General features: G+C 45.5%; 1 protein-coding gene across 2 annotated transcripts; it reads left to right on the top strand.

The window, feature by feature from the left end:
- The first annotated feature begins 2,169 nt into the window (after positions 1-2,169).
- LOC138638605 (ribonuclease H1-like) lies at positions 2,170-51,693 on the top strand. Of its 2 annotated transcripts, none has more exons than XM_069728046.1 (9): positions 2,170-2,241; positions 22,188-22,382; positions 23,456-23,577; positions 33,996-34,157; positions 46,933-47,032; positions 50,020-50,074; positions 51,001-51,085; positions 51,180-51,304; positions 51,414-51,693. In XM_069728046.1, exons 2-9 carry the CDS (start codon positions 22,249-22,251, stop codon positions 51,513-51,515), a joined length of 885 nt encoding a protein of 294 aa, XP_069584147.1. In that variant the 5' UTR covers positions 2,170-2,241; positions 22,188-22,248; the 3' UTR covers positions 51,516-51,693. The 2 variants fall into 2 exon arrangements, with proteins under 2 accessions (XP_069584147.1, XP_069584148.1); XM_069728047.1 differs by having other exon boundaries at positions 2,230-2,438.
- The last annotated feature ends 10,290 nt before the right edge of the window (positions 51,694-61,983 follow it).

The raw sequence follows: 61,983 nt of genomic DNA, 5'->3' as shown, positions 1-61,983 counted from the left end.
AGAGGTTACGCGTATGTGTATTACCTATTAGCGGCTTGCATCTGGTGAGTTTAGTTCTCTCTCTTTTTTTTCCCTTAGCGGCTCTGCTTACCATTGCGCATGCGCCCTCTTTCGTTTTCCCTGTCGGGTTTTTCCGGACTACATACTGTTCGTAGACCGGAAGTTGCGTCACACTTTTTGCAGCATTTATACCTGCTTTTTGGCTATAGTGCGCACACCGCCTCCTGACACCGCCGGACACGTATCGATTATTCATGGCAGGTAAACTACGCTTTAGTATTATGGTTGTGCATAGCGGTTCTTGTTTTGTTTAGTTAGAGTATTTTTTTCTATTTGGTGACACATGGATGCCGTTCTTCTGTTTACCCCCTATAGCTTGGCTACGGATGCTAGCCTGATGATTAGGGATATACTATAGGAGTGGCAATTGCTCTTTGCAGGTAGATATTGTATCTCTGCTCCTTTTTTTCACTTGGTACACATATTTTCTTGTTGGTTGGTCTCTCCACTTACTATTGGCATATGAGGCTGTCTTTTTTACCCGAGTTTGATATGGATATAGCTTTCTTTTGGACGATAGGTCCACTATTCTATGCACTTTCTGTCCTACGCACATGTTAATTTATTATAGGAGATTTGTTCTCATCATTATTTTAGTCTCACGTCCTGGGTGGACTGTTTCTCTTTTTTTTCTTTTTTCTTCAGCCTCTGATGTTGAATATAAAATTTTTTATGTATTATATTATTGTTTATTGTATTTTTTTTCTAATATTGTAGACTTCCTTGAGAAAGGCTTAATTACGCCGAAACGTTGGATTGAATTACTTTGATGTCTGCTGTTCTTACCGGCTTGGTGTTGAATAAATACTTCAGAGAATGAATAAATATTTCGTATAAGTCATTGTTTGAGTGCCAAAGGTTCTTTTTTCTACATATCATATTTTTTCCTTTTGGCACCTACTTCCGTTGAGTGCACCACTCCTGACATTTTGAACTGGCAGATGTTTTTAGCCAGGGGGGGCCAATAACCATGGACCCTCTCCAGGCTATTAATATCTGTCCTCAGTCACTGGCTTTACCATTCTGGCGGAGAAAATTGCGCGGGAGCCCACGCCAATTTTTTCCGCGATTTAACCCTTAAATATAATAGCTAGAACGCCCAAATTTTGCATATACACACTACTAACAGTAGTGAGGAATATGCAAGAAAAAAGGGATATGAGATGGTTTACTGTATGTAAACCATGTCTCATATCATGTCGGGTTTGTGAAGGAGAAATGAAAAGCCGGCAATTGAATTACCGGCTTTTCTGCTATCTAGCGCTGCATTAAATATAAATATATATATATAGGTGTCTCCCTGACATATATATATATATATATATATATATATATATATATATGTATATATACCTATTTTATGTGTATATATCTACTCTAATATAAACTGTCAGTGTGATTTTACTGTACACCGCGCTGAATTGCCGGCTTTTCAAAGGAAACTGGTGCGTAAAAATCGGACATTACCCGCATGGTCCGAGTGCTGTGCGATTTTTTTCTCGCACCCATTGACTTGCATTGGCGAGTCTCATCTGAGAATCGCAGCATGCTGCGATTTTTTTCTCAGTCCGATTTCAGCTGAGAAAAAAATCGCAAATGGAATGTCACCTATTGAATAACATTGGTCCGAGTGCAATCCGATTTTTTATCAGATTGCACTCGTCCGTTTTCCTCGCAAGTGGAAAAGAGGCCTACGGCTCTGGGAAGGAGGGGAGCGAAAAACGAAAATAACAGAAAATCCCAAGGGGTTAATGAGACGTCACCCAATGATCCAATCTGCGCTGTGTAACATTTCCTTGTAGTTTGGGGGTTTAGTAAGATCTCTGCTGTTAGTGAATCGCGAGATTTATAGTGGAAGTTTTCTTTTCAATAACAGCAAAGAAAAGTAACTGTTGATGCTCAGGTGAATCTGCCTGATTGTAGGATCCAGCAGATCGCTCCTCTCCCCGGACTGTGCTCTGGATCTCATACACCGATCGCTTCCAGACCGACTATGATACATACAGGTCTATATGAGTGTGTACAGGAGCCATGTACATGTACAATCCCACTACACGCGCTCTGGCACTGATTTGACTCTCTTCTCTTTCCGTAGTCCGCGTGCTCGCACTGGTTGTTATTAAGGGTCAGCTGACCTCCGCTACTGGCGGCCAATCAGGAAGCTGCCGAGGAGCACGGGAGGTTAGTGCGGGAGAGCGGCGGCGGCTCACACCGGGACGGGTCTCTGCACTGTCTGCAGACACCGCTAATGATGGCGGCTCAGCCCTAGAGCGTGCCGTGCCGTGCCGTCTGCCCCCTGAGGGCTTGTGAAACTACAACTCCCAGCATGCGCCTGTTAGTGTATGATGGGGCTTGTAGTTCCCAGCTATACCCGGCAGGTCAGTGCACATAAGGCCGCGCTATGGCGGAGGGATCTGCTCCTCATTGTATCAGCTCGGTAGTGCTGGCTCCGGGGGTCACACACGGTGGTGGTCGCTCTGTATTACAGATGGACGGAGTCACATGGGACTGAATTATTAATGGGTTACACACGGCCACAGGCGCCAAAGTGCGGATTTAGTTGTAATTTGCTTCTTCACGTATTCAGCAAGATAGGGGCCGTGAGCTGCCATGTTTATCTATAAAAGGCCATCAACAGGTTAAGAAAATAATCCATTCTCCTGGCTACTGGCTGCCCCCTCCTGGCTACTGGCTGCCCCCTCCTGGCTACTGGCTGCCCCCTCGAAGCCGCTACTGGCTGCCCCCTCCTGGCTACTAGCTGTCCCCTCCAAGCCCCTCCTGGCTACTGGCTGCTCCCTCCTGGCTACTGGCTGTCCCCTCCAAGCCCCTCCTGGCTGCCCCCTCCTGGCTACTAGCTGTCCCCTCCAAGCCCCTCCTGGCTACTGGCTGCTCCCTCCTGGCTACTGGCTGTCCCCTCCAAGCCCCTCCTGGCTGCCCCCTCCTGGCTACTAGCTGTCCCCTCCAAGCCCCTCCTGGCTACTGGCTGCCCCCTCCTGGCTACTGGCTGCTCCCTCCTGGCTACTAGCTGTCCCCTCCAAGCCCCTCCTGGCTACTAGCTGTCCCCTCCTGGCTACTGGCTGTCCCCTCCAAGCCCCTCCTGGCTCCTGGCTGCCCCCTCCTGGCTACTAGCTGTCCCCTCCAAGCCCCTCCTGGCTGCCCCCTCCTGGCTACTAGCTGGCCCCTCCAAGCCCCTCCTGGCTACTGGCTGCCCCCTCCTGGCTGCTGGCTGTCCCCTCCAAGCCCCTCCTGGCTGTCCCCCCCTGGCTCCTGGCTGCCCCCTCCTGGCTACTGGCTGTCCCCTCCAAGCCCCTCCTGGCTACTGGCTGTCCCCTCCAAGCCCCTCTTGGCTACTGGCTGTCCCCTCCAAGCCCATCCTGGCTACTGGCTGTCCCCTCCAAGCCCATCCTGGCTACTGGCTGCCCCCTCCTGGCTACTGGCTGCCCCCTCCTGGCTACTGGCTGCCCCCTCCTGGCTACTGGCTGCCCCCTCCAAGCCCCACCTGGCTACTGGCTGTCCCCTCCAAGCCCCTCCTGGCTACTGGCTGTCCCCTCCAAGCCCCTCCTGGCTACTGGCTGCCCCCTCCTGGCTACTGGCTGCCCCCTCCTGGCTACTGGCTGCCCCCTCCTGGCTACTGGCTGCCCCCTCCTGGCTACTGGCTGCCCCCTCCAAGCCCCTCCTGGCTTCTGGCTGCCCCCTCCAAGCCCCTCCTGGCTACTGGCTGCCCCCTCCAAGCCCCTCCTGGCTGCCCCCTCTTTTGGCTCCTAGCAACCGATGTTAAAGACGAAGATTTTTTTTTTAATCCAAATTTATTCCAAATTCGTGAACCGTTTCCATCATTTTGAAGAATTTGGCACAAAAAGTCAGCAAATAACACAAAGCAACAAAAAAAAGTGGGTTCAATAAATTGCACATAATCGGGGGTCCCTAAGTGCCTACAGAATGGTGACCGTGCACACAATCGTCTGTGAGTGGGCGATCACGTGGCCGCTACGGATGCAATTGTCATAGTTGCGGTTGCATCTGTGGTCACATGACCGCCCACACGCACGGGAGTTGTGCCAGTGTGCACATCGCACACAGTGACTGCTGACCTTTCTTATAGGACCCAATAACCCTTTAATGCTGGGGCTACACATCAACTTTTTTTTTTTTTCTTTTGTCTTGTATTCGTTGCTGGCTTTTGTGCCAAATTTTTCAAAAAAGGTGCACGTTTTATGTAACCAAAAAAATCATCTTTCTTTTTTGTTTATAATTGCAGATTTTTAGTGCAAAAAGGCACAATTTTCTGCAAATTTACTGTTGTAAATATAATAATTTTTATTTGTATAGAGCAAACCTATTCTGCAGCGCTTTACAATTAAGCTGTGACATGTACAGATAGTAAATTCAGTACAAGATAGGACAGTTCATTAGGAGTGAGGGTATGTGCATACGTTCAGGATTTCTTGCAGAAATTTCCTGAGCCAAACCGGACATTTCCTGCAAGAAATCCGCATGCGTTTTTTGTGCGTTTTTTTTCCCCGGAGATTTAAATTAATGAACATGCTGCGTTTTTTACCGCAATGCGTTTTGTTCGTGGAAAAAAACGTATCATGTGCACAAAAATTGCAGAATGCATTCTAAATGATGGGATGCATAATGTTTGCGTTTTTTATGCGTTTTTATAGCGAAAAAAACGCAACGTGTGCACACAGCCTAAGGGTCCTGCTCGCAAGGTTACAATCTGCAAGGAAATAGGGGGACACAATAGGTGAAGAGTGCTTGGTATTTCAGGTCCAGTGATTATAATACATAGGGATTTTTGTATAAAGCTGCATGATCCAGTACAGTTATCATGTGCATGGAGGGCGTGGAAATGGATGAATGGGAGGAAGCAGATTCTGAATAATATTTAGGAGGAGGGAACGGGAGAGTTAGGTCAGCGAGTTGAGGTGGTGGGCTTGTTTAAAGAGACATTAAAGCACACTTAAAATTGTGGGCGTTGGGTATTAGGTTGGAGTCACACACAATGTAGAAAAAGTTGGTCCGTTTTAGACGGACGAGAATCGCACAAATGTTTCCTGAACATTGATCTGTCTGTCATCCAATTGGAAAGCGAGATGCACCCATAGACTTGCATTGGCGAGTCCGATCTGATAATCGGTGACAGTCACAGCATGCTGCGATTTTTCTCGGCCCGAGGAAAACGGCCGACAAAAAATCGGCTGCTGGGAGCTAGGCCATAGATTAACATTGGTCCAAGTGCAATGCGATATTTTTTTTGTTTGTTTTTTTTTTATCGCATTCCACCCGTCTGTTTAAAGGGAACCTGTCACCCCCAAAATGGAAGTTCAGCTAAGCCCACCGGCATCAGGGGCTTATCCACAGCATTATGTAATGATGTAGATAAGCCTCCGATTGTATCCTGAAAGATGAGAAAAAGAGGTTAGATTATACTCACCCAGGGGCGGTCTGGTCCGGGGCCTCCCATCTTCTTACGATGAAGTCCTCTTCTTTTTTTAACGCTCCGGCGCAGGCGTACTTTGCCCTGTTGAGGGCAGAGCAAAGTACTGCAGTGCGTAGGCGCCGGGAAAGGTCAGAGAGGCCCGGCGCCTGTGCACTGCAGTACTTTGCTCTGCCCTCAACAGGGCAGACAAAGTACGCTGGAGCCGCAGCGTGTATACAAGAAGAGGACGTCATCATAAGAAGATGGGAGGCCCCGGACAACGACGCCCATCGGATGGCCCGCCCAGGTGAGTATAATCTAACCTCTTTTTCCAGGACGTCCCTCCTGACAGCACCCCGGAGGACGTCCTCCTCCTCCTCGCAGGGACAGGAAACACACGAGAGTTCAAATATCCGGTTCCACCCACCGATCCTCAGTGTTTTTCCTGTCCCTGCAAGGAGGGACACACGCAGAGAAGCAGCAGGCTTACCGGGCTCAGGAGGATCGGGCGGGTCCTCCAAACCTTCCTCCTGTCAAGCGGCCCAGGGTCGAAACTCCCCGGTGGGGAGTCCCTCTACCCCAAAGGCCCGGAGCGGACGAGGCTCCGGGATCGAACCGCTCCTCCCGGGGGGAGGCTCTCGGTTCAGGACGCGGCGACGATCCATCAGCGTCTCCCTTCGGCAGTAGGCGCTGGTTTGGAGACGCTTCAGCGTCGGCACTTCCGCGTATGGGGAGTCGCGTCACTTCCGGTCTCATCGGAGCCGGCAGAACGTCATTTCCGGTGGCGTTCCACGAGCAGTAAAGCAGAACGCTCCAGCGGAGAAAGCCGACAGAGCGGTCGCTACTGCGCTAGCGTCTAGCACCTGTGGAGGAGGATTCAACTACTCTGCTACAGGCGATGGAAGAAAGAAACGCCGAGGAGGGGGTAAGTCTGCCCTGGGCAGTACACCCCTTGTATACAGAAAATCCCTCGCTCCATCTAGCCTATTCTCCCTATCTTATGTTGTCTAGGATAAGGGAAACCCCACTGCTCCCCCGGTCACGACTAAAAAAACCTGGGAAGGTCACAGCGAAGAGCTACAGATGCCCCGTATGCCATATCAAACTTCCGGATTCCCATGGCAAGACCCTCTGTGACTCCTGCACGTCTAAAATCATGAAGGATGAGCAGTCATCACTATTTACTGAGATGAGATCCCTTATCCGGGAGGAAGTACAGGCTTCTATAGCCAGCCTATCACATTCTCGGCCTTCCAGTCCCATAGCTGGTCGCAAGCGGGCCAGGAAAGAGGAGGCTCAGGAGGAGCCAGAGTATTCTTCGGACGAAGGTTCTGAGCTCAGGGACTCTATCAGAGGAGGAGGGAGAGATTCCCGTAGAAAACCAGGACCGGGGCAGAAAGTACCTCTTCCGTTCCGAAGAGACAAATGAACTGGTCCAGGCGGTCAGGAGTACGATGCAGGTCGAAGACACGGCTAAGCCCCAGTCCAGACAGGACTTAATGTTCGGGGGTCTTGTGGCTCGAAACCAGACTGTGTTTCCCATTAGTGACCATATTAAGGCTATGATATTGGAGGAATGGAAGGATGCCGAACGCAGACTTGTGTTATCGCGTGACTTTAAAAGTCGCCTGCCTTTCGATCCTGAGGATGTCAAGTTGTGGGAGGAGATCCCTAAAATTGACGTTCCGGTTGCGAAAGTAACAAAAAAGACTGCTATACCTTTCGAAGACTCCTCTAGTCTTCGTGATCCTATGGACAGGAAGGCTGACATACTCCTTAAAAGGGCTTGGGAGGCTTCTACAGCCCTGATTGAAACTAATATTGCAACCACTTCGGTGGCCAGATCTATGTATCTATGGATGGGGCAGCTAGAGGAGCAGCTGTCCAATAAGACCCCCAGATCTGATATCCTGCATTCCCTTCCCATAATGAAATCAGCTATGGCCTTTTTATCTGATATGACAGCTGAATCAGTTAGATTCTCAGCTCGTAATAGTTCTCTTTCTAATGCGGCTAGGAGGGCGGTGTGGCTAAGGTCATGGTCTGGGGACAATGCCTCCAAATCCAAACTCTGTTCTATCCCGTTTTCGGGACAGAGGGTGTTTGGTCCAGCATTAGACTCCATTCTCGAGTCAGCCTCAGATAAAAAGAAAGGATTTCCGGAGGATAAACCCAAACGTTCTCAGTCCTTTCGGAGAGGCTTCTTCTCCAGAAAGCAGTTCGATCAGAGGGGTCAGGGTCGGTCCAGCAGAGGATCCTACAGAGGTTCCCGGGGACAGAGTAGCAGGAACAGAGGTTCTTTCTTTAACCCTGCCTATAAAAACAAATCTTTATGACGCCACTTGTATCGGAGGGAGGCTTCGGAAGTTTGCAGGAAACTGGGCGCAAATTACACAGAATCAGTGGATTCTCAGTACTGTATCCGAGGGTTACAGTGTAGAACTTTATTCTCCTCCCCCAGAAAGGTACATTACTCCTACACTAGTCGGGGCAGATTCGGCCATATTAAAAGACTTACAAGAAATGGTCAGGACAGAGGTAATAATTCCTGTTCCTCAGTCAGAGTTGGGGAAAGGTCACTACTCTTCCCTTTTCTCTATATCTCGGGCTTCAGGAGACTCCCGTACCATAATAAATTTAAAACCTTTGAACCATTGGGTGAGATACAAAAGGTTTCGCATGGAATCCATTCGCTCTGCAATCCCTCTTATAAATCAAAACGCGGTCATGTGCACCATCGACCTAAAGAGGGCCTACTACCAGGTCCCAGTACATCCTTTATCTCAGAACCTACTAAGATTTGCAGTAGCTCTGCCATCTCGAATATGCCATTATCAATTTCAGGGCCTTCCCTTCGGTCTGGCTTCTGCTCCTCGTATTTTTACCAAGCTTGTATCAGAGATGGTGGCCTTTCTAAGGAATCAAGGCATCATAATAATTCCGTATTTAGACGATTTCCTTCTCGTGGCAGATTCCGTAAAGTTGCTAGAAGATCACTCAGAGCGGACCATTGCTCTAATGAGACATCTCGGATGGGTAATAAACTGGCAGAAATCCGACCTCGTACCAGAACAGAGGAAAACCTTCCTGGGGGTGCTTTTGGACTCCAGACGCAGAATATCTTTATTACCCGACATCAAGCGAGTGATAGTCCAGACTCGAGTCCGATACCTGTTGGAACATCGAGTCACCATAAGGACGGCTATGAAGGTTCTAGGACTAATGACAGCCTGTATACCTTGCGTCAGATGGGCACAGACACATTCAAGGCAGCTACAAAAGCAGATCTTGGTCACCTGGGATCGACGTCAGTCATCACTGGAGGCTCCACTAAGGCTATCTGGTCTAACACGAAGATCCCTCATCTGGTGGACGCGATCAGAAAATCTAAAGGTGGGAGTTCTGTGGATCACTTCTCCTTACGTAATTATTACTACGGACGCCAGCGCATGGGGCTGGGGAGCTCATCTTCAAGGAAAAATTTTGCAAGGCAGGTGGCCAGAAAATATAAAAAACAGATCGTCCAATTTCAGAGAACTCTACGCGGTATGGCAAGCTCTAAGACACAATCAGCGCAGTCTCTCGGATTGTCATGTAAGAATATTCTCAGACAATGTAACAACAGTCTCATTCCTGAATCATCAAGGAGGTCCAAGATTTCAACCACTGCAGGACCTAGCAGAGACAATCTTCAGCTGGGCAGAAGGCACGGTGTTATCCATAACAGCGATTCATTTAGAAGGATCTCAGAATGTGGTAGCGGATTATCTAAGCAGGCGGAACCTGTGCCCAACAGAGTGGGAATTGGAGCAGAGCATATTTCGGAAATTATGTCTCAGATGGGGAACTCCCAACATCGACTTATTCGCAAGCAGGAGGAATGCGAAGACCCCAAGATTCTTCTCTCTGAACCCCTCGGACTTACCAGAAGGAGTGGATGCTCTGAGCCAGCGGTGGGATCAACCTCTGTCATACGCATTTCCACCACTGGCGTTAATTCCCGCTGTGCTACGAAAGATCAAAGAAGATCAGGCGGTAGTCATACTGATCGTACCGTATTGGCCAAGAAGGAGCTGGTTTCCAGTGCTGGGGACTCTAGCAATCGACAATCCTGTCGAATTGCCTATCAGAGGGAAGGTCATTCACCAGGGTCCAGTGTATCACCCAGACCCAAGCAAACTCCGTCTTTCAGCCTGGATCCTGAAAGGGACATCCTGAAGTCAAAAGGATTGTCAGACCAGGTCATATCCACTATCCAGGGTAGTAGAAAACCAGTTACCTCAGCCATCTACTGTAAGATCTGGAAACGCTTTTGCCTAGAAGGAGGCAGGTCTGAAGTGGTATCTGACTCTCCGGACATCCCGGGTATCTTAGACTTTCTACAGAAAGGATTTAATCTGGGTCTTCGTCCCAGCACATTGAAGGTCCAGGTGTCAGCGCTAAGTGCATTCCTGGATTACCCTTTGGCATCTCACCCATGGATTATGAGGTTCATTAGAGCCACTCAGAGAATGCGTCCCTCCATTAGACTTCTGTCTCCATCTTGGGACCTTAACTTGGTTCTTAGGGCCTTATGCAAGGGCGTCTATGCTTCAGGGGAGAATATGCCTATTCCTATCCTCTCTCGTAAAATAGCTTTTTTAGTGGCGATCACTACGGCTAAGAGGGTGGGAGAGATTCAGGCTCTTTGTATCAGGGATCCTTACCTACAGATCAGGGAAGACTGCCTAATCCTGAAACTAGATCCAGCTTTTATCCCGAAGGTAGCTTCTACTAAAAATAGAAACCAGGAAATTATTCTCCCTTCATTTTGTAATAATCCAGCTAATGACAAAGAAAGGGCCCTCCATTCTCTGGATGTTAGGCAAGGGGTACTGGACTACTTAAAAGCCACAGAATCTTGGCGTTTAGATTCCAATCTTTTTATTCTGTTCGGTGGAAAGAATAAGGGTAAGAAGGCCTCTAAGGCCTCCATCGCTCGTTGGATCACTAATGTGATCTCAGACGCTTATAGGTCAGAAGGTATCTCTCCCCCTTCAGGTTTAAAAGCTCATTCTACCCGGGGTGTTTCTACCTCCTGGGCGGAGCGTGCGGGAGCCTCGGTAGATCAGATCTGTAAGGCCGCAACATGGGCTAGGGCTGACACTTTCTGTAGACATTATAAGCTTGATGTAACTTCCGGTCAGCACACGGCTTTTGGGAGAAAGGTCCTCCAAGCGGTAATCCCACCCTGAGGAGGTCCTTTGGTACTCTCCGGGGTGCTGTCAGGAGGGACGTCCTGGAAAATAGGTATTAGTCATACCGGTAATTATGTTTCCAGGAGTCCATACTGACAGCACCGGTAGTTCCCCCCCATGTATGTAATAAACTCAGGTATATTCAGACTTGTGCCTATATATATTATTTGTAATGTAATTAAGTCATTAAAATTTTATTTGCATTATTCCATGTTTGGTTCTTGTTACAACACTGAGGATCGGTGGGTGGAACCGGATATTTGAACTCTCGTGTGTTTCCTGTCCCTGCGAGGAGGAGGACGTCCTCCAGGGTGCTGTCAGTATGGACTCCTGGAAACATAATTACCGGTATGACTAATACCTATTTTTCCCTTCACCATGACAGCACCGCACGTGAGAGATGGCATCCGCCCGCAGGAACAGGAAACCTGTAGCAGAGATATAAGAATGGGGCGGCCCCTCTCTCCTCAGTTTTGGTTTCCTGTTCCTGCAGGTGGACGCCTGTCGCAGAGCTCCTACCTCCGGAGGGATCTCCCTCTGATGATTCCGGTCCGGAGGCCGAGGTCCGCGGGGGGGCCAGCCGTACTCGGCAGCATCGCGTGCGGTGCTGTCCGGTGTCAGGCTGCTGGGTCCGCGCCTTCCCCTTCCCTCGCTGGACTCCCCGGCGACCGCTCTGTGCAGGAGGCCGGTCCGGGGATAAGGGGGCGTGTCCTTCACTGACGCTGGCGCCGAAGTGAAGGGGGACGACTTCCGGTCGCACAGGAAGTGACGTCACACGCCGAAGGAGCCGGTGTGCTGGACACTTCCGGACGGAAGCTGATCCAGTGGCGCGCACACCGCTCCTCTATATAATACAGCTGCAAAGAGGAGTCGCTGGTCCTACTCTTCAAGCGATTGCGGGAGATGACCGAACCAGCGGTAGATCCGGAGCTGCTGGTGCCTGCACCCAGAATGTTGGAAGACACTCAAGCTGCAGCGGTACCCAGGGTCCTGGAGGGGTGAGTGCCTTTGTAAGGCAAACCACACACACACTGATACCCTGTACACTGTGTCTTATAGGAAGGGAAAGCCACCTCCAAGCAAAAAAAATAGGGCCTGCCCACTATGTAAAGAAAAGCTCCCTAGGCTATACAGCAAAAAAATCTGCCAGCCCTGTATCGAAAAAACAGTTGCGGAGGAATCTTCTTCCTTATTACAAAACATTAAAACAATTATACGGGAGGAAGTTAAATCTACAGTTAAAGAACAGTTGAAACATCATACAAAGGAGACCCTCCCCCTCCCCCAACAAGTGAACAAGGGTCGGATATACAGTTAGGGCCAGAAATATTTGGACAGTGACACAATTTTCGCGAGTTGGGCTCTGCATGCCACCACATTGGATTTGAAATGAAACCTCTACAACAGAATTCAAGTGCAGATTGTAACGTTTAATTTGAAGGGTTGAACAAAAATATCTGATAGAAAATGTAGGAATTGTACACATTTCTTTACAAACACTCCACATTTTAGGAGGTCAAAAGTAATTGGACAAATAAACATAACCCAAACAAAATATTTTTATTTTCAATATTTTGTTGCAAATCCTTTGGAGGCAATCACTGCCTTAAGTCTGGAACGCATGGACATCACCAAACGCTGGGTTTCCTCCTTCTTAATGCTTTGCCAGGCCTTTACAGCCGCAGCCTTCAGGTCTTGCTTGTTTGTGGGTCTTTCCGTCTTAAGTCTGGATTTGAGCAAGTGAAATGCATGCTCAATTGGGTTTAGATCTGGAGATTGACTTGGCCATTGCAGAATGTTCCACTTTTTGGCACTCATGAACTCCTGGGTAGCTTTGGCTGTATGCTTGGGGTCATTGTCCATCTGTACTATGAAGCGCCGTCCAATCAACTTTGCAGCATTTGGCTGAATCTGGGCTGAAAGTATATCCCGGTACACTTCAGAATTCATCCGGCTACTCTTGTCTGCTCTTATGTCATCAATAAACACAAGTGACCCAGTGCCATTGAAAGCCATGCATGCCCATGCCATCACGTTGCCTCCACCATGTTTTACAGAGGATGTGGTGTGCCTTGGATCATGTGCCGTTCCCTTTCTTCTCCAAACTTTTTTCTTCCCATCATTCTGGTACAGGTTGATCTTTGTCTCATCTGTCCATAGAATACTTTTCCAGAACTGAGCTGGCTTCTTGAGGTGTTTTTCTGCAAATTTAACTCTGGCCTGTCTATTTTTGGTATTGATGAATGGTTTGCATCTAGATGTGAACCCTTTGTATTTACTGTCATGGAGTCTTCTCTTTACTGTTGACTTAGAGACAGATACACCTACTTCACTGAGAGTGTTCTGGACTTCAGTTGATGTTGTGAACGGGTTCTTCTTCACCAAATTAAGTATGCGGCGATCATCCACCACTGTTGTCATCCGTGGACACCCAGGCCTTTTTGAGTTCCCAAGCTCACCAGTCAATTCCTTTTTTCTCAGAATGTACCCAACTGTTGATTTTGCTACTCCAAGCATGTCTGCTATCTCTCTGATGGATTTTTTCTTTTTTTTCAGCCTCAGGATCTTCTGCTTCACCTCAATTGAGAGTTCCTTTGACCGCATGTTGTCTGCTCACAGCAACAGCTTCCAAATGCAAAACCACACATCTGGAATCCACCCCTGACCTTTTAACTACTTCATTGATTACAGGTTAACGAGGGAGACGCCTTCAGAGTTAATTGCAGCCCTTAGAGTCCATTGTCCAATTACATTTGGTCCCTTGAAAAAGAGGACGCTATGCATTACAGAGCTATGATTCCTAAACCCTTTCTCCGATTTGGATATGGAAACTATCATATTGCAGCTGGGAGTGTGCACTTTCAGCCCATATTATATAATATATATATATATATATATATCTATATATATATATATATCTCTATATATATATATATATCTGAACATGTTTTTGTAAACAGCTAAAATAACAAAACTTGTGTCACTGTCCAAATATTTCTGGCCCTAACTGTAGATTCAGGGGATGAGCCGGGAGCATTAACCCCCTCTGAGGCCTCAGATTTAGACTCTTCAGATGAGGAGTATGGCCACCCATATTTTCAGTCGGAGGACATTGGAAAGCTGCTCAAACTTGTCAGAACGACTTTGGGGGTAGAAACCCCTAAAGAACCACGGACAATCCAAGACACCATGTTTAGTAATTTGGAGGAAAAAAAAGCGGAAGTTTTTACCCTTCCATGATAATATCAAATTAATAAAACGTGAGTGGAAAAAGCCTAATAAAAAGATGTCCATCCCTCAGGCTTTAAAGCGCAAATACCCCTTTGATGAGGAAGTCTGTGAAAAGTGGGATAAGGCTCCTAAGCTAGATGCAGCCATCGCTAGCACCTCTAAAGGGGTTGCGTTACCATTTGAAGACATGGGAGCCCTGAGGGACCCCCTCGACAAGAAAGCAGATGCTTTTCTAAAGTCGGCTTGGGAGGCAGCGACATGGTCTTTTAAACCCGGGGTTGCGGCCACTTGCACGGCACGTGCTATGATCAAGTGGTTAGAGGAGTTAAGTGACCAAATCAAAAACAAATGCCCGAGAGAGAGACTTCTGGAAGCATTGCCCTCTCTACAAGGCGCCGCGAGATTCCTAGCAGACGCCTCTATAGATTCTGTTAGAAGTGCCGCACGTGCATGTGCGTTGTCCAATTCAGGAAGGAGAACATTATGGCTGAAAAATTGGACGGCTGACTTCCAATCAAAGGTCAAACTCTGTGGAGTACCCTGTGAAGGGCAATACCTTTTTGGCAAAGCTGTAGACGAAATCCTTGAAAAAGCGTCGGATAAAAAGAAGCGGTTTCCACCTCCTTTCTTTCCCAGGCGCCGATGGGATGCCACTCGTTCGTCCTTTCGTGGGTCTGGATATAGAGGGACCCGCGGTCGATCAGATGACAGGTCTAGTCGAGGCAGACCCTGGAGGGAGCGGAAAGAAAGGGGATTCCTTTTCAACAAACCTCCCCCCAAGCCTGATCTCAAAAGTCAGTGACGCCAGCATTCCGGTGGGGGCAAGACTCCGGCGGTTTGTCCATCACTGGGCAGCACTGCCGGCTTCTCAATGGATAACAAATTTGTTGTCAGAGGGTCTAAGGTTCAAGTTCTCCAACCTCCCACCAAATCGTGTAAAAATGACCCAGGTGGCGGGAAAAAATCAGGCCATATTAGAAAGAGAAATTCATCTCCTCATGCAAAAAGAGGTGTTAGTAAAAGTACCCCATCAAGAGATAGGGAAAGGGTTCTACAGCACTTTATTTCTAACGCCAAAACCAGACGGCTCGCTGAGAGTAATATTCAACCTAAAGGCCCTAAACCATTACATTCAAATAGACAAATTCAAGATGGAAACTTTGAAGACTGCAGTGAAAGTACTCGACCCAAACTGTTACATGGTAGTGATCGATCTTACAGATGCTTACAACCATGTGCCAATCGCTGTCCAACACCAACAATATCTAAGATTAGTGGTAAATCTGGCAAAAACCCCTGTCCATCTACAATATCAATGTCTTCCTTTTGGGGTAGCCATAGCGCCCTGTATCTTTACAAAAATTATTTCCGAAGTAGCATCTTTTGTCAGAAAAGAAGACATAATGTTGGTACCCTATTTGGACGATTTCTTGATAATAGCAAAAAACAAAGAAAGTTGCGAAAAAGCGGCCGCAAGAGTACTAGAGGTGCTGACCAGTTTAGGATGGATGATAAACCGGAAAAAATCAAGACTTGTCCCAACACAAACTCAAGAATTCCTCGGAATCGTGTTAGATTCAGTCAAGCAGGAGTGTGTCCTCCCACAGAGGAAAGTTCAATCTATTCAACAGAGAGTACAGTCATTCCAACTACAACAGACTATCTCTCTGAGGAATGCAATGTCGCTCTTAGGAGTCCTAACGGCAACAATTCCAGCAACGCGATGGGCACAAAGCCACACACGAGAGTTACAATGGCAGATACTAGCCGAACAAGAAAGAAATCCATACAATCTGAATCGGAAAATTCTTCTATCACCAAAGGTTCAAAACTCACTAGAGTGGTGGCTGAAAACAGAAAATCTAACCAACGCAGTGCCATGGTCAGTACGGGATCCAGTAGTCATTACTACCGATGCGAGTCCGTGGGGTTGGGGGGCACACTTAGAAGATCAGGTCCTACAGAGTCAATGGGAGAGCCCAATGACAACAGCGTCCTCCAATCTGAAGGAATTATCTGCGGTAAGGCTAGCGCTTCTTCATATAGGAGAAAGGATTCTAGGAAGACATGTGGTGGTGTTGTCCGACAACAACACAACGATAGCTTATATAAACCGCCAAGGGTGCACAAGATCAACATCCCTTATGGCAGAGGCCAAAGAACTTTTTATATGGGCCGAAAACAACCTTCTTTCACTAACCGGAACATACTTAAAAGGGTCAGAAAATCAAGTAGCCGACTACTTGAGCCGTCACACGTTACATCAGGGGGAGTGGTCCCTAAACCAGCGAGTATTTGGGAAAATATGTGCCAGCTGGGGCGTTCCAGACATAGACTTGTTCGCCACAAAAGAAAATCGGAAGGTGAAGAGGTTCTATTCTCTGAACTCGAGAGAACACCCGGAGGGGGTAGACGCGTTCCTTTATCGGTGGAACTTCCATCTAGCATACGCATTCCCCCCAATACCATTAATCCCGACAGTCCTCAGAAAAATTCGGGAAGACAAAGCACGAGTGATCCTCATAGCTCCTTTTTGGCCGAAAAGAGCATGGTTCACGTGGCTCAGGCGCATGTCTATCTCGGACCCGTGGATCTTTCCGGATGCCCCGGATCTCCTACACCAGGGGCCAGTTCAACATCCCCAAGTTCACAGGTTGCATCTCACCGCCTGGAACTTGAAAGGGGACTTCTGTTAGCAAAAGGATTCTCAAACCCTTTGGTGACCACATTGCTCGCTAGCAGGAAAAAGGTCACCTCAGACAAATACCAAAAAATCTGGCAAAAATTCCTAGATTTCTCGGGGCGACAATTGTCTAACTCGAGTCAACAAGTCCCGGTAAAAGAAATTCTTGAATTTCTCCAAAAAGGGTTGGAAAAAGGTCTGTCTACTAGCACCTTAAAGGTGCAAGTCTCTGCCCTGGGTGCACTGTTTGATCATAAACTTGCTGACCACCCTTGGGTCTATAAGTTCATTCGAGCCTCCGTTACTTCCAGACCCTCAAAATTATTACCTAAGGTAGCTCCCTGGGATTTGAATTTAGTTTTGAAGGCTCTAACCGTTTCCCCCTTTGAACCTCTTGATTCTATATCAATAAAATCCTTGACTCTAAAAACGGTTCTCCTAGTTGCCTTAACGTCAGCCCGCCGTACTTGTGAGTTGCAAGCTATGTCGGTGAACCCTCCTTACACTACTTTCCATGATGACAAAGTGGTTATTAAACCCGACCCTGCCTTTCTTCCGAAGGTTAACTCAAAATTTCATAGAGACCAGGAAATTATTCTGCCCTCTTTCTGTTCCCAACCAAAATCCCAGGGGGAGCAAACCTTCCATTGTCTCGATGTCAGACGCTGCCTCCTTCAATACTTAGAGGCCACAAAATCTTGGCGTCAGTCATCGGCCCTTTTTGTCTCCTTTCAGGGGACAAACAGGGGAAAAAAGGCCTCAAAGTCAACTATTGCACGGTGGTTGCGTACGGCTATTTCACTTTCATATTCTTTTTCTGGTCAAGTTCCCCCACAGGGTGTTACAGCTCACTCCACGCGTGCTATTGCCACTTCCTGGGCGGAAAGGGCAAACGCCTCGGTAGAACAGATTTGTAGAGCGGCAGTATGGTCCTCACCCTCTACCTTCTTCCGATATTATAGGTTAGACTTAGGTCTATCAGACTTGTCTTTTGGGAGAAAGGTGTTGTCTGCTGTCGTCCCACCCTAGGAATCTTCTATTTCTTCCTCTCACGTGCGGTGCTGTCATGGTGAAGGGAAAAATGATAATTACTTACGGGTAATTTGATTTTCCAGAACCATGACAGCGCCGCATTAATTCCCGCCCTATCTTGGTGATGGTTGTGTGATTCACAAAAAAAAAAAAACTTATTGTATATAAGTAAATGTATATATGCAAAACATGTGTGTAGACAGAAACTAACGAAAGATTATACAGGTGTAAATATGATACATAACTGTGTACTAACAAAGCGGTCATCTTCCATACTCTGGAAACAAACTGAGGAGAGAGGGGCCGCCCCATTCTTATATCTCTGCTACAGGTTTCCTGTTCCTGGGGGCGGATGCCATCTCTCACGTGCGGCGCTGTCATGGTTCTGGAAAATCAAATTACCCGTAAGTAATTATCACTTTCTCACCTTTCAGGTTACATTGGGGGCTTATCTACAGCATACCAGAATGCTGTAGATAAGCCCCTGATGCCGATGGGCTTAGCTCACCTTCAATTTTGGGGGTGACAGGTTCTCTTTAAGTCGCCAGTGTGACCCCGGCCTTAGTCGGATCATCTGGGGTAGTGCATTCCAGAAAACTGGCACAACACGAGAGAAGTCTTGGAGACGGAGGTGAGAGGTTCGGATTATGGAGGATGTTAGTGTTGGGTCAGTTGCGGAACAGAGGCACGAGTGGGGCGATGGACAGATGAGGGAGGAGATATAGGGTGGTGCAAAATTGTGGAGGGCTTTGTGGGTGACATATGAGTTTATATTCTGCAGTGAATGGGCAAACAATGTAATGACTGGCGGAAGGTGGAGGCATCGGGGAAGCGGTTGAACAAGCCTACGACCCTGAATTCCACATTCAGGATAGATTGGAGAGGAGAGAGTTTGGTTAGAGGGAGACCGATTAGTAAAGAGTTGCAGTAGTCCAGATGAGAATGAATAAGCGACGGTGAGAGTTTTAGCAGTTTAAAAGGTGAGAAAAGGTCGGATTCTGGAGATGTGCTTAAAATGCAGGCAACATCTGTGAGTGAGTGATCAGATGTAGGGAATGAAGGAAAGTTCTGCATTAAATATGACCCCAAGACAGCGGACATGCTGCTTGGGAGTTATAGTTGAACCCTCATTGGTAATTTCAGTGTCCGGTAGAGTTGGCTTAGTAGAGGGAGGAAACACAAGAAGTTCAGTTTTTGAGAGATTCTGCTTCAGATGAAGGACATGATGTTAGAGACAGATGATAAAATACCAATGATTACACTGGGGAACAATTTGATTAAAAAAATTTCTGTTGAGTTAGGTTTTTGAGCTGATTTATACTAAAATTGGCATGCTGATTCCAAAAATGTAGTCAGTTTTTTTTTCTAGCACGTCAAGTTTCTCCTCCACAACTTACCTGCCAGAGAAGCACAATTGCACTGACATCTGTAGTAAGACTTGTTATCTGATTACAATTCGACTCATATAGAGCTACGTGGCAACTTGTAAGGGTAGTCACAACTGAGACAGTGTGGTGAGAGGTGTGTGCAGCTCCCAATACGTCATAATTATCAATATCTTTACACAAAATTTATCATAGTAGGAATAAATAGGATTTGTGATAGCTTTACATTGGGCGCTTAGTTGTAATTTGTATATCTTTTATGATTTTTTTCTTTGTTAGTTTTCAAAGCTTGTAACTTTCCATCTCAGTGTTTTATTTACATATGTACATATTTCCTTTGTTTCAGATCATGTCTGCTCCTTCCTCTCGTCATAAATGCCTATTTGTACTATTTGAAAAAAAAAAAAAAAACACTTTTTAGGTACAGTAGTTTACATGTTTTTAAGAAGACAAAAATCCTATAGTTCAAAAACTTGATGTGATAGAGAAAAACTGAGATCATTTCTGGATTCAGCATCCAAAAATTACCGTAGTTAAGAACAGTTGTCTGACCTAACTCCTAAAAAATTGTGTTCCCCAGTGTTATTTGTCATTATGGTGGGGGTGATGTCAGGGGAAGAAGTGTATAATTAGGTGTTGTCAGTATAGAGCAGGGTGGATTTGATTTAAATCTAACTGATTTAAATCACGATTTAAATCACTAGTCAGTAAGGCTTGATTTAAATCAAAGTTTCTACCTAACTGAATTTGACTCTGCAGAGGTCCCAGCCTCTTCTTCACGGCAAAAATGTTACAACATGAACAGAGTTGAGAAAAAGACCTTAATCCTATTGTTCTACAAACCTATGAATACAGAATCAACCCCTTCAGTGCCAAGTCCAAGAAGTTAGACAATATGTTTCTGATTGTTTGGAGTGGAATAGATCTGCACAACACAAGAAGAATGTGAATCTAAGTGTGAGGAGGAGGAAGGGCAAGCAGACAAGAAAATGAAAGTGAAACTTTGAGCACAATACTGCAGCATAGCCACAGACAGACAAGTCTGGATCTGTTTGTGTGTACGATCTGAGGTTTATTACATTCTTTCCTTATAATGGCAGCAGGCCGTAAAAGAGACCCAGTTTGGGAATATTTTAATGAAGCTCATCTTCATCAACGCACTTCTCATGATGTTGCCTCATTCGCGCCACCAGGCCTTGCATCTTTGTTGCATCGTTTGCATTTTGCACGCATGCCTGCCTTACCGATAGGCGAAGGAGCTTCATTAAAATATTCCCAAATTGGCAATTGAATCAGAGGAAAGGATCTGGAGACTCCCCAAACTCTGCCTATAATGGCGATCAGAAAAAGGTGAAAACACATAAAATAGATTTGCAAAAGAAGGAATTGCATGCAAATAAACACCAAAAACTAAAAAAAAAAACAGGCTAATATTCAATAATGAATTGACCTTTTGTTTTTCTTTTGTCTGAGCTCAGCGGGAAGGGAACAGGGATGACAAATTATAATTTACATTTCAAGAGTGGTGCAAATTACTGCCGAAATGCTCTTGTATGACTTGAGTATATTTCGTGTACTGGCGTAGAAGTGAGAGATGACTCTCTAGATATTTTACTGCCGTGGAATTATCCCCTGGCATACAGAACGCCTGTCTTAATGAATCAGCGGGAAGGGAACAGGGATGACAAATTATAATTTACATTTCAAGAGTGGTGCAAATTACTGCCGAAATGCTCTTGTATGACTTGAGTATATTTCGTGTACTGGCGTAGAAGTGAGAGATGACTCTCTAGATATTTTACTGCCGTGGAATTATCCCCTGGCATACAGAACGCCTGTCTTAATGAATCAGCGGGAAGGGAACAGGGATGACAAATTATAATTTACATTTCAAGAGTGGTGCAAATTACTGCTGAAATGCTCTTGTATGACTTGAGTATATTTCGTGTACTGGCGTAGAAGTGAGAGATGACTCTCTAGATATTTTACTGCCGTGGAATTATCCCCTGGCATACAGAACGCCTGTCTTAATGAATCAGCGGGAAGGGAACAGGGATGACAAATTATAATTTACATTTCAAGAGTGGTGCAAATTACTGCCGAAATGCTCTTGTATGACTTGAGTATATTTCGTGTACTGGCGTAGAAGTGAGAGATGACTCTCTAGATATTTTACTGCCGTGGAATTATCCCCTGGCATACAGAACGCCTGTCTTAATGAATCGCCCCAGAGTCCGTGTGACGTCGCTTCTGCCATGGCTGACATCTTGCGCATGTGCTGCTCTCTTTTTTTTTGGGGGGGAGGGGGGGCATTAGCTAGGAGGGGCTTGCCCAACTTGCGCAAAATTTAGCCAGAGGTAACGATGACATCTCACAGCAGAGACTCAGTATCCAATGTCAGTCAAGTGCAGGAAGGTGGCGCCACCTACGGAGAAGTGAAGGACGATGAAGCGGTCAGTGACTTGGAGAATAGCAGTAGATGGTCGGCCATGACATCCTATCTTCTGTAGGATCGAACAGCCCACATGGTGCTGGGGTTATCATGTTTAATATGTCGCTATATGGAGAAGCTGAGCTTTCCTTTTGTATTGAGAGGCAGCTGTCGACCAGTCGAGTATTCAGCCGGCAGCTGTGTCCTTTATGCTACCCCAATACATGTTACATTTTTGGCCAATGGCCAGGGTTTGGCCTCCCTGAATGTATACGGCCACTTTTAAGTTGACACTACTATTGTGCCTTTATTCAAATACTGGTATAATTAAAAAAAAAAAATTCTCAGGATAGGTGATCACTTTGATCCCACCAATCGCCAACTTTGGGCATTTTCGTCTGCCATCTGAATAAAGCAGAAGTGCCTTTGTTGGTCCACCACCCATTCATGAAGGGAACTGCCAAACATTGCTTAGTGATCCCCGGAAGACCCATAGAGAGTGAATGGAGTGGCAGATTAACATGCGTACAGTAGTGCCCCATTCTTGCGATCGGTGGGGGTCTCGGTGGCCAGACCACCACTGTTCTAGAACTCTTCTGTCTTATGGGTGGGTAATCGCTTCTTGTTTCCAGAATCCCCCTTTCAGTATCGTACACTGAGACTGTATAGTGAACTTGTGATGATGATTATCTTCGCTCTGCAGGATGTGCGGTGTTCGTGTGCCCCCTAGCACGGCTGGTACAGCATAGCCTCTTCAGTAGGACATGTTCAAGATCTCGACAGGCATCTTATCTTCAGCTCATCTGCTGTGTACGGCGTTATCTCGTGCCCAGAGTTCAGTCGCCAGAATGTTTTATGCTGTGCGGAAAGGACGCAGTCCCGGAGTCTACAAGACCTGGTAAGAAAATAGCCCACTCTGCTCCCCGGGCTATCTAATACAATGAAGTCACAGATGCCTGGTCGACCCCATTACAAGTCAGTGGGGTCTACTAGGCGTTGCTGGTATCCGTCATGCGGTGGATCTGTCCCTGCCATGAAATCGTTACTCATATGGAGCATGCTAACATTGATGTGAGCCCGGCTTCTGTGGTACTTGGCTGGTTCTGGCTACATCGTTTATGGCATTTTCACACAATGTGTTGTCTTGCTGCCATTTTCCAAAAACATGGCTATGTTATTGGAAAATTGCACCAAAAAATGTGATCACGACCTTAAAGTGATCCCACTGGTAGAGTATGAATATGTAAATATATAGAGAGCCTTGTAATATAAATTCCATGGGGAAATTGACATCCCCGCCATAAGATGTGCAGCCATCAGGCGTCATCAGCCAGAAGCCGCCTGCTCTCTACTATATGCAGGTGTAGAAACTTCCTCAGCCACTGTTACAGGAGTAGTCACCTTACAGGAATTCGGTCTCCTGGGCACTGTTTGGTATAAAACAAACCATGCTACACTTACCGTCCCCGGGTCCACTGATGAGTCTCTGCTCTTGCTGCTGGTGTTGGTCATTGCCTTCGGTGCTGACATCATATCACTAGTGTGGCAGTCGATCTGTGATCTCGGTGCCTCTGAGAAGGGCGCTCATGGGCAGATCCACTGAGCTCATTGATTGGCTGCAGCGTTATCAACATGACGTCCATGCCGCAGACACTGGGAGCAGGGTCAGCGACTCGGTGATGTACCCAGGGGTATAGCTCGGCTTTTGTTTTATACCAAACAGCAACTGGGGACTAATATTTCCCTAAAAAAGATTAAATTTGTCTTGAGCAACTTGGTAAATAGTAGACCTAGGAGGAGGGATGTGCAGCTGCAGATTCTCCCCCTCAGTGTATGGGTATAGACGCACCAGGCGTACGTGCTGGTATGCATTTGGCTCAATCATAAGTGTTAATAATCGCCGCACGATACTGATGTTAATGTGCAAAATTGTGCAACTGTTTTTTGTTTTGTTTTTTCTCCCACCTGTAGGGCAGAATGTAAAGAACAAGTAGATCGGTTTCCAGCGGCAAGGTACAAGAAGTTTGCTTCAGAGGAAGAGGCCTGGAAATTTGTAGGGGATAACCCAAAAGTTTCCTCAAGTCTTACAGAAAGTGAGAAAAAGTCTGTGATACTTTGGAAATTGTATCATCTTCTTCTTTTTCTTCACCAGTATGTTTTGTTTTTTGGTTATAGACTTTCGAGTCCCTATCATTGCATGTATTTCCGGCAGTGTATGCCCCAGATTACCATGATTATTGGTTTACTATAAAATGTGGCTCTGAGCTGCATAGAAATAATCAGTGGGATTATTATGTTATGTTGTAAAAAAATCACAGTAATAAGCACGTGCTTGTCAAAAGATGGAAAAAAAACAGGGTATTTAGTTGATACGTTTTTTTGCAAAAAAATGTATACTAAGCTGCTCCACCAATCGTCAAGGGATACCATCCTGCATGTCCACATGGATATTCCTTCTCTGAACCCTGCTTATACAGGTACTATAGAGGATCAGGTTTTAAATACATCAGATAGGGATTATATACGTTAGTTTACCAAAAAAACAACGGCCAAAAACAGTATATAGCTCTATCACATTATATCCAATATAATGCCCAAAAACAAAAAAGTGAGTTAATGTAGTATCTTTATTAATCCAAATGATGACTATAAAACCAAGTAACAGAAGAAAAATCAGCAGGGTAAGTGACACCAATGTGCTATGCTCAGTAAAGCCCAATACAAATGTAAGGGGTATACATATATTATACATTCAAAACGGATAATACATAAAAAGGGCAATGGGCGCCCCCCGAGAAAGCATTGATGGCGAAACGCGCGTCGGGGCCTTTTCTATGCTCTGCATTTAGGTTGGTATTTCTTATTCATTGTTTATCATCTAACGGTATACCCATTGTGGTTGTTGGGGACTCCTTGTTTATACTATGCACTATGTGGGCACGTATGGTTTGGTTCTGGATATTAGACATACTGATTGATGTTTATTATTAATGACTGCACATATTGCATGTCAATTCAGGACGCCACATATAACCACTGTGTATTCTGCTAAATATGTCTCCCATTTCCCTTTTTATGGATTATCCGTTTTGAATGTATAATATATGTATACCCCCTTACATTTGTATTGGACTTTACTGAGCATAGCACATTGGTGTCCATTACCCTGCTGATTTTTTTCTTCTGTTACTTGCTTTTATAGTCATCATTTGGATTAATAAAGATACTACATTTTAATATATTTTGCTCTGTGACTCACTTTTTTGTTTTTGGGTATTATATACATTAGATAGGACTGCTCTATAAGGGTATACCTTGACGATTGGTGGAGCAGCTTAGTATACATTTTTTTGCAAAAAAACGTATCAACTAAATACCCTGTTTTTTTTCCATCTTTTGACAAGCACTTATTACTATATAAACCTGATCATCTGTATAGTACCTGTATAAGCAGGGTTCAGAGAAGGAATATCCATGTAGACTTTCGAGTCCCTATCATTGCATGTATTTCCGGCAGTGTATGCCCCAGATTATCTTGATTATTAGTTTACTATAAAATGTGGCTCTCAGCTGCATAGAAATAATCTGTGGGAATGCAGGGGGGAAATGAGAACGGGAACTTGGGGAATCTTTGTCTCGGTCGGAGTGGGAGGAAGGATTTCTAGGATTTACATTTAAATTATCAATGACTTGTCCTGCCCAGGAAAAAAAAACTATAAAATTATTACAAGATGGTATTGTTATCCCTCAAAATTGCATGTTATCTTTCCATCTGTTCCTGGCACATGTTGGCGATGTAGAAGAGATAGCGGTAATATGATAAATATATAGTGGGATTGCAGTAGAATCAAGCCATGCTTTGAAAAGGAGTTTGGAGTCCAGTCCTAAGGCTATGTGCACACGTTGCGGATTTTGCTGCGGATTCGCAGCAGCTTTCCATGCTTTTACAGTACAATGTAAACCTATGGATCCGCAATCCGCAGTGCCCATGCTGCAGAAAAAAACGCGCGGAAATACTGCGGGTTACTTTCCGCAGCATGTCAATTCTTTGTGCGGATTCTGCAGCAGTTTACGCCTGCTCCATAATAGGAATCCGTAGGTGTAAAACTGCAGGTGGAATCCGCACAAAATCCGCGGTAAATCCGCAGTTAAAACGCAGTGCCTTTTACCTGCGGATTTCTAAAATCCACTATGGAAAAATCCGCAGAGCACCTTTCTACGTGTGCACATACCCTTAGATTGCTCTTCTTTATATTTTTCCCTCCTCAGTTGGTTCCCAAAGGAAAGCTAGTCTCCGATTTTATTTAACTGCGCAGTCAGTGATTCCAAGACATTGGAAAACAACCCACACTCCCCTAATGTCGGAATGGTTTGCCGAGATGGTTCATGTTTGTAGGATGGAAGAACTCGTAGCCGATGGCTCTGGACGCGGTGATAGATTTAGGAGATTGTGGAGGGACTGGATCCTGCTTCAGGACTCAGAGGATTTTCATAGACTATTCCAATAGAAAGGTCGCTCTCTCGTGAAGTGTTTGAGTTGTTGCTGTGTGCTTACCTCAAGATTGTCGCCTCATTTCCCTCATCTTTCCCTCCCTCCTTTTTCCATACCCCTTCTCCCTGTTACCCCCCCCCCCCATACTTTTCATCCCTCTTCTCCCTCCCACTCTCCCTGGAAAAAAAAATGATTTATTTATTTTTTCTCTTCTTTCCCTATTTCTCTTTTTAACCTGTATTGGAATTTTCAAAATAACTTTTCATTTGCTGACATTAATCCCTTTCTGACATTAGATGTACTATCCCGTTGAGGTGGGGTGGGCCCGTGTGACCACCGACGGGATAGTACGTCATTATGCGATCAGCCGCGCTCACGGGGTCACGGACCGCCCCTGGCACATAAACCCCCGGCACACTGCGATCAAACATGATCGCAGTGTTCCGGCGGTATAGGGAAGCATCGCTAAGGGAGGGGGCTCCCTGCGGGCTTCCCTGAGACCCCCGTAGCAACACGATGTGATCGCGTTGCTCCGAGGGTCTCCTACCTCCTTCCTCCCTGCAGCAGGCCTGGATCCAAAATGGCTGCGGCATCTGGGTCCTGCAGGGAGGTGGCTTCACAGCACCTGCTCAGAGCAGGCGCCGGGAAGCCTCCAGGAGTGCACGTCAGATCGCTGATCTGACACAGTGCACTGCAAAGTGTCAGATCAGCGATCTTACACTATAATAATGTTATAGTGTAAAAAAAATATATCTACTACATAAAGCTGTATGTATGTGTGTGTGTATGTCCGGGATTGGCATCTGCACCGTTGCAGCTACAGCCACAAAATTTTGCACAGTCACACGTCTGGACCCCGAGAGCGTCATAGGCTATATTGTGAGGCGAAATTTTAACCCCGCGCGTTCCAATTCACCAAACAATTTTGCCCCTATCTACATAATGGGGAAAAAAGTGAAAGGAAAAGTGTTGGAGGCGTCGTAGCTACAGAAACAAAATTTTGCACAGTCACACGTCTGGACCCTGAGAGCGTCATAGGCTACGTTGTGAGGTGAAATTTTAACCCCGCGCTTTCCAATTCACCAAACAATTTTGCCCCTATCTACATAATGGGAAAAAATGAAAGGAAAAGTGTAGGAGGCAAATTGACAGCTGCCAGATGTGAACAAGGGGGACTTAAAGAATGAGAGCGATGGCGCCAAAGAGTATATACCGTACAGTTGCTAAGGTGGGGCCTCGACATGGGATGCTCACCACACACGGGGATATGAACACACACAAAATGCGCCACACACTACCACGTGCTTGAACACATATTACCCTCAGCACACATTTCACCACAAATACACCAACCTCGCCACATAAAAGTCAAAACACAAAAGTCGCAACTCAAAACTCGCCACGCGCAGAACTCGCCACATGCAAAAACTAGGCTCTTGCAAAACTCGCCACAAGTGCAAAATTCTCCTCATGAAAAACTCGCCACACGCAAAACTTGCACACGCGGAAAAATTGCCACATGCACAAAAGTTGCAACACATGCAAAAGTTGCCTCACACAAAACTTGCACATACTCAAAAGGCACCACACATAATACTCGCAACGCGCAAAACTCGCCATGCGCAAAACTTGCTGCACACAACTTGCTACACTAACCTGTCACATGCAACTCGACACACAAAAAGTTGCTACACGCATGTTGCTACACAGAACTCAACACACACAACTTGACAAACGAAACTCGCCCTAAAACACACACAAGTCTGGTATTATCCTTCAAAAATAAAAATCTGATTAATAAGCAGACAAACTACAACAATTGCACCATATAGGAAATACGGCAGCTGTCAGTCACATGACCTGTCTATTATGTGTATGTGTGAGCTAATATATACTGCCAGGGGGAGGGCTTCCTGTTGGCTGGGGATTTATCAGGCTGCCAATTTAGCTTACAAATACTGAGGTAAAAATACTGAGCAAATAACGTGTGAACGAGGTCTAATACAGGAGGAGATGACACACAGGTATATACTATATACAGGGGAGATGACACACAGATATATACTATATACAGGAGAGATGACACACAGGTATATACTATATAGAGGAGATGACATAGGTACATATATATACAGGAGGAGATGACATACAGGTATATACTATATACAGGAGGAGATGACATACAGGTATATGCTATATATAGAAGATGACATGCAGGTATATACTATATGCAGGAGGAGATGACACTCAGATATATACTATATACAGGGGAGATGACACACAGGTATATACTATATACAGGAGGAGATGACATACAGGTATATGCTATATATAGAAGATGACATGCAGGTATATACTATATGCAGGAGGAGATGACACTCAGATATATACTATATACAGGGGAGATGACACACAGGTATATACTATATACAGGAGGAGATGACATACAGGTATATGCTATATATAGAAGATGACATGCAGGTATATACTATATGCAGGAGGAGATGACACTCAGATATATACTATATACAGGGGAGATGACACACAGGTATATACTATATACAGGAGGGGATGACATACAGGTATATACTATATATAGAAGGAGATGACATTCAGGTATATACTATATATAGGGGAGATGACACACAGCAGGTATATACTATATACAGGGGAGATGACATACAGGTATATACTATATACAGGAGATGACATACAGATGTATACTATATATAAGGGAGATGACAAACCTGTATTGTTATGGCTGGCAATCAGGCAACACAGCGTGCAGTAATCAGCGCACATACAGAGATCTGACAATAACCAAAAACAATAGGACGAGCTCTGAGACGTGGAATCTCTGTAGACTGCAGTACCTGATCTATCCTCACACAACTATAAGCAGCAGTGGATTGCGCCTATCACTACCTATGCAACTCGGCACTGCCTGAGGAGCTGACTAGCCTGAAGATAGAAATACAAGCCTGACTTACCTCAGAGAAATACCCCAAAGGAATAGGCAGCCCCCCACATATAATGACTGTTAGCAAGATGAAAAGACAAACGTAGGAATGAAATAGATTCAGCAAAGTGAGGCCCGATATTCTAGACAGAGCGAGGATAGCAAAGAGAACTATGCAGTCTACAAAAAACCCTAAAAACGAAAACCACGCAAAGGGGCAAAAAGACCCACCGTGCCGAACTAACAGCACGGCGGTGCACCCCTTTGCTTCTCAGAGCTTCCAGCAAAAGTTAATAGCAAGCTGGACAGAAAAAACAGAAAACAAACTAGAAGCACTTATCTAGCAGAGCAGCAGGCCCAAGGAAAGATGCAGTAGCTCAGATCCAACACTGGAACATTGACAAGGAGCAAGGAAGACAGACTCAGGTGGAGCTAAATAGCAAGGCAGCCAACGAGCTCACCAAAACACCTGAGGGAGGAAGCCCAGAGACTGCAATACCACTTGTGACCACAGAAGTGAATTCAGCCACAGAATTCACAACAATGTATATACTGAGGTGTGAGGTGAAAATGAAAAGGTGTGAGTGCAAAATGAGAGGAGTGAGGAAAAATAGTGGAGTGATCAGAAAATGACAGATGTGAGGTTGAAATGACAAGTGTTAGGGGGGAATGAGAGGAGTGAGGGAGAAAATGAGAGATGTGATTGGGAAAATGAGAGGCGTGATGGGAAAATAAGAGAAGTGAGGTGCTATAACTAACCACAGATATTTACTATGCCCAGGCAACGCCGGGCTCTTCAGCTAGTATATATATATATATACATGTGTAAAAAAAATAAATATATATATATATATATATATATATATATAATTTTTTTATTTATTTTTTTTTTCCATTATCTAAATTAAAAAAGTAAAAGTACACATTTAGTATCGCTGCGTCCGTAACGACCTGACCTATAAAACTGTCCCACTAGTTGACCCCTTCAGTGAACACCGTAAAAAAAGGGACAAAAAGCGCTTTATTATCATACCGCCAAAAAAGAGTGGAATATCACGCGATCAAAAAGACAGCTATAAATAACCATGGTACCGCTGAAAACATCATCTTGTCCTGCAAAAAACGAGCAGCCATACAGCATTATCAGCAAAAAAATAAAAAAGTTATAGTCCTGAGAATAAAGCGATGCAAAAATAATTATTTCTATAAAATAGTTTTTATCGTATAAAAGCGCCAAAACATAAAAAATGATATAAATGAGGTATCGCTGTAATCGTACTGACCCAAAGAATAAAACTGCTTTATCCATTTTACCAAACGCGGAATGGTATAAACGCCTCCCCCAAATGAAATTCATGAATAGCTGGTTTTTGGTCATTCTGCCTCACAAAAATCGGAATAAAAAGTGATCAAAAAATGTCACGTGCCCGAAAATGTTACCAATAAAAACGTCAACTCGTCCCGCAAAAAACAAGACCTCACATGACTCTGTGGACCAAAATATAGAAAAATTATAGCTCTCAAAATGTGATAACGCAAAAAATATTTTTTGCAATAAAAAGCATCTTTGTGTGTGACAGCTGCCAGTCATAAAAATCCGCTAAAAAACCCGCTATAAAAGTTAATCAAACCCCCCTTCATCACCCCCTTAGTTAGGGGAAAAATAAAAAAAAATGTATTTATTTCCATTTTCCCGTTAGGGCTAGGGTTGGGGTTAGGGTTGGGGCTAAAGTTAGGGTTTGGATTACATTTACTGTCGGGAATAGGGTTGGGATTAGGGTTAGGCGTGTGTCAAGGTTAGGGTTACCGTTGGGATTAGGGTTAGGGGTGTGTTTGGATTAGGGTTTCAGTTATAATTGGGGAGTTTCCACTGTTTAGGCACATCAGGGGCTCTCCAAACGCGGCATGACGTCCGATCTCCATTCCAGCCAATTCTGCGTTGAAAAAGTAAAACAGTGCTCCTTCCCTTCCGAGCTCTCCCGTGTGCCCAAACAGGGGTTTACCCCAACATATGGGGTATCAGCGTACTCAGGACAAATTGTGCAACAACTTTTGGGGTCCATTTTCTCCTGTTACCCTTGGTAAAATAAAATAAATTGGAGCTGAAGTAAATTTTTTGTGAAAAAAAAGTTAAATGTTTGCTCCAAATGTAAAACACAAAATGCAGATATATATCATCATCTTTGGATCTGTTCAGAGATTCAGGAGGTGTGGAGCATCGTACATAATGAGATGCAGGGATTGTGTGGGATTAGCTTTCCACTCACACCACAGTGGGCTATTTTTAACATCTTAAGGTACCTTCACACATAACGATTTCGTTAACGATATCGTTGCTTTTTATGATGTACCAACGATATCGTTAACGAAATCGTTATGCGTGACAGCGACCAACAATCAGGCTCTTGCTGGGAGATCGTTGATCGCTGGGGAAAGTCCAGAACTTTATTTCGTCGCTGGATCTCCCGCTGACATCGCTGAATCGGCGTGTGTGATGCCGATCCAGCGATGTCTTCACTGGTAACCAGGGTAAACATCGGGTTACTAAGCGCAGGGCCGCTCTTAGTAACCCGATGTTTACCCTGGTTACCATTGTAAATGTAAAAAAAAAAACACTACATACTTACATTCCGGTGTCTGGTCACATCCCTCGCCTTCAGCTTCCTGCACTGACTGTGAGCGCCGGCCGGCCGTAAAGCAAAGCACAGCGGTGATGTCACCGCTGTGCTTTATGGCCGGCGCTCAGTCAGTGCGGGAAGCTGAAGGCGAGGGACGTGACCAGACACCGGAATGTAAGTATGTTGTGTTTTTTTTTTTTTTTACATTTACAATGGTAACCAGGGTAAACATCGGGTTACTAAGAGCGGCCCTGCGCTTAGTAACCCGATGTTTACCCTGGTTACCTGGGGACCTCGGCATCGTTGGTCGCTGGAGAGCTGTCTGTGTGACAGCTCTCCAGCGACCAAACAGCGACGCTGCAGCGATTGACATCGTTGTCTATATCGCTGCAGCGTCGCTTAATGTGACTGTACCTTTAGAAGAAACCCAACATAAACTACCTAAACATATTAAGGCTACTTTCACGATCTGGGCTTTGGCAACCAGAAAAAGTATATTACAACACTGGTTGAGTCCGGTGGTTCCACCACAGTCTCTTATACAGGCTAAGATTATGTTCCTCTTCAAAATGGAGTGGATATATGCATTGACCAGCAAAGAAAGGTTGTCCAGTAAATTTCTAAGTACATGGTCTTGATTTATTCCGTCTGTCCCATTGGGGGTTAAGGAAAAGCTACGACCTCACTTTGAAAATACCCAATGGTATCTAATGCAGCAAATAGGTGGTCACACACAAATTCCATAACACAACTCAAATATTTGGTACACGCAGAGAAGGGTTGGGGAGGGTTAGGGTTGTGGGGACTGATTATCGCTACGTGATAAGTCTAACTATATTGTTTATATGCCTTGTTATCTTTAAATTAATAAAAAGAATTAAAAAAAGTTAAATGTTCATTTTTATTTAAACATTCCAAAAATTCCTGTGAAACACCTGAAGGGTTAATAAACTTATTGAATGTGGTTTTGAGCACCTTGAGGGGTGCAGTTTTTAAAATGGTGTCACACTTGGTTATTTTCTATCATATAGACCCCTCAAAATGACTTCAAATGAGATGTGGTCCCTAAAAAAAAAAATGGTGTTGTAAAAATGAGAAATTGCTGGTCAACTTTTAACCCTTATAACTCCCTAACAACAAAAATAATTTTGGTTCCAAAATTGTGCTGATGTAAAGTAGACATGTGGGAAATGTTACTTATTAAGTATTTTGTGTGACATATCTCTGTGATTTAATTGCATAAAAATTCAAAGTTGGAAAATTGCGAAATTTTCAAAATTTTCACTAAATTTCCATTTTTTTTCACAAATAAGCGCAGGTAATATCAAAGAAATGTTACCATTGTCACAAAGTACAATATGTCACGAGAAAACAGTGTAAGAATCGCCAAGATCCGTTGAAGCGTTCCAGAGTTATAACCTCATAAAGGGACAGTGGTCAGAATTGTAAAAATTGGCCCGGTCATTAACGTGCAAACCACCCTTGGGGGTAAAGGGGTGAACATTTAGGTAGTTTCTTTTTTGCAGCCACAATATGGAGCGACCTGTTTATATTTCCTGTGTGACTTGTTTGATCATAATATACTTGGTCGTATGGTATGTCTTTTTTTTTTTTGTATTTTGAAAATTAATTTAAAAAAATTGAACATAGAAATAATCTGTGTACTGAAGACAGGTCAGGTAAGAACTGGGCTTGTACGTAGGGGTTTGATAATTAATGCTTTATAAAGAAGTCCTGTCAACAGATTAAAAGTGGACCGTTTTTGTTCTTGTCTTATTCCTGCTGCTTCCCTAAGAATTCAGATTTTTCTTTTTCTAAAAAATCATCCTTGTGGTTTCAGAAATGTTCTTTACTAACGGGGTGTGCTGATTATTACCCGGAGGGCCATGCCCACTTGGTAAAGAGCATAAAATAAAAGAGGTCCATATCTCTGGAACCGTATGATTTTTAGGAAAACAAAAATTTGAATACTCTTGGGAGGAGCAGGAATAAGAGGGGCAAAAGCTACCAACTTTTGACATGACTATAGTGTTTTTATTTATTTTATTTTATTTTTTTTTTTACATCTACTAAATATACTTGTAACTCTGGTTACTAGAGTTCAGCGAAAAGGTTTTCAGGAACCTGCAAACCTCCTACCTGGGGCATCCCCATTTGTTTTCTTGTGATCGGCTCTCACACTTGTGCTGTGCTGCAACATAACGAGGACATGCTAATCAGAAAAGGCTGCAAGTAGTAGGTTGGTAGGATTCCGGTCCAGTGGCCAAGGACTGCTAACATCCCTGCCGGACCAAGATCCTGCAAAACACTTTATATTTTTTAACTCCTTTCTGACCTCAGATGGGATAGTACGTCCGAGGTCGGATCCCCGCTTTCATGTGTTTTTATGTAGTGAACATCACAATATCTTCTCAGTGTAAGACATTTTATGTTCTTTTTCAGGTAATTCAAAAGACCCAAGTTCTTCAAATGTAAAGCCTTCATACAGTAGCAAAAGACCACTTCCATGTACAATATCTACAGAGTCCTCGGCTCCTAAGCGAACCAAGCTCATAGACATCAACTCGCTGCCGCCGTTACCTGGGCAATCCTTCAGCCAGATGGGTATGATGGCCGGCATTATTTTCTGAAAAACAATTATTTATATTGCTCTAAGACAGAAAAATATGACTTTTCAAAGATTTATTCCAGGGCTTGTAAATAGGATTTCCTCTGTTGCTGCTTCCCTGTTTACAGTCCTCATACATGGTAGTGTTACATGCCGGCCGTGGTGTCACCCATAGTGACATTATTAGGGATAATTCTATTCCAGTTTCTCAAAATTTCCATTCTCCAGAATGCTGCAGCTTCCATTTTGATGAATCATACAGGGCCGACAACAGGTTTAAATAAAAAAAATAAAAATAAAAAAATAACCTTTCCTCACTATTCCTTGTCCTGCCATTGGGTCCTCCACACGTCGCTTAACATTCAGAGATGTCAGAGGCCTCTGTGCAGAAAGATCTAGCAAAGAGTAAGGCAGGCCAACGAGGTCTGTGTGTGACAGGCGAAAAGAGGGTGCGAAGCACCAGATGGCGGGCGGGGAGTTATTGATGTCTAATATCTCCAATGTTTATTAATAATAAACCATTTGCATCAAATAACTTTGATGCAAATCAAATTTCCCTGTGAAATCCATGTGATTTGATGAATTGGAATCATAGCAGATTTGCTCATCTCTGGACACTACGTCCCTTGTATGCTATATCATAACTAAAAGCATCAGCGGAGATTAAAGATGTGAGCGTGTAAGGGAGATGGTCAAGAATTTGATAATTCTATAACTGTTTTCTCATCATCCATGACAGCATTTGTAAGAGAGCAATCCTCCCGATCAATGGACAAGCAAAAAACATTAAATACAGCTCCCACTTCCAACCTTCAGTGGTTTCCTGTCCTTTTAAGCATAGAAGCCTCTAGAGAACAGCCAGAGCATCCGTGAATTGTAGAACATCCTAAAGATATTCTGAAGCGACCTCTACAAACAAATTGGGCCCTGGGTTATTATCAGCTTGGAGAAACCTAAAGATCATTTCTCCAGTACGCCTCCTTGTTGGGCCTTGTGACCCGCTTCAGCGTGGCCATGTGGCTTGCTTAGCCGGCTTTCTCATGGTTTGGTTGATCCAGCTGCTTTGTAGAAGAGATAACCGGTCCTAATATATGAGCTGAGTCGTGAACTATGTAGACATATATCTGTGCACGTAGTGTAATATGACTGCTATATGCTATACTGGGACTATACACCTCAGACGGTCTATACAGGAGAATGTGACTGGTAGAACATCTGATGACCGTGTGCACAATGTGACCTACTATACAGGATGATGTGACTGGTGTGTGACGTTCTGCAGCCATTGAGTAATATGCTGTAGGAGCAGACAATATGTCATTGTCACACAAAGAACAATATATCCGGATGATATTTGACTGGTCATAGTAGAATACGTCACACATGATCTTGTGTATACTGTGCAGTTCATGTTGTTGTGTAGGAGTCTGTATTGTCTATGGTGCCTCAGACCAGGCAATACAGAGATGATCCGCATCCTGCCGCCTCCTCGCGGTGTCTGTCTCCCACCGCAGCGCTGTCACACTGGATGCTTCCTCCACACGCTGCTGTGACTTCCACTGGGCGCTGATGTTAACGCCACCTTTAAGAGGTTGAGCTAAACATAATTTTCAATTCTGATCAAAATCATAGAGAAGGACCTGTTCTCTCTTCTGCAAAGCAAGTGGATCCACCAAACCACGAGAAAGCCGGCTAACCAAGCCACATGGCCAAGAGTGCAGCACAAGGCCCAAAAAGGAGGCATAGTGGAGGCAGGATATCTAGATTTTTTCCAAACTGATATTAATGTCCCAGAGCCCAATTGGTCCAGTAATTGGTGCAATTAGTTGCTAGAGGTTGCTTTAGTATTATAAAGGGAACACTAAAATCCCACATCCTAGATATCACTGAATGAAATATTTCAGTTGCAGATCTTTATTCATTACATAGTGGAATGCATTAAGAGCAATAAAACATAACATAAACATGATCAAAATGAATATCCCATGGATGGCTTAAGAAAAACAAAATTAAGACTTTAGAGTGGCCTAGTTAAAATCCTGATCTTAATCCAATTGAGATGCTGTGGCATGACCATTAAAAAGGCAGTTCATGGTCAGAAACCCTCCAATGTGGCTGAATTACAATTCTGCACAGATGAGCGAGGCGAAGTTCCTCCAGAGCGTTATAAAAGACTCATTGTCAGTTATCACAAACTCTTGATTGCAGTTGTTGCTGCTAATGGTGGCCTAACAAGTTATTAGATTTGGGGGCAATCACTTTTTCACACAGGGCCCTGTAGGTTTGGATTTCTTTATCCCTTAATAATAAAGTCCATCTTTTAAAAACTGCATTTTGTTGTTGTCGCTGTTATTGGCAGTAGTCCCATCAAGCCGACATCAGTGACCAGAGGTATACTTTTTTGACAGCTTGAGAACCGCGGCTGTCTGACCGGCGATTAATGATTTTACCGCCGATCAGAAGCAGTGTTTGCTGTGATGCCATGCACATGACAAACACCTGGTGTTTGGGCAGCCAAACCCGAACAGTAGCACGGACTTCCTGGTGAAGTCAGGGTTTGGTGTCCGTGCCTGAACAGTAGGTGTTCAGTACGGATGTAGAGCTTTACTGTTCATGTTCGCCCATCTCTAGTCATGACAACCCATCAGCGTCCCACAATCACGTTATGGATGCGACGATAGGAATGGAATAAGCGCCCTCCTGAATGGTGCATGTTAAATGACTGTCGGAGATCGACAGCTGTATTTAACAGGCTACTTTGGGGGACTGAAGGTTGTGCCCCTAGAGGGACCCACCTAATTGAGAATACTGAAGAGCAGTGAAGATCTTCTGCACCCCCCCCCCCCCGCCCCCCCCCCCCCCACCTTTTTAATTTTCACCCATTTTGTTCATCAAAAGTTTAGCAGGGAGTGGAGTTAGAATAAAATCCCTTAGGTACACTGCAGAGTACTGTTCTTTTTAGTCTCTAAATCTAGTTTGGCGTACCTGGGTGTACAATCTACACTCTGGTATTGAATTCGCTGGTTTTTTTTTTGAACCCACATTGGGTTGTTCTCTAATTTGTAACTTGTCATAATTTGAATTCTGATGCCTTGTTTGATCATAAGTGTGTCAACAATGATTGAATCAGTGATTTTGCATAAATTTTGGCAAGGTGCAGTTGTTGGGTCTCTTGCCCCCACTTGTAACCTTACTCTGGGCGCGGTTTGGCTCACGTGACTTCTGCTTCCATACTTAACCCCTTCCCGACCTTTCACGCAATGTATGCGTCATGAAAACCCGTGCCATTCCGACCTGTGACGCAGCATATGCGTCATGGCCGGATTGGGCTCCTGCAGGCCAGGTGAAAGGGTTAACTCCAATTTCACCCGATCTGCAGGGACAGGAGGAGTTGTACTTTAGCCCGGGGGGGTGGCTTCACCCCCCCGTGGCTACGATCGCTCTGATTGGCTGTTGAAAGTGAAACTGCCAATCAGAGCGATTTGTAATATTTCACCTAAAAAACTGGTGAAATATTACAATCCAGCCATGGCCGATGCTGCAATATCATCGGCCATGGCTGGAAAAACTAATGTGCCCCCACCCCAACCCACCGATCGCCCCCCAACCCTCCGATCTGTGGTCCGCTCCCCTCCGTCCTGTGCTCCGCTCCCCCATCCTCCTGTCCGCACCCCCCGTGCTCCAATCCCACCCCCCTGCAGTCCGATCCACCCCCCCCGTGCTCCAATCCAATCCCTCTTCTTTCCTGGGCGCCTGCCGAATATGCCGGCCGTCAGATTCGTTTCAAGTGCATTTTGATCACTGCGATAAAACCTCACAGTGATCAAAATGAAAAAAAAATACTAAATGACCCCCCCCCCCCCCCCACCTTTGTCACACCCATAGGTAGGGACAATAATAAAATAAAGAAATTTTTTTTTCTTCCACTAAGGTTGGGATTAGGGCTAGGGCTAGGGTTTCGGTATGTGCACACGTATTCTGGTCCTCTGCGGATTTTTCCGCAGCGAATTTGATAAATACGCAGTGCTAAACCGCTGCAGATTTATCGCGGATTTACCGCGGTTTTTCTGCGCATTTCACTGCGGTTTTACAACTGCGGTTTACTATTGGAGCAGTTGTAAAACCGCTGCGGAATCCGCAGAAAGAAGTGACATGCTGCGGAATGTAAACCCCTGCGTTTCCGTGCAGTTTTTCTGCAGCATGTATACAGCGATTTTTGTTTCCCATAGGTTTACATTGAACTGTAAACCGCAGCATTTTCCGCAGCGTGTGCACATACCTTTAGAATTAGGCTGTGTGCACACGGTGCGGATTTGGCTGCGGATCCGCAGCGGATTGGCCGCTGCGGATTCGTAGCAGTTTTCCATCAGGTTTACAGTACCATGTAAACCTATGGAAAACCAAATCCGATGTGCCCATGGTGCAGAAAATACAGCGCGGAAACGCTGCGTTGTATTTTCCGTAGCATGTCAATTCTTTATGCGGATTCCGCAGCGTTTTACACCTGTTCCTCAATAGGAATCCGCAGGTGAAATCCGCACAAAAAACACTGGAAATCCGCGGTAAATCCACAGGTAAAACGCAGTGCCTTTTACCCGCGGATTTTTAAAAAATGGTGCAGAGAAATCTCACACGAATCCGCAACGTGGGCACATAGCCTTAGGGTTAGGGTTGGAATTAGGGTTGTGGTTAGGGTTGTGATTAGGGTTATGGCTACAGTTGGGATTAGGGTTAGGGGTGTGTTGGGGTTAGTGTTGGAGGTAGAATTGAGGGGTTTCCACTGTTTAGGTACATCAGGGGTCTCCAAACGCAACATGGCGCCACCATTGATTCCAGCCAATCTTGTATTCAAAAAATCAAATGGTGCTCCCTCACTTCTGAGCTCCGACGTGTGCCCAAACATTGGTTTACCCCCACATATGGGGTACCAGCATACTCAGGATAAACTGCTCAACAATTATTGGGGTCCAATTTCTCCTGTTACCCTTGTGAAAATAACAAATTGCTTGCTAAAACATCATTTTTGAGGAAAGAAAAATGATTTTTTATTTTCACGGCTCTGCGTTGTAAACGTCTGTGAAGCACTTGGGGGTTCAAAGTGCTCACCACATCCATTTAAAAAGCCAAATGGCGTGCCTTCCCTTCCGAGCCCTGCCGTGCGCCAAAACAGTGGTTTACCCCCACATATGGGGTATCAGCGTACTCAGGACAAACTGGACAACAACATTTGGCGTCCAATTTCTCCTATTACCCTTGGCAAAATAGGAAATTCCAGGCTAAAAAATAATTTTTGAGGAAAGAAAAATTATTTTTTATTTTCATGTCTCTGCGTTATAAACTTCTGTGAAGCACCTGGGGGTTCAAAGTGCTCAATATGCATCTAGATAAGTTCCTTGGGGGGTCTAGTTTCCAAAATGGGGTCACTTGTGGGGGAGCTCCAATTTTTAGGCACACGGGGGCTCTCCAAACGTGACATGGTGTCCGCTAAAGAGTGGAGCCAATTTTTCATTCAAAAAGTCAAATGGCGCTCCTTCCCTTCCAAGCCCTGCCGTGCGCCCAAACAGTGGTTTACCCCCACATATGAGGTATCAGCGTACTCAGGACAAATTGGACAACTTTCGTGGTTCTGTTTCTCCTTTTACCATTGGGAAAATAAAAAAATTGTTGCTAAAAGATAATTTTTGTGACTAAAAATTTAAATGTTCATTTTTTCCTTCCATGTTGCTTCTGCTGCTGTGAAGCACCTGAAGGGTTAATAAACTTCTTGAATGTGGTTTTGAGTACCTTGAGGGGTGCAGTTTTTAGAATGGTGTCACTTTTGGGTATTTTCAGCCATATAGACCCCTCAAACTGACTTCAAATGTGAGGTGGTCCCTAAAAAAAATGGTTTTGTAAATTTCGTTGTAAAAATGACAAATCGCTGGTCAAATTTTAACCCTTATAACTTCCTAACAAAAAAAAATTTTGTTTCCAAAATTGTGCTGATGTAAAGTAAACATGTGGGAAATGTTATTTATTAACTATTTTGTGTCACATATCTCTCTGGTTTAACAGAATAAAAATTCAAAATGTGAAAATTGCGAAATTTTCAAAATTTTTCGCCAAATTTCCGTTTTTATCACAAATAAACGCAGAATTTATTGACCTAAATTTACCACTAACATGAAGCCCAATATGTCACGAAAAAACAATCTCAGAACCGCTAGGATCCGTTGAAGCGTTCCTGAGTTATTACCTCATAAAGGGACACTGGTCAGAATTGCAAAAAACGGCAAGGTCTTTAAGGTCAAAATAGGCTGGGTCATGAAGGGGTTAAAGGTACCTGGGAGATGGCAGCCGGATCCTTGAGACCGGCAGTGGCTGCGACATGTACGGCCAGGTCCCTAATGGTCTGGCTGCAACAGTTGGAATCCCAGCTTAAAGAAGGCGCTTCCAGAAGTTCAATTCTAAGTGCGCTTCCAGTGATTCAGGATGCTGCGGCTTTCCTGTCGGACGCGTCGGTGGATTCGGTCAGAATGGCGGCCAGAGCAGCAGGATTCTCCAACGCAGCTCGTAGAGCCTTATGGTTGAAGTGTTGGTCGGGGGATATTCAGTCAAGATCCAAGTTATGCGCTATCCCATGTAAAGGGGAATATCTCTTTGGGCCAACCTTGGATGAGCTGCTTGAAAAGGCTGGGGATGATAAGAAGAAATTCCCTAATCTGTCATCAGCCTCTTACCGGCGTCCATTCAACAGAAGGAGATTTGGTCGTGGAAGAAAGCGCGCATCCTCACCCTCTAGAGATAATTTTAGATGGGAGGATAGACGCAGGAGAGGTACGGGTTACATGTTTCGCCGTTCCTCAAAAGAACGTAAGAAACCAGACCAATGACTAGCAATCCCTGTGGGAGGGAGATTGTCAGCCTTCTCTTCCGCATGGACTAACATCACAAATAGTGACTGGGTCCGAGGTATTATATCGGTTGGTCTGAAACTGGAATTTATTCACTGGCCTCGGGATAAATTTATGCTAACCCCCTTACGTTCCTCCACTATTGAGCAGATGGCTTTAGAGGCAGAGGTCATGAAATTATGCCTTTAAAAATGTGCTGATTGAGGTCCCGGAGTCAGAGAGAGGAAGAGGATTCTACTCTCCTCTTTTTCTGATTCAAAAACCAGACAAGTCATTTAGGACTATTATTAATCTTAAATCCCTTAATGAATACCTGGTTAATACCACATTTAAAATGGAGTCAATCAGCTCTGCAATAAAGATGTTGTTTAACCCCTTAATGACCGCCAATACGTCTTTTAACTGACCTGAGATATAAGAGAATAGCCTCCCCATACAGATGACAATCCAGCAGCTGTCGGCTGTACACTATAGCTGACAACTTGCTGTACCAGTCACGATCAGTATTTGCACCATCTAAATCTGTTTAACCCCTTAGATGCTGCTGTCAATAGTGACTACATCATTATAAATGGTTAACAGTGTGTGGGGGCTTCTTCTTTGTCACAATTGGTGCCCTCAGATCATGATTTTGTTGTCCTGATGTTTGCCATGGCAATTCATGACCAGATAGCTGCCTTAGAGTCTGAAGGCTGTAGTAATCTGTTTAGAAGTTAGCAACATTTAGGTGGTAAAAATACACATTTTCATTTCTGTCATACCACTTTGCATTAATTCCTGTAAAGCACCTGAAGGGTTAATAAACTACCTGACAGCAGTTTTCAATATGATTAGGGGTGCTGTTTTTAAAATGGTATCACGTTTGCGGGTTTCCCAATATATGAGACCCCTAAAGTCACTTCAAACATGGATAAGTCCCTAAAAAAATAAATTTTGTAAATTTCTTTGAAAAAGTGAAAAATTGCTGCTACATTTTTAAACCTCCTAAAATGCTAACAAAATAAAATAACATTTTACAAATGGTGCTGATGTAAAGCAGACATGTGGGAAATGTTATTTATTAATGGTTTGCTGTTGTATGACCATCTGGATTAAAGGGATAATCATTCAAATTTAGAAAATTGCTAATTTTTTAACATTTTTCTCAAATTTTTGATATTTTTTATAAATAAACACAAACAATGTTGAACAAAATTTACCATTATAACATAGTAACATAGTAACATAGTTAGTAAGGCCGAAAAAAGACATTTGTCCATCCAGTTCAGCCTATATTCCATCATATAGTATCATAAAGTATAATGTGTCACGAAAAAACAATCTCAAAATCACTGGGATTTTTTGAAGTGTTGCAGCGTTATTACCACATAAAGTGACACTGGTCAGATTTAAAAAATTTGGCTCGGTCACTAAGGGGTTAAACACTGCTTCATGGTAGTTGTGGACTTAAAGGATGCATACTATCCTGTTCCTATCCATGGAAACTTCCAGAGGTTTCTACGTGTGGCGGGGTCTATGGGAGGTATTGTTCGCCATTTTCAATTTAGAGCCCTTCCCTTCAGCCTCTCAGCATCTCCCCGGGTATTTACTAAAGTAGTTGCGGAGGTCATGGCACACTTACGTGAATCCGATATCCTCATTATCCCCTATCTGGATGATTTCCTGATAGTTGGAAACTCAGCAGACCATTGCCTTGCTCAGGTAAAAACAGCTATATCTAAACTAGAACATCTGGGCTGGATCATAAATTATGAAAAATCCCGATTACGACCCCTAAAAACCCAGAGATTCCTAGGGCTGCTGTTAAATTCCGAGTCCCAACAATGCTGTCTTCCACCTGATAAACTATTTCATATCCAACAACAGGTGTTAAAAGCAATTAATAAACCAACCATGACCCTTAGACAGGCTATGTCTTGGTTAGGTTCCCTAACTTCCTGTATTCCCGCCGTCCGTTGGGCCCAGTTCCACTCCAGGCCTTTACAGTTTGACGTACTGCGTTATGATAGAGCCTTACAGGGTTCCTTGCAGGGTCAGATGACATTGAGTCCAGTGGTTCTTGCATCTCTTAGATGGTGGCTAGAGGAAGACAATCTGTCAGCAGGAGTTCCCTGGGTGACACCGGTGACTCGGGTAATCACAACGGACGCCAGCCCCACGGGGTGGGGGGCACACATGGGTGACGTTGTAGTTCAGGGTCTATGGGACCCCCAAATATCAGCCTCTTCCAATCAGAAGGAGTTGATGGCAATTGAATTCTCAATTAAGGAACTCCTCGTATATCTACAGGGTCACCATGTCAAAATCCTCTCCGACAACCAGGTGGCAGTGGCCTACGTGAATCACCAAGGTGGAATACGCTCCGAGTCCCTGATGGAAATAGCGGATCGCCTGCTCCAGATAGCAGAAAACCATTTTCTATCTTTAACAGCAGTACATATAAAAGGGAAGGAGAATATAAGAGCAGACTTTCTAAGTCGAAACACCTTAAGACAAGGAGAATGGTCTCTGAACACACAAATCTTCAACCAGATTGTCCGCATGTGGGGTCATCCAGAGGTGGACTTATTTGCCACCAAGGACAACAGAAAAACAAAAAAATTCTGTTCCTTGAATCCCAGGGAATATCCGCTGGCAGTGGATGCCTTCCTGATCAGATGGGATTTCCGGTTGGCATATGCGTTCCCCCCGCTAAACCTATTGCCTCTGGTGGTCAGAAAGATAAGGGAGGATCAAGCGAGAATCATACTGATCGCTCCGTTCTGGCCCAGAAGGGCTTGGTTTTCCTGGCTCAGGACCATGTCTGTGAAAGACCCCTGGGTACTTCCGGATATTCCGGACCTACTTCATCAAGGTCCGATCAACCATCCACAAGTGAAGGGTCTCCATTTGACGGCATGGTTTTTGAGAGGTCACTGTTAAAAAACAGGGGTTTTTCTCCAAATCTAATTGATACCCTTATGAAGAGTAGGAAAAACATAACAACTAAGATCTACTCTAGAACTTGGAGGAAGTTTCTGGCCTCTTCAAATTTTAATATTGAAGAGGGTATACCAATCAACCAGATTCTAGAATTCCTGCAGAGAGGGCTAGAGCTAAATCTATCCACAAGTACGCTAAAAGTACAAGTCTCAGCCCTAGGGGCCCTATTTTCTTGTAACATTGCTGGTAATTATTGGGTATCAAGGTTCATCAAAGCATCTAGTAGATCCAGACCTATACACAGGAATAGGTCAATGCCTTGGGATCTCAACCTAGTCCTTTCAGCCTTGACTAAAGAACCGTTTGAGCCATTACATTCAGCCTCACATAAATTACTATCCCTCAAAACAGCATTTTTGGTGGCAATTACATCTGCTCGTAGGGTAGGAGACATACAGGCTCTTTCTAGGCTTTCCCCTTATACAGAGTTTCTACAGGACAGAGTAGTCCTCAGACCGGATCCAGCTTATTTACCAAAGGTAGCCTCAGATTTTCACAGATCTCAGGAGATAGTTCTACCATCATTTCTCCCTAATCCCTCTAATCCTAAAGAGGAGCTACTCCATACATTAGATGTTAGGAGATGTCTATTAGAATATATCTCAGTCACTGATGCTTGGAAGAGAGAGGATGCGTTGTTTCTATCCTTCCAAGGTTCCAGGAAAGGACTTAGAGTGTCAAAGTACACGTTAGCGAAGTGATTAGGGAGGCTATCTCTCTGGCTTATACTGCAGGTGGAAGTCCAGTTCCGCAGAATCTGAGGGCACATTCCACCCGGGCCATGGCTACATCCTGGGTGGAAAGATCTGGAGTTTCGATCGACCAGATATGTAAGGCAGCTACGTGGTCGTCCCCTTCCACCTTTCTCAAGCACTATAGGTTGGACTTGGGGTTCTCTTCTGACCTCACCTTCGGGTTAAGGGTGCTACAGGCTATAGTCCCTCCCTAAGGTAGTTTTACATCTCTGTAATTCTCTCGTAGTGCTGTCATGGGAGTCCGAATAAAGCATTAAGCTACTTACTGGTAGCGGCATTTTTCGGAGGCCCATGACAGCACCCTTAGTTCCCTCCCTATTCACGTGGGGGTTGCACTTCCTATAGTATAATTAATGAGATAGATAGATCTCACGTGTGGTATCTAGTTCGATATAATGGATTGTTTTTGTATATAATGTATATTTGTGTGCCACTAACCGCGGTAGTCCTCTCAGGCTCTGAAATACAACTGATGCATGGGGAGAGGTGCCACCCTTTTGTATCTGTAGGTTTCCTGTTCCTGAAGGGCGGATCCCCTCTCTCGTAGTGCTGTCATGGGCCTCCGAAAAATGCCGCTACCAGTAAGTAGCTTAATGCTTTCTTAGCATTTTAGGCGTTATATGTAGCAGCAATTTTTCATTTTTTCAAGGAAATTTACAAAATTTATTTTTTTATGGACCTATCATGTTTGAAGTGACTTTAGGGGTCCCATATATTGGGAAACCCACAAACATGATACCATTTTAAAAACGGCACCCTTAGACATATTGAAAACTGCTGTCAGGTAGTTTATTAACCCTTCAGGTGCTTTACAGGAATTAATGCAAAGTGACATGACAGAAATGAAAATGTGTTTTTTCACCACCTAAATGACGGTAACTTCTGAACAGGTTGCAACAGCCGTCAGACTCTAAGGCCGCTGGTCGTGAATTGCCATGGCATATATCAGGACCACAAAATCATGATCTGAGGGCACCAGTTTGGATAAAGAGGAAATCCCCACAGTCTGTTAACCATTTATAATGATGCAGTCACTATTGACAGCAGCATCTAAGGGGTTAACCAGATTTGGGAGGTGCAAACACTGATCTTGGCTGATACGGCAAGTTGTCAGCTATAGTGTACAACCAACAGATGCTGGATTGTCACCTGTATGGGGAGGCTATTCTCTTATATCTCTGGTCAGTTAAAAGACGTATTGGCTGTCATTAAGGGGTTAATGGGAGGAAGGCTTCTATAACTTTACTGTTCAGCATAAGTTGCTGGTTTATCAAGTACATTATTACATCCTCCTTTTTACTATGATTTTAGAGGTCTTTTTTTTTTTTTTCCCCTCGTTTTTTTAGTTAGACCAGATCTGGCCTCTCTAGGCTGAAGACCTCCAGGATTCTTGGTTGCTTGGAATTGTTCTGTTCTCCACTGTTCGTTCCCAATCCCAGGAGATAATCAAACATACAGATTTTCCCCTTTTTTTTTTTTTTTAACAAGTTAAAAGTTTAAAGTCGAGTTTGTTATAACCTGTTAAATTATTTTTTAGGGAGCCAGGTGTCTCCAGTGAGGTTCCAGGTACTTTTTTCATCTGAGCTCCAGATCTATATAGATGGTCGCAGTAGTAGAGACTCTTCAATCAAAACATTGACTCTCTTCCTTAAGCACTACCCATTAGACTAGGTTATTCTTTGGATCTTTACTTCTTGTGTAAGATCTTACAAGGGATGTTCCCTTCCTATCAGAGTATCTTCCATTGTTATCCTTTCATGGCTGATGGGGAAAAAATTATTACTCATCCATAATCTCGATTTTCCAGAATCCAGTGACTGTACCTCTACTCGCTCACCTCCTCCCTCCTGCATCTAGTTGAGGTTTCTGTCTAATGGTGGTACATTTGGACAGCTCCTACTTGGAAACCACTGAAGGAGGAAGTGGGACTTATTATTTATTTTGTTTTTGGCTTCCTGTCCAGAGAGAGGGTGGATACATCACTCATTGGTGTTCTCCCGGGTTTTTTTTTTTTTTTTTTACTTTTATAGGTCCTTGGAACACTTAATACAATTTCTAGAAAACCGTTTTGTCCTAATAGCTTGACACTAATCACCTTACTGATATTCAGTGTATAATTGTCATTCTATTTCCTATTCCAGGAGATTCCACAGTTGTGTACACCGATGGTTGTTGCTCCTGTAATGGAAGATTAAAAGCACGAGCTGGGATTGGCGTTTATTGGGGTCCAAACCATCCATTGTAAGTAAAGTTAGAATTTCTCATGTACTTGGGGGTCTGACTGCTGGGATCCTCAGATTTTGTGAACCAGTCTCTGCAAAGTCTAACCTTTGATCAGAACCACAGAACACCTTACGGTCCAATACACTCATACAAATATAATATATACGTATTTACTGTATATAATGACTGGCCCGGTGCTTTGTGAGGGAAAAAAAGAGTGAATACCACTCAATAAAGAAACCAACCAAAACCACCTAAAACATTGGATAGCTAAGAAAGACGGGAAATAATCTATAAAAAAATATATCTTTATTAGACCATAGTGGCAAAAGTAGTACAAAAAAGACAATGTGCGCCTGTCAGGTCAAAAAACACAAGAATAAATCAGTTATATATTAAAAAAAAGAATGTTAAAAATGGCAGACCCTAATAAAATAAAATTACCAACTATAAATGATTTAAAAAATGATGAATAAATACATAAAAAATCATCCAAAATTCCTCTGATTTAAAAAGCAAATAATATAACCTAAAGAAATGTGTCCAAATGAATAGGGGGGGGAACGGCCCCAAGTGCAAACAATTAAGGTACCGTCACACTCAGCGACGCTGCAGCGATACAGACAACGATCCGACCTAAACTAGATCGCTGGAGCGTCGCTGTTTAGGTCGCTGTAGAGACGTCAAACACAGCAGCTCCAGAACGATGCAGGAGCGATCCAGTGACATAACGGCGACTCACTTATCGTTCTCGCTCCATGTAAAACATTGCTGGCGTCGTTGCTTTTGATGTCAAACATGACGATGCACGCCGATCTAGCCACAAAATAAAGTTCTGGACTTCTAGCTCCGACCAGCGATATAACAGGGGGATCCAGATCGCTGCTGCGTGTCAAACACAACGAGATCGCTATCAAGGACGCTGCAATGTCACAGATTGTTGTCGTTCTCGTTGCAAAGTTGCTGAGTGTGACGGTACCTTTAGTGTGCAAAAAATATAATAAAAAAACAAGATTCATTGCCGTGCTTAAAGTGCATAGTGCAATAATTGTGACCAAGTTGGCAAGAGAAGACACATAACGGATGTGATCAAATTAAGTGCAATATATGCCAGGTAATCTAAAGACATACAATACCACACATAAAGTGCCCAGTGCAAAAAAATCAAGAGGAGTGAGAAATAAGGGTAATGTACCTTCTTAGGGCCGCCAAGTCCCGATATTGCGCACACCCTGACTCGTTTCGGAAAGATTCCTTCGTCAGGGGGTGACTAGAAGCTGCAGTTGTCAGATTGCCTCTGCTACACACAAGCGATGATTCGATCGCCTGTGTGTAGCAGAAATGCTCACTTGCTTTGAGCGCCAACCACTGGGCAGCGCTCATAGCAATCCAGTGGTGACAACCATAGAGCTGTGTTGGAGACCTCTGGTTGTCATGCCAACCCATCGGTGACCCGTGATCATGTGACAGGGTCACCGATAGGCGGGATTTCCGGCGCGCTTCCTAGAGAGACTGACAGCGGCAATTAGCCTTTGTCCGGCTGAGTAGGTACAATTTTAACTATTCGTTTTAAAATTGCAATAACTTTTTTTTTTTTTTTTTCGAAAAGCCGTAGAGGGCTGAAATTTCGTGACATCTCTGCAGTTTTGGTCCAGAATCTATTGGCCAAATTTCAATAAAATATATATGAAGGTACAATTGTACCTCTGCAGCCTGTTAACGTTGTAAAATTATGTAGCCTGACTAAGGTTAACAAGCTAACAGCCGTGGGTGGATCGTGATTCCACTCGCAGCTGTTAGAGGCACATGTCAGCTGTTCAAAACAGTGGACATATGCTGGAAAATATGTGGGCTTGCCCACCTCAAAAGGGGAGACACGACATGTACAGCTCATGTCGTGAAGGGGTTAAAAATAGTTTCCTAATATTTTGAATATTTTTTTCATATCTTAAAGGCAACCTGTCACCCCCAAAATCGAAGGTGAGCTAAGCCCACCGGCATCAGGGGCTCATCTACAGCATTCTGTAATGCTGTAGATAAGCCCCCGATGTATCCTGAAAGATGAGAAAAAGAGGTTGGATTATACTCCCCCGGGGCGGTCCGGTCCGATGGGCGTCGCGGTCCGGGGCCTCCCATCTGAAAGCAGAATCCCCTAAAAACCATGGAAGTTTTTTTTTTTTTTTTTTCTTTCACCCATTCATCCCACTTGGATTACTTTTCACGTATTGCAGTACATGGTAACTTGAATGGTGCAATTCAAAACTACAACTAGTCCCACAAAAACAACTCATGTCCGTAATTGGACTGACTGGTCCATATCAATAAAATACTGTCAATTTTCAAAATACTCCTAGATAAACCTATAATTCACTTTAAGAAAAAAAAAAAAAAAATGCAATGACTAATATTGATACAAAATAACAACTATTTTGTACAACATTGTATAGCAAATGCCACAAAAAACACCCTATTACACCCAAAAAGAAGGCAGTGGGGTCACATAAAGGGCACAATGATGGGAAAAGATGCCCAAGACAAATGCATGTAGCCTCATAGTATTTTAAATTATTTTTATTATGAGTATATATGAGCAAGCAAAAAATACATAATTAAAAAGAAAAATCCTATACAATGATGAACCATAATGCAAGTAAGTGACAACATAGAAATAATATATGGTATGCTCGTTCTGCAAAAAAAACAAGTCCTCATACTTTTTTGTCAGTGGAAAAATAATGCTTTTGGTTATCGCTTTTGTAAGAACTTCAGGAAATAACAAGTGCAAAAAATACTCAAAAACCTGTTCCTCTAAATGGGTAATGGCGTATGGGTGGGTGCCACACTTTGGTTTCAGCACAGTCATGTACTTCAGCAAAATAGCTGTCCATCAGGTACTTCCCCAGCAGAAACCGTAGATCATGTGGTGTTTTTTTTCCTATAAGAGTCACTTATACAAGTCCATTTGTGTGTAACCTCTTAATCAAATTCTGATGTTCTGTCAACAGGAATGTGGCAGAAAGACTTGAAGGAAGGCAGACTAATCAGCGAGCTGAAATACAGGTACTTAAAGCAATGCAATAAATCCTACAGTGAATTTCTGCATCTTAAATCACATTTCTGGGTCTGTAAATCTTTATGCTGCTCGGGTTAAAGCTAGTCAGAAAGCACCTTTCCCAATATCTTGCATACTAAATTGGCCACATCATGGTGAAATGGCTAAAGATCTGAATTAAAAAGCACAGAGCTTCATCTGTGGTATGATTAGTCAACGTCATGCAGAGGTAAAAAGAAAAGACCTCCAGAGAATGTCAAAACCGGCTTTCTTTGTGTGATTATGGTAAGACTCCTGTCTAAGGTCACACTAGGATTTAGCTGCCAGCTATTATTGTGTAGGGTGAGGAGAGCAAGGCTGTGTATTATTACAATTGCTGCTGTACATCAATGCCAGTCATCAAGGAATACTGTCCTTGTACCTGGGACAGTTGCAGAGCACTCTATGACCGCTGTTCACACACAACAGCTCTCCTCTCACAGCACTGTCACATTGTGAGATGAGAGCTGTAGAGTGTGATCAGCGCTTGATTTATAAACTGATACACTGATTTATAAAAGCAGATCTTAGGGTCAACATACTGATGGAATACACATGAAAATTGGATAATTTTTCATGTACTTGTCTGAATATGGCCTAAAGCTGTATTTACCTGCAGATTACCACTATGACTGCAGGTAAACGTTTTTATTTTTTTGCTTTGCTGCCAGATTTCCTTTAATCAGAGTGTCTGCAGTGGTATATGGCATGATTGGTAGCAGTGTGAGCATCGATGTTATACATGTATCAGTAGAGCAGATGGAAAAGCCTATAATCCTATACAGGTTGTACCTGGTAGTATACATTGTTCTTTACTACTGATGGGGAAATTTTATACGGCAGTCGTTGCATTGTGGATAGAAGTATAATACCGCACTTCCCTCTTTATTTTCAGGCCGCTTGTAAAGCATTAGAACAAGCCAAAAGTCAGAATATCACCAAACTCGTCCTATACACAGACAGTATGCACACAATAAATGGTAATGCTGGTGCGCTCTACAGACTTGGTGTTCTCCTCTCTCTGCCCCAATGTATAAAGTATGAGTGCTTCCTTCATATATGTGCTTTTATTAGGTATCACTAAGTGGATCCATTCCTGGAAGCTGAATGATTGGAAGATGAGCACGGGGAAAGAGGTGATAAATAGGAGAGACTTTGAAAAGCTAGACGGGCTCACGCAGGGGTTGGATGTGAAATGGGTGAGTATGACTCTGATAAACACTACACACAGTAGCCTGTTGACTTTCCATCTTGAGCCTCAGATGCTCCCACATGTAATTTCTGTGTCTCTTTATAATGTCGCTTCAGATGCACGTTCCCGGCCACGCTGGATTTGGAGGAAATGAAGAAGCTGATAAACTGGCCAGAGAAGGAGCGCTGAAGCCCGCACTAGACACCGGTGACTTGTAAAGATAGGGACACCATGGATGAACATTTAGCACTGAGGCCTCATCTAGTCATCTACAATGTGTGTGGATGTGAGGCCACACCATTGCTGCTGATGGGAAAAAATGCACAGGTTTTATTTTGCACTTTTTTTTTTTCTTTTTAATAAAGTTTTTCCTGGTAACGCCAGGAACAAAATGGCTTCAAAGACTCTTTTTCATGGATACTGGATTATCAGGTCTTCTGTTTTCTGATTTAGTAATTTTACTACAAAGCTCAATTTATTTAATTTCTTTTCCCACAGAAACTTTTCCAGTAGAGGTTGACATTAAGACTGGGATAAAACTTAAATCTGTTCTTGTCATGACTTTCTTACCGATTGGCTCTTAAGGCGGCCATATGTATCGTATAGCTTTTGATCGAACACTCTTTTGGCCACCCTCTCTCTTCCCACCCCACCATACATTTGTCTGCTCAGTTCGGAGCCTGTATGTGGTATGTATGGAGAGTGGGGTAAGTGGCAGCCAGACAACTCTGCCAATGGCTCATCTCCTGGGAAAACAGAAGGATCCGACATTTATGTTAAAAATGTCCAATGCTTCTCGGGAAACAGAATAAACATTTAGGTCCGTGCAGCTAAAAACCTGACTCAGTCATTCAACTTTAGTCTAATATAATGTTTCTCCTTCGCCACAATGGGGGACACAGGGCCGTGGGTGAATGCTGCTGCCACTAGGAGGCTGACACTAAGTGAATACAAAAAAGATAGCTCCTCCTCTGCAGTGTACACCACCCACTGGCTCTAGAGAAAACCAGTTCAAGCTTAGTGTGCGTAGGAGGCACACGGGGTCTACTATTCAGACCATACTTTTTTTATTTTTATTTTTTTTCATTTTTACATTTTTATTTTTATTTTTTTCTACAAGGAAGGGGCGACGAACCATTTCAAGGGGCCGATCTCCCCCCAATCAACAACAGGCGAACACAGGAAGTGTCACCTTCCCGTATCCTCTCCTGCAGCGCAAGTCACGCCTGACCTGTCCTAGGGGTTGCGGTTCACTTCAGGGCACCGGTCTCCCAGTAACAGACGGGAACATGGTGTCTCCTCCATGTACCTCCTTCTGAGCCGGACACAGCCCTTTTCTTTATCGCCTCTCATTGGGGGACACAGGAACCATGGATGTATGCTGCTGCCACTAGGAGGCTGACACTATGCAAATAAAAAAGTTAGCTCCTCCTCTGCAGTGTACACCCCACCGACTGGCATTAAACTCTTCAGTTTTAGCTTAGTGTCAGTAGGAGGTGGACACGGGTCTTTCATTAGACCCTTATCTACCTCAATGTGCGTCGTTTTTCTTTCAGGTTTCCGGATGGGATACAGGGTGAACAGTCACACCTGTAGTCCCACATTATGGACTATGAGTACGGCGTGTACTGCCACCCCGTATCCTCATAGATCCCTCTCCAGGACCAAGAGCCTAGCACACAAGCGTGCTCAGAAGTCCGGTCCTGGCTCCGTCCCCCACCCACTCACCCACCAGAGCCTGTCGGTCGGAGGAGACGAGGACGTCCGTCACCGCCTACACGGACGTCTAATACCTTCCACTTTTTTTAAAGTTAGTACCGACGGCGTGGGAAGTTAGGTGAGTATTTGTGCTCCCTATCAGTCGCTACTCCTCCTAGGGGGCTCTGTGGATTCCCTACGTTTCCTGCGCAGCTTTCCTTCTGAGCAGCGCGGCGCCTTTCTGGCAGCCGCACCGCTATTTCTGCGGCCACACTTCTCAACCTGCGGCCGCACCTTTTTCTGCAGACCCACCGCAGCACTGGGCGACACTTAGGCCCCATTGCTTCCCTATCTTTGTGGTGGTCTTGATGACCGACTGCGCTGTCTCCCACCGCGGCCGCGTTTTTACAGGCAGTCGCACTGCCTCACCTGCGGCCGCATCCTTTTAATCTTTGCGGCGCGGCCCCCTTCAGGCAGCCGCACCGTTTTCCCCGGCGGCCGTACCTTGGGAGGTGACGCACGGCCGCGGTCCTCTCCAGCGGCCGCCGGCTTCTAATACAGGCCCCGGCTCTTCCCGGGGCCTACTTCCGGCGCCGGCATCGGCGCTCCCCCTTTCCTGCGGCGGCTGCCGCGCCTATCAGCCGAGCGGCGCCGGCACTGTTTTTTGCGCCGCACCGCCGATTACCACCTTTTCTGCGGTCACCGGCTTCTAATTTAGGCCCCGGCTTTCCCCGGGGCCTACTTCCAGTGACGCGCTCCGCCCACTTCCGGTATCATCGGGCGGGCTTTTTCCCGCCCGACAAACTCTGCCCTGCATTCCCCACCCACCGGCGCCATCTCGGCTGGCTCCGCCCCTTCCTCCACGCCGCTGCTGGATGCTCAGGGCACGAGTTTTCTTCATCGTGCCACGCACCTGCGCCGGGGGAACTTCGCAGAGCGCTCTTTCTGGGAACACAGCACGCCATCTGCACTGGGGATCCACAGCATCTTCCTCCTGCAGCTCCTGGTATCCGGGGTTTTTCGTCTGCCGTGAGTAGCTCTGCACTGCAGACTGACACCCTCCTCTGCCCCACTGTCCCCTAACCTGCTGGCATTTTCTTCAGGGACCTCTTCAAAATGTCTAACTCTAAAGGGGGCCGCTCTCGTCCTCCGACTTCTTCATCTTCTGCCTTAGTCACGTACTTTGCATGTTCGTCCTGTAACAGCAAACTTCCCTCAGGTCAGTCCTCCCCGCTGTGTCAGTCCTGCAGCAACCCGATTGTTCCCACCGCCCAGGATCCCCCGGCTGTTCCGCCCGAGAGTGATTCCCCCCAGGCTGGGCCGCCTCTCTGTCACAATCGGTGGCCGATTTTAACACGGGTAACTCAAACCCTAGTGTTTGCGCTGGATCGGTTACCCCTGCAGTGGCCAGCGGGTCGCAGGAACCGCCGCCCGAGCCCTCCTTGATAAGCCACAAAAGGTCCAGACAGGCACGTCGGTCTGAGTCCTCTTCGCGCTCCATCTCGCCGCTTGGCCCTCCCCCGCGGTTGGTGTCCCACCGATCCTCCTCCCCTGAGTCAGGCGAGGCATTATCTGATGCGCCTTCGGAGGATATTTCGGAGCTGGATCCTAACCAAATCGCCACCATGAGTGAGACAGTACAGAACCTCATTGGGGCAATAAACCAAACCAAGCTTCCAGCAATGCCGTTGCCATCCGCCGGACCGTTTGGCTCAAGGCCTGGCAGGCGGACTTGTCCCTCACTAGTCTGCCCTTCCAGGGCTCTCGTCTCTTTGGTTCCCAGCAGGACCAAATAATTAAGGACGCCACCGGGGGTACAAGTTCTATTCTCCCCCAGGCTAAGCCTCGTCGCCCTCCTCCTAGACGACAGTTTCGTTCTTTTCGGCCTTTTCGTCGCTTTGCTGCGTCAAACTCCTTTTCCCAGCAGCAACAGAGGCCACAGGCACGTCAAGAGAAGAAGGCGGTGTCCTTTAGGCCCACTCCGTCCTGGCGTCCTCGTTTCTCCCAGGGTAGATCCTCCAGGCCCAGGACTGGAAGATCCACCTCGGCATGACTCTCGGCAAGACTCCAGCCCAACTCCCAGATTGGGTGGCCGTCTTCTCCTTTTCAGGGATGTCTGGATTTCCGCAGTAGAGGATGCATGGGTCAGGGAAGTTGTATCCTCGGGATACAAAATAGAGTTCGCTTCCCGACCTCGGGATCGTTTCTTCCAATCCCGTCCTCCAAGAGACCCCGCTCTAGTTCCGGGCTTCTCAGCCATCGCTTCTCTGCTCAAATCCGGGGTAATCGTTCCCGTCCCAGAAAAAGAACGCTTCACGGGTTTCTACTCGAATCTTTTTGTGGTACCGAAAAAAGACGGCAAAGTTCGCCCCATTCTGGACTTCAAATTGCTGAACAGGAGAGTTCGCCTGAGACACTTCAGGATGGAATCCCTTCGTTCAGTAATTGCTTCCATGGAGGCTCAGGAGTTTCTATGCTCAATAGATATCCAGGACGCCTACCTCCATGTCCCGATATTTCCCGGACATCACCGTTTCCTGCGCTTCGCAGTGCAACGAGATCATTTTCAGTTCGTCGCCCTGCCGTTCGGTCTCGCAACCGCGCCAAGAGTGTTCACGAAGATCATGGCGGCGCTGATGGCCATCTTGAGAGTCAGAGGCTTGGTCCTATTTCCATATCTCGACGACATCCTCATCAAGGCTCCGTCCTTTGCTCAGGCCCACGAAAGCCTGTCCATTGTTCTCGACACCTTAGCCCGTTTCAGGTGGCTGGTAAACCGGAAGAAGTCCTGCCTTATTCCTTCTCAGCGCATCATCTTTCTGGGCATGCTTTTCGACACTCGTCAGAGCAGAGTCTTCCTTCCCAAAGACAAGAGATCCACTCTTTGTCGGGACATACGCTTGCTCCAGGGTCCTCGACCTCCCTCCCTCCGTTCGGCCATGAAGGTTCTGGGGAGGATGGTAGCTGCATTGGAAGCGATTCCCTTCGCCCAATTCCATTCGCGACCTTTTCAGCAAGCCATTCTGTCTCAGTGGGACAGGTCGGTCTTCTCCCTGGATCGACCGATCAGACTCTCCTTTCGGGTCAGGCGGTCTCTCAACTGGTGGCTGACGTCAACTCTCATCTCCCAGGGCAGGTACTTCCTTCCGGTTCACTGGCAGGTGGTGACAACGGACGCCAGCCTGATTGGCTGGGGTGCGGTTTTTCGCCACCTGGCGGTTCAGGGCCGTTGGTCGCCGCAGGAGTCATCTCTGCCAATCAACGTCCTCGAAATTCGGGCCATCTTTCTGTCCCTCCGCCACTGGGAAAGGATCCTCAGGGGCCTTCCAGTCCGGATCCAGACGGACAACGCCACGGCTGTGGCATATGTCAACCATCAGGGGGGGACTCGGAGCTCTTTGGCCCTTGCCGAGGTATCCAAGATCCTCCTTTGGGCAGAGGCAACGGTTCCGGTGATATCCGCGGTGCATATCCCCGGCGTGGAAAACTGGGCCGCCGACTTCCTCAGCCGCGAGGGCCTCGCGGCAGGGGAATGGTCCTTGCATCCGGAGGTCTTCCATCAGATTTGTCTTCGATGGGGAACTCCGGATGTGGATCTCACGGCGTCTCGAGTCAACAGGAAGGTTCCGCAGTTCGTCTCCAGGTCCCGCGATCCTCTCGCAGTGGGCGTCGATGCTCTGGCCATTCCTTGGTCACAGTTCGAGCTGCCCTACCTGTTCCCACCCCTTCCGTTACTTCCCAAACTGTTGAAGAAGATCAGAGCGGAAGGGGTGCCGGTCATCCTGATCGCCCCGGATTGGCCCAGGAGAGCTTGGTTCGCGGAGCTCGTCAATCTTCTCGCGGACGCTCCCTGGCGCCTTCCAGACAGGCCCGATCTGCTGTCCCAGGGTCCGATCTGCCACCCGAATTCTCGGTCGCTCAGTTTAACGGCGTGGCTGTTGAGACCGCGGTTCTAAGAGCATCCGGCCTTTCGGACCGGGTGATTCACACCATGATTCAGGCTCGGAAGCCTTCGTCTTCCAGGATCTACTACCGCACCTGGAAGGCCTACTTCCGTTGGTGCGAGTCCAACCGCGTTCCGCCTATGGTTTTTTTCCCTGCCTTCTCTTTTGGCCTTCCTTCAGGCAGGACTGGATTCGGGCCTGGCTCTTAGTTCCCTGAAGGGTCAGGTCTCTGCGCTTTCCATCCTCTTTCAGAAGACCTTGGCCTCTCGGCCAAAGGTTAAGACCTTCTTTCAGGGGGTAGCCCACGCCGTCCCGCCGTACAGGGCCCCTGTGGAGGCATGGAACCTAAACCTGGTACTGGACGTTCTGAAGGTTTCTCCCTTTGAACCTCTTAGAAGAATCTCCCTATCAGTTTTATCATGGAAGGTGGCCTTTCTTGTGGCCATCACGTCCATTCGCCGCGTTTCCGAGCTGGCGGCCCTGTCTTGCCGTCCTCCGTTTTTGGTCATTCACCAGGACAAGGTGGTCTTCCGGCCCCCACCTTCTTTTCTTCCTAAGGTGGTTTCCACCTTCCACCTCAACGAGGACATCGTTCTACCTTCCTTTTGTCCAGCTCTGACTCATCCTCTGGAGCGATCGTTGAACAAGCTGGACCTTGTCAGGGCTGTGAGGATCTATCTGGACAGAACGTCCACTTTCCGGAAGACGGGTTCCTTTTTCGTCATTCCTGATGGCACGCGCAGAGGCCAGCCGGCTTCTAAAGCGACTATTGCTCGATGGATCAGAATGGCAATTTTGGAGGCTTACCGGGTCAATAACAGAGTGCCCCCTCCTGGGATTAAGGCTCACTCTACCCGGGCAGTCAGCGCCTCCTGGGCGGTGCACCACAGGGCTTCCGCCCTACAGCTTTGCAAAGCGGCAACTTGGTCTTCCATCCACACGTTCGCCAAATTTTACAAGGTCCATACCTACGCATCGGCGGACGCCAGCCTAGGCAGAAGGATCCTGCAGGCATCAGTGGTGAGTCCTCTGACCTGATGAAGTCTGTTTTTCCCGCCCTTGGGACTGCTTTGGGACGTCCCATGGTTCCTGTGTCCCCCAATGAGAGGCGATAAAGAAAACAGGATTTTTGGTTGCTTACCGTAAAATCTGTTTCTTGAAGCCTCCATTGGGGGACACAGCTCCCTCCCAATGTTTTTGTTATATGTTCTCTGACTGTTCTCACGTTTACAGTTCTCAAGTTTGTGGTTATGGTTTTTCAACCTTGTTCTTTCTCCTACTGCTTTCTCACTAACTGAAGAGTTTAATGCCAGTCGGTGGGGTGTACACTGCAGAGGAGGAGCTAACTTTTTTATTTGCATAGTATCAGCCTCCTAGTGGCAGCAGCATACATCCATGGTTCCTGTGTCCCCCAATGGAGGCTTCAAGAAACAGATTTTACGGTAAGCAACCAAAAATCCTGTTTTCCACCCTACGGCTGTGAACCCTTAGGCTGCACAGAAGCTCCTATGGTGTCCGTGCTGCTCCCACTCCACCACCATTGATACAACAGCGGCGCTGCATGGAGCTGGACGGTCCCTCTCCACCTCCCCCATAGAAGGGGACGGTGGATAAGAGGGTTCCTGCACCATCCACATCATACCTGCAAGCAAGGCCTTTTCTCCACCCAGGCTCCGCAGTAATTTGGGGATCCAGGGGGGGAGCTTTGTTAGCGCGTCGCGGGCCCGGTCGTGTTCCTCGGCCGGGCGTAGTTAATTTAGTCCCTGGCTTCGGCCTCTGCTAGGCCGCAAGCTGGTAGCTCCGCCCACAAGCACACGACGGCGGTACCGCCCACCATCCAGGCACTTCTCGTTCTCCATGAGAAGTGCCTTTCCACTCTTGGCAGCTATCTTACATGGAGCTGGCATCACAGGAAGACAGGACTGCGCGCCAACCAATAGGCGACTAGGCCTTCTCGGGGCACAGGACCAGGGTAAGTGTTCTGCACACCTACCCCAGGCCACTCCCTGTCTTTTACCACATAGGGCTCTGCTACAATCTCCCTTGAAGTAAAGCATTCTCTCAATGCTGCACTTGTTAGTCTTCCCTGCAGTATATATTGTACATTGTAGATAAATGTACAGCATGTCCCTACCTATGGCTTCAAAAAAGGCCACCAAAGCACATAGTGTATTTTCACCTCATGTACCTCCTGTCAGGCTGCATTACCGAGCAGACACCCTACTCCACTCTGCAAAACATGTGCTACAAAATGCGCTCAGGAACCCCCCCGCCGCTACTGATCCTGTGACTAGTCCCCCTGAGTGGGTTGCATCCTTATCACAGTCCATGGCTTCCTTAGCCAAGGCCATTGAGTCCCTTCAGGATCCCTCCAGTAGTGGGGACACTAATCTGCCTGTCTCGGAGGATTCCCCTACATCTCGGGAACCATCAGCCTGCAGGGGGATGTCCTCGCTTAAAGCAAACACAGGCATCTAGAAAAAGGATACATAGCACGTCTCCCAGGCCTTCTGGCGCCTCGGCATCCGTTAGCTCCGTTTCTTGCTCTCCCTCTCCAGGGATTGAAAGCGAACCAACCTCTGAGTAAGAGTCTGAAGGGTACCTTGACTTAGAATCTCCAGGTCACCAGACAACAATAGTCTCATGGAGGCCGTCAACCAGACCTTGCAGGTTAGCGAAGAACCTGCTTCTGCACACGCGGATAACGCGGTGACCTTTTAAAAGGGTCAAACGTCCTCATAGGGTGTGTGCCAATCACCCTGAGTTGCAGAACATACAGCGGGCCAGACAAACGCTTTGCAGGACAAAAGTCCCTTGAGGCCAGATATCCTTTCCCATCTGACTTCCACAAACAGTGGGCAGAATCCCCTCCAGTGGATCCTCCTGTGTCCCGATTGGCTTCCAAAACTTTTCTGTCCTTGCCTGATGGATCTTCCATCAGGGATCCCACGGATCACCTAACCGACAGCCTCGCCTGCTCTGTTTTTGAGGCATGAGGTACTGCACTTGCTCCCTCCTTTGCAGCAACATGGGTAGCTAAAGCCATGGTATCCTGGGCAGATTCTCTGTACAAGACTATACAAAATAGTCGTCTTCCCCCGGAGATATCAGAGCTGGCAAATCAGATTTCTTTGGCCAGCGACTACATGGTAAATGCATCCATAGACGAGTCTAATTGCGCTGTGCTCGTGGCTTCAAACGCAGTAGCTATCAGAAGAGCGTTATGGTTCAGGGAGTGGCGAGGAGACTTTGCATCCAAGAAGCCTTTAACTTCTTTTCCCTACCAGAGCGGCCGCTTATTTGGAGAAAGATATATCCTACAACTAAAGAAAGTAGAAACGACCCAAAAAGCATATAAAATGCAAATAGTAACAAATTTTATTATAAATATGTAGCAATACAAATAGATAAACACAATAAAGACAAGGTACATGCAGAGCTAATGTACGTGGGACCTAAGACACTGAAAATTCCACCTGGGTAGATAAATCTGACAGAGGCCTATCACCTCTGAACACAAAACAGGGACGACTAGTCTGTCATACGAAAGTGTATAGTGCCTAATTACATAGTACTAGTATGAAGTGTAGCTCTTAGACTGGCCCAAATGGGCACAGAAAAGCCAATCACCCATGCCTATCTTACCCATGAATAGGTGCCAGTGTCCGTCCAGCTAGCCCCGACGCGCGTTTCGCTTTGGCTTCCTCGGGGGGCGTATTTTTGTGTGTTAACCGGGCTCCATTTAAAGGATGTCGTCAGCTGTAACCACTCAATGGCGCCATTAGTGGCGCATGCGCACCGCCAACATGGGGATGCATAACACATACCTGCCGGCCCTCCTAGTGTGCAGAGCGGGGAGAGGAAAAAATCCTCTAGACGTCACTTCCCGCTCCATCACTTCCGGATGCCAGAAAGAATGATCAGCAGAAACCCCACTGTGGCGCGCATGCGCACGTGCCGAAAACGCCATATTGCTTAAGGGAGTAACTAAGGGCAGTAAGTATATAGTGTGATAACTGAAAAAAAACTAAAAATAAGAAGCGAATTCTGTTGTAAGACAATAATATATGTGAACTAAGGAATATGCGGTGAAACAATGCTTTAGAGCAGTGAAATAAAATCAATAACGTGCCACTGATAATGCGGGGCAGGTGAAGTGTAATAATGATAAATGGCACCAATATTGAAACTGGCGCATCCTAGACTAAAAAGGCAAATGCAAGACACAGTGAAATAATCCCACACCTATTGCAGGTAAATATAGAGCTATATATTCTACAGCATACATAATATGTGTATATCGAACCCACACATACAGGAGAATATACCATCTAAAAATCATACAAAGCAGTGTATCAACTAAAATATACACCAATTATATATAATATGTGAAACATATACTTAAAGCCCACTATGTCATATATTTCTCATGCAAGATGGACATGTTGTCTCTTCCATAACATGGCGTCCGTGGAAGGTAGACTCTGTTTACTTTCGATCTTTTTCTCCTCAGCCAACACATAGTCCAGAAATCTCATGGACGCCCAGAAACATACAGATGGAAATAGATACGTGTAAGAGAAATTCTAAAATAACATAAAAAACACACAAGATTAAAATCCAGAACACAGCGAATCAGAAACAGACCTGAGAAAATAAGTCTATAAAAAAGACGCAAAGCTCAGTTGTTCATTTAATCCTTGTGGAGTCATCGTTCCCAAAACCGCTATCCACCAACATTCTATTTGCGCGAGGTTTTTCCTCAGATCGCCACCTCTTATACCACTCCTAACATGGTCAATACCATAGATCTTAAGGTCCTTAGGGTTACACGCATGATGCTGTTTAAAATGACGTGGTAGCGTTTTGAGAGTTGTACAATCATTCACGTCTTTGGCCGCCACAATATCTCTGATGTGTTCCCGGGTCCTAATCCTCAACTCACGTGAGGTCAGTCCAACATACGACAGACCACAACTGCAGCTCGCCATGTATATCACATATGTAGTGCTGCATCATATGTAGTCTGTAATTTTGAATTCCC

The sequence above is a fragment of the Ranitomeya imitator genome, chromosome 5 (genome assembly GCF_032444005.1).
Source record: "Ranitomeya imitator isolate aRanImi1 chromosome 5, aRanImi1.pri, whole genome shotgun sequence".
NCBI classification, from domain to species: domain Eukaryota; kingdom Metazoa; phylum Chordata; class Amphibia; order Anura; family Dendrobatidae; genus Ranitomeya; species Ranitomeya imitator.
This window is presented reverse-complemented; position numbering and strand designations above follow the sequence as displayed.

What these genes read in the sequence shown, in the direction of transcription:
- LOC138638605 (XM_069728046.1), top strand. Translation starts at nt 22,249, where the DNA reads ATGTTCAAGATCTCGACAGGCATCTTATCTTCAGCTCATCTGCTGTGT. An exon ending in GCAATCCTTCAGCCAGATGG is followed by an intron (nt 34,158 to 46,932) that starts GTATGATGGCCG and finishes TTCCTATTCCAG; the next exon opens with GAGATTCCACAGTTGTGTAC. An exon ending in AGGGGTTGGATGTGAAATGG is followed by an intron (nt 51,305 to 51,413) that starts GTGAGTATGACT and finishes ATGTCGCTTCAG; the next exon opens with ATGCACGTTCCCGGCCACGC.